Raw genomic sequence first — 72089 nt, 5'->3', positions numbered from 1 at the left:
GTACATCTATAACTTAGTCTATCTTCAAGTGTTATTATACCACTTTACAAAAAGTATAAGAACCTCATATTAATATCGATTCATTTTTCTCTTCCTGGAGTACTCTTATTATACATTCTACTTGTATCTCATAATACATGTTATTTTTTTTTTAACAGTTACTTTTTCAAAAAATATTTATTTATTTGGCTGTGTTGGGTCTTTGTGGTGGAATGTGGGATCTTTAGTTGTAGCACGTGGGATCTTAGTTCCCTGAACAGGGATCAAACTCTAACCCCTGTCCTCAGCATTGGAAGTGAAGTTGCTCAGTCGTGTCCGACTCTTTGCGACCCCATGGACTGTAGCCTACCAGGTTCCACCATCCATGGGGGTTTCCAGGCAAGGATACTGGAGTGGGTTGCCATTTCCTTCTCCAGGAGATCTTCCCGACCCAGGGATTGAACCTGGGTCTCCCATATGGTAGGCATTGTAGGCATTGTAGGCAGACGCTTTACCGTCTGAGCCACCTGGGAAGATCAGCATTGGAAGGTGGATTCTTAATCACTGGACTACCAGGGAAGTCCAAAACATTTACTTTTTAGTACTTCTTGTTTTAGAGCAGTTTCAGGGTCACAGCAAAGTTGAGTGGAAGGTACAGAGTTCCTATGATACGTTTGTTACAATCAACATACCTACATTGACACATCAGTATTATCCAAAGTCCATAGATTACATTAGGATTTATTCTTGGAGCTGTACATTTGATGAATTTTAACATAAGTATTCACCATAATAGTATTATACAGAATAGTTTCACTGCCCTAAAAATCCCCTGTGGCCTGTCTATGCATCCCTCTCTCCCTCCTAACCCTGGCACCCACTGATCTTTTTACCGTCTCTTAGTTTTACCTTTTCTAGAATGCTATATAATTGGAATTATACAGTATGTAGCATTTTCAGATTGGCTTTTTCCACTTAGTAATATACATTTGAGGTTTTTCCATGTCTTTTCATGGCTTGATAGCTCATTCCATTTTGGTGCTGAATAATATTTCATTGTCTGGATGTATTACAGTTTATCCATTCTCCCACTGAAGGACATCTTTGTTGCTTCCAAGATATAGCAATTATGAACAGAACAATATAAACATCTAAGTGCAGGTTTTTGTGCAGACATGAGTTTTCAACTCATTTTGATAGATATCAAGGAGCGTGGTTCCTGGTCAATTACCTTTTAAAACAGCTATATTGAAATATAATTTACATACCATAAATTCACTCATTCTAAGTGTACAATTAAATGAATTTTAGTACATTTAAAACTTTGTACTATTATCATCACAATTTGATTTTAATATATTTCCATCACCCCAAAATATCTCTCATGCCCAGTAACAGTCACTCCCTGCTCCCAACCCCCAGGCAACAACCACTGATCTACTTGTTTCTAAAGTTGTATTTCCTGACCATTTCACATGAATGGGATCACACAATATATTATCTTTTTGTCTTTGGCTTCTTCCACTTAGCATAATGTTCTTGAGTTTCATCCACAATGTAGCATGTATTAATATTTCATCCCTTTTTATTGCTAAATTATATTTTTTATTTTTAAATCAGATTTATACAGGTATAATTTATATGCCATTAAATAAGCTCATTTTAAGTTTATAGTTTGATGACTTTTGACAAATGTATGCATCATGTAATTACTACCACAATCAAGACATACATTTCCATTACCCCCAAATAGTTCCTCTGTATCTCTTTGCAGTCAATCCCAACCACCCCCAGTGGACCACTGTTCTGCTTGCTATCACTAAAGATTAATTATACTTTTCTAGACCCTCATATAAATGGAATCACAGAGCATTTACTCTTTTGTGTCCACTTCTTTTGCTCAGCATATTTTTTAGATTTATTAATGTTGTGGGGCATAACAGTAGTTTCTTCCTTTTTATTGCTTAGTAGCAAGGATATGCAATTTGTTTCCAGTTTGGGGCCATTATGGATAAAGCTGCTATGAATATTTGTGTATAAGTCTTACTGACAAAAATAATAAACAATAATAGGAATAGAAAAGAGTTTTATTTGAGCCAAACTGAGAACTGTAGCCCAGAAGACAGCTTCTCAGATAACCCTAAGGAACTGCTCCAGATAAGCATGGTTTTCAACACAATTTTACATCTTGCCAGAACAAAGAACATCAAAGAAGTCATGGATACATTCTTTTAAGGCTTTCAAAAACAAACCAAAAAAACAGATCAGCATGTACACCCTGAGTCAGTACTGGCCTTGCTATTGCTAAGTCACTTCAATTGTGTCCGACTCTGTGCGACCCCATACACAGCAGCCCACCAGGCTCCCCCATCCCTGGGATTCTCCAGGCAAGAACACTGGAGTGGGTTGCCATTTCCTTCTCCAATGCATGAAAGTGAAAAGTGAAAGTGAAGTCCCTCAGTCGTATCCGACTCTTAGCGACCCCATGGACTGTAGCCTACCAGGCTCCTCCACCCATGGGATTTTCCAGGCAAGAGTACTGGAGTGGGGTGCCATTGCCTTCTCCAAGTACTGGCCTTAGCACCTGGAAAAGACATCTTATCTTGAAAGGATTATCAGTATCGACATCTCTAGAAGGGAGGAATTTAATCTTTATTTTTAACATGGACATTTTTTACTTCTGGTCAATGTGTCCTTTTCTTTACTAATTAAAGCAGAGTTAGAACGTATGCTTGATAGGCCACAAACAGGCTGTGTGTATAAAATTCAAGTTAACTCAGGTATAAGCCAGAATCACTTCCCCCCACACCTCAGTGCTTGAACATTTCGTTCATCAGTCTGTTTTTAAACACATATTTTCATTTCTTTAGAGGGATACCTAAGAGTGGAATTGCTGGGTCATTGGGTAGGTGTATGTTTAACTTTGAATATTTAACATCTTGAGAAACTATCAAATAGCACACCAAAGTGGTTGTACCATTTAAAATGCTAATGTATGACAGTCTCAGTGACTCCACACCTTCACCATCACTTAGTCTTAAGTCTTTATTTATTTATTTGATTGTGCTGGGTCATACTTTCGACTTGGGATCTTCGTTCTTCATTGCAGCATGTGGGAGCTCCAGTTGCAGTATGTGAACTCTTAGTCGTGGCATTTGGGTTCCAGCTACTGAAACCAGGCCCCCTGCATTGGGAATGTGACATCTTAGCAACTGGACTACCAGGGAAGCTCCTATTGTCTTTTTTTTTTTTTTTAATATTCTTTTTGGGGGGGAGCTATGGTGGGTCTTCCTTGCTGCATGTGGGTTTTCTCTAATTGCAGTGAGCAGGGGCTACTCATCCTTTTGGTGTCCAGGCTGCTCATTGCAGTGGCTTTTCTTGTTGCAGAGCACAGGCTTTAGGCACACGAGCTCAGTAGTTGTGTCTTGCAGGCTCTAGAGCACTGGCTCAGTAGCTGTGGTGCATGGGCCTATTGGCTTCACAGCATATGGGATCTTTCCAGACCAGGGATCAAACCAGCATCCCTTGCATTGGCAGGTGGATTCTTAGCTACTGGATGACCAGGGAAATCCCATATTGTCTTTTTAATTTAGCAATTCAGGTGGGTATATATAGTGGTATTTCATGGGGGTTTCCACTTGCATTTCCCTGATGCCCAATGATTTGAACAGCATTTCATTTACTTAATTGCTATTGATATAGCTTTCCTGTATAGTACGTGTTCAAATCTTTTAGATTCAAGGGATTAAATGTGATAGAGTGCCTGAAGAACTATGGACAGAGGTTCATAACATTGTACAAGAAGCAGTGATTAAAACCATCTCCAAGAAAAAGAAATGCAATAAAGCAAAATGGTTGTCTGAGGAGGCCTTACAAATAGGTGAGAAAAGAAAAGCAAGAGGCAAAGGAGAAAAGGAAAGATATACCCATCTGAATGCAGAACTCCAAACAATACCAAGGAGAGATAAGAAATGTTCTAAAGTAAATAATACAGAGAAGTAGAGGAAAACAATAGGATGGGAAAGACTAGACATCTTTTCAAGAAAGTCAGATATACCAAGGGAACATTTCATGCAAATGTGGGAACAATAAAGGACAGAAATGGCATGGACTAAACAGAAGCAGAAGCTATAAAGAAGAGGTAGCAAGAATACACAGAAGAACTATGCAAAATACAGCTTAATGACCCAGATAACCATGATGGTGTGATCACTCAAGTAGAGCCAGACATCCTGGAGTATGAAGTCAAGCATCACTATGCTTGATGCTTCCAAAGCGTTAGGAACCATCATTATGAACAAAGCTAGTGGAGGTGATGGAATTCCAGCTGAAATAATTCAAATTCTGAAAGATGATGATGCTAAACTGCTGCACTCAATATGCCAGCAAATTTGAGGGAGCAGTGGCCACAGGACTGGAAAAGATCAGTTTCCATTCCAATCCCAAAGAAAAGCAATGCCAAAGAATATTCAAACTACCACACAATTGCATTCATTTCACATGCTACCAAGGTCATGCCCAAAATCATCCAAACTAGGCTTCAACAGTACATGAACTGAGAATTTCCAGATATACATGGTAGATTTAGAAAAGATAGAGGAACCAGAGATCAAATTGCTAACATCCATTGGATCATAGAAAAAGCCAGGGGATTCCAGAAAATCATCTACTTCTGCTTCACTGAATATGCTAAAGCCTTTGACTGTGTGGATCACAACCAACTGTGGAAAATTCTTAAAGAGATGGGAATACCAGACCACTTGACCTGCCTCCTGAGAAGCCTGTATGCAGGTCAAGAAGCAGCACTTAGAACCAGACATGGAACAACTGACTGGTTCCAAATTGGGAAAGGAGTACGTCAAGGCTGTATAGTGTCACCCTCCTTATTTAACTTATATGCAGAGTACATCATGAGAAATGCTGGGCAGGATGAAGCACAAGCTGGAATCAAGATTGCCAGGAGAAATATCAACAACCTCAGATATGCAGATGACACTACCCTTTTGGCAGAAAGCAAAGAGAAACTAAGGAACCTCTTGATGAAGGTGAAAGAGGACAGTGACAAAGCTGGCTTAAAATTCAACTTTCAAAAAACAAAGATCATGGCATCTGGCCTCATCACTTCATGACAAATAGATGAGGAAACAATGGAAACAGTGACAGACTTTATCTTCTTGGGCTCCAAAATCACTATGGATGGTAACTGCAACCATGAAATGAAAAGCTGCTTGCTCCATGAAAGAAAAGCTACGACCAACCTAGACAGCATATTAAAGCAGAGCCATCACTTTGCTGACAAAGGTCCATCTAGTTAAAGCTATGGTTTTTCCAGTAGTTATGAATGGATGTGAGTGTTGGACCATAAGGAGTGCTGAGTGCCGAAGAATTGATGCTTTGAACTGTGGTGTTGGAGAAGACTCTTGAGAGTCCGTTGGACTGCAAGGAGATCAAACCAGTCAGTCCTAAAGGAAATCAGTCCTGAATATTCATTGGAAGGAGTGATGTTGAAGCTGAAACTCCAATACTTTGGCCACCTGATGCGAAGAACTGACTCATTTAAAAAGACCCTGATGCTGGGAAAGATTGAAGGCAGAAAGGAGAAGGGGATGACAGAGGATGAGATGGTTGGATGGTATCACCGACTCAATGGACATGAGTTTGAGTAAACTCTGGGAGTTGATGATGGACAGGGATGCCTGGTGTGCTGCAGTCCATGGGGTTGCAAAGAGCTGGACACAACTGAGTGACTGAACTGACTGGCTGACTGATAAGTTTCAAGCAAAGGTGATCGTTGAAACAATAATATAGATTAGTTACCTGAAAGAAGGAAAGGTAGAGAAAAAGAGAAGCGAGTTCAATATTGGGCCTCAAGGGTGCAGGTAAAAGGAAGTACAGGAGCCAATAAAAAGGATTTAGAACAGAACATGGAGAACTAAAGACTCCACCAGAAAATTACTAGAACTAATCAATGACTATAGTAAAGTTGCAAGATATAAAATCAACACACAGAAATCCGTTGCATTCCTATACACTAATAATGAGAAAACAGAAAGAGAAATTAAGGAAACAATTCCATTCACCATTGCAACGGAAAGAATAAAATACTTAGGAATATATCTACCTAAAGAAACTAAAGACCTATATATAGAAAACTATAAAACACTGGTGAAAGAAATCAAAGAGGACACTAATAGATGGAGAAATATACCATGTTCATGGATTGGAAGAATCAATATAGTGAAAATGAGTATACTACCCAAAGCAATTTATAGATTCAATGCAATCCCTATCAAGCTACCAACAGTATTCTTCACAGAGCTAGAACAAATAATTTCACAATTTGTATGGAAATACAAAAAACCTCGAATAGCCAAAGCAATCTTGAGAAAGAAGAATGGAACTGGAGGAATCAACCTACCTGACTTCAGGCTCTACTACAAAGCCACAGTTATCAAGACAGTATGGTACTGGCACAAAGACAGAAATATAGATCAATGGAACAAAATAGAAAGCCCAGAGATAAATCCACACACATATGGACACCTTATCTTTGACAAAGGAGGCAAGAATATGCAATGGATTAAAGACAATCTCTTTAACAAGTGGTGCTGGGAAAACTGGTCAACCACTTGTAAAAGAATGAAACTAGAACACTTTCTAACACCATACACAAAAATAAACTCAAAATGGATTAAAGATCTAAACATAAGACCAGAAACTATAAAACTCCTAGAGGAGAACATAGGCAAAACACTCTCCGACATACATCACAGCAGGATCCTCTATGACCCACCTCCCAGAATATTGGAAATAAAAGCAAAAATAAACAAATGGGACCTAATTAACCTTAAAAGCTTCTGCACGTCAAAGGAAACTATCAGCAAGGTGAAAAGACAGCCTTCAGAGTGGGAGAAAATAATAGCAAATGAAGCAACTAACAAACAACTAATCTCAAAAATATACAAGCAACTCCTACAGCTCAACTCCAGAAAAATAAATGACCCAATCAAAAAATGGGCCAAAGAACTAAATAGACATTTCTCCAAAGAAGACATACAGATGGCTAACAAACACATGAAAAGATGCTCAACATCACTCATTATCAGAGAAATGCAAATCAAGACCACTATGAGGTACCATTTCACACCAGTCAGAATGGCTGCGATCCAAAAGTCTACAAATAATAAATGTTGGAGAGGGTGTGGAGAAAAGGGAACCCTCTTACACTGTTGGTGGGAATGCAAACTAGTACAGCCACTATGGAGAACAGTGTGGAGATTCCTTAAAAAACTGGAAATAGAACTGCCTTATGATCCAGCAATCCCACTGCTGGGCATACACACTGAGGAAACCAGAAGGGAAAGAGACACGTGTACCCCAATGTTCATTGCAGCACTGTTTATAATAGCCAGGACATGGAAGCAACCTAGATGTCCATCAGCAGATGAATGGATAAGAAAGTGGTGGTACATATACACAATGGAGTATTACTCAGCCATTAAAAAGAATTCACTTGAATCAGTTCTAATGAGGTGGATGAAACTGGAGCCTATTATACAGAGTGAAGTAAGCTAGAAGGAAAAACACCAATACAGTATACTAACGCATATATATGGAATTTAGAAAGATGATAACAATAACCCTGTGTACGAGACAGCAAAAGAGACACTGATGTATGGAACAGTCTTATGGACTCTGTGGGAGAGGGAGAGGGTGGGAAGATTTGGGAGAATGGCATTGAAACATGTAAAATATCATGTATGAAATGAGATGCCAGTCCAGGTTCAATGCACGATACTGGATGCTTGGGGCTAGTGCACTGGGATGACCCAGAGGGATGGTATGGGGAGGGAGGAGGGAGGAGGGTTCAGGATGGGGAGCACATGTATACCTGTGATGGATTCATTTTGATATTTGGCAAAACTAATACAATTATGTAAAGTTTAAAAATAAAATAAAAAATAAAATATAGAAATTGAAAAAAAAATAAAAGTTATAAGAAATATATACAATAGTGTCAAATAGGAAAAAAAGCTTAAGGAAAACGGGGAGCAGCAGTGGCAGAGCTTCCGTTGTTGTTGTTCAGTCTTGTCCTACTCTGTGATCCCATGGACTGCAGCACGCCAGGCTTCTCTGTCCACCATCTCCTGGAGCTTGCTCAAACTCATGTTCGTTGAGTCAGTGATGCCATCCAATCAGCTCATCTTGTCGCCCCCTTCTCCTGCCTTCAAACTTTCCCAGCATCAAGGACTTTTCCAATGAGTTGGCTCTTCCCATCAGGTGGCCAAAGTACTGGAGCTTCAGCTTTAACATCAGTCCTTCCAATGAATATTCAGGACTGATTTCCTTTAGGAAAACCAGTCGGTTTGATCTCCTTGCAGTCCAAAGGACTCTCAAGAGTCTTCTCAAAAAAACAAAAACAAAAACAAAACAAACAAACAAAAAAAAAGTCTTCTCCAACACCACAGTTCAAAAGCATCAATTCTTTGGTGCTCAGCCCTCTTTATGGTCCAAATCTCACATCCATACATGACTACTGGAAAAACCATAGCTTTGACTAGACGGACCTTTATTGGCAAAGTAATGTCTCTGCTTTTTAATACACTGTCTAGGTTTGTCATAGCTTTTCTTCCAAGGAGCAAGCAGCTTTTCATTTCATGACTGTAGTCACCATCTGCACTGATTTTGGAGCCCAAGAAAATAAAGTCACTTTTTCTGTTTTTTCCCCACATATTTGCCATGAAGTAATGGGACCAGATGCCATGTTCTTCGTTTTTTGAATGTCAAATTTTAAGCCAGCTTTGTCACTCTCCTCTTTCACGTTTATCAAGAGGCTGTTTAGTTCCTCTTTGCTTTCTGCCATAAGGGTGGTGCCATCTGCATATCTGAGGTTGTTGATATTTCTCCTGGCAATCTTGATTTCAGCTTGTGCTTCATCCTGCCCAGCATTTCTCATGATGTACTCTATATATGCTTCCCCGGTGGCTCAGATAGTAAAGCGTCTGCCTGCAATGCGGGAGACCCGGGTTCAATTCCTGGGTTGGGAAGATCCCCTGGAGAAGGAAATTGCAATCCACTCCAGCACTCTTGCCTGGAAAATCCCATGGACGGAGGAGCCTGATAGGCTACAGTCCATGGGGTCACAAAGAGTCGGACATGACTGAGTGACTTCACTTTCACTTTTCACTCTGCATATAAGTTAAATAAGGAGGGTGACACTATACAGCCTTGACGTACTCCTTTCCCAATTTGGAACCAGTCAGTTGTTCCATGTCTGGTTCTAAGTGCTGCTTCTTGACCTGCATTCAGGTTTTGCAGGAGGTAGGTCAGGTGGTCTGGTATTCCCATCTCTTTAAGAATTTTCCAAGTTGTTTGTGATCCACACAGTCAAAGGCTTTAGCATAGTCAATGAAGCAGAAGTAGATGATTTTCTGGAATCCCCTGGCTTTTTCTATGATCCAATGGATGTTAGCAATTTGATCTCTGGTTCCTCTATCTTTTCTAAGTCTACCATGTATATCTGGAAATTCTCAGTTCATGTACTGTTAAAGCCTAGTTTGGATGATTTTGGGTGTGAAATGAGTACAATTGTATGGTAGTATGAACATTCTTTGGCATTGCTTTTCTTTGGGATGGGAATGAAAACTGACCTTTTCCAGTCCTGTGGCCAACTGCTGAGTTTTCCAAATTTGCTGGTATATTGAGTGCAGCACTAACACAGCTTCATCTTTTAGGATCTGAAATAGTTCAACTGGCATTCCATCACCTCCACTAGCTTTGTTCGTAGTGATGCTTCTTAAGGCCCACTTGACTTCGCACTCCAGGATATCTGGCTCTAGTTGAATGATCACACCATTGTGGTTATCTGGGTCATTAAGCTTTTTTTGTATAGTTCTTCTGTGTATTCTTGCCACCTTTATATCTTCTGCTTCTGTTAGGTCCATACCATTTCTGGTATTTTTAATTTTCTTGAAGAGATTTTTAGTCTTTCCCATTCTATTGTTTTCCTTTATTTCTTTGCATTGTTCTTTGCAGAGCTTCTGAAATTGTCAATAAAAATACCTGAAGGTTGGCAACTGCAAAATAAAACATTTAGAGCTACTAAGGGAAAACTAAATGCAGACTAGGCATTAGATGAAATTGGGAAATTATACATTCTATTGAGTGTAATAATGTTATTGTAGTTATATTTTTTAAATCTTTGTCTTCTAAAGATATATATAAGCCAAAATATTTAAAAGTGAAGTGTGTAGGAAGATGTCTAGAATATGCTTTAAATACTACAGCAAAATTTTCCTAATAATAATATTAATAGTAATAAATGAGAGGGCTAAATAAGGCAATAATAACAGAGTATTCATTATTATTGAATTGGGTGATAGGTACATGGGGACTTATTATACTATTCTCTCTCCTTTGTATATGTTTGAAAATTTCCACAGTAAAAGCTTTAAAAATGGGAGTTTGGAATGACCTCCAAGATATAGTGTTAAGACAAAAACAAGATCCAGAACATGTGGATGGTACGCTATCAATTTGATAAGAAAAAAATTAAAAGAAAGACTATGAATTTTTGTTTATATATCACAGAATATCTCTGAAAAGATACTCAAGACATTGATAACTTTAGGGACTTTCGTGTTGGTGAGTGGTTAAGACTCTGTCCTTCCAGTTTAGGGCATGTGGGTTTGATCCCTTGTTAGGGAACTAAGTTCTCACATGCTATGCAGTGTAGCAAAAGTAAAAAGCAAACTGGTAACTTAATAGTTGTTTCCTAGAAGGAGAAACTGTCTGGCTTGGGGACAAGAGTTACAAGGCGATTTTTAAACTGTATATCCTCTTGAAACTTTTGAAATTTTGAAACTATGTAAATATTCAAAAAGTAAATAACAATTAAAATAAATATTTTCTGATAATATGGCTCTGACTTTCATATAATCATTAAGGATTCCTACAATAAAAGAGGTATAATTTAGCCAAGAATTTTAATAATCCTAAAACCAAAATTTGAAATAATTTTACAGAAACATTAGAGGTGGGGAAAAATATGAAAGAACAATAGGTACAAAATAATTATTGCTACAGACAGAAAAAGAATAAGTTTAAGTGTTTTGAATACAGGAGTTATTACTCATTGACTAGAAGTAAGAACTAAAACTGGAGGGGAAAAAGGAACAGGACAATTTGATCAGCCAAGCAACCAAACAAATCAATGCAGAAATAGACGACTTGAACAAGACTATAAACCAGATGACTGTTGGCTGACTGGGGACTTCTGGATACCCTCAGATGGGAGGTGACAGCCAGGGAAATGACCATGTGATTAGAGGATTAGAACTTCCAGTCCCATCCCCTGACTTTCAAGGGAGAGGGGCTGGAAATCAGTGCAATCACCAATGGCCAATGATTCAATCAAACATGCATATCAAACATGTACCTCCATAAATATCCTAACCAAAGGAGTTTGGAGAGCTTCTAGGTTGGTGAACATGTGGAGGTACTAAGTGGGTATCACACCCAGAGAAGTCATGGAAGCTCTACACTCCTTCCCCCATAACTTTATGTATCTCTTACATCTGGCTGTTTCTGAGTTTTATCCTTTTATAACAAACCAATAATCTAGTAAGTAAACTGTTTTACTAAGTTCTGTGGGGCCATTCTAACAAGTTACCAAACACAAAAAGGGGGTGTTGGGAACCTCCGATATGTAGCTGCTCAGTCAGAAACACAAACGACAATCCGGACTTGCAATTGGCATCTGAAGTGGGGGCACACTTGTGGGACTGAACACTTAACTTGTAGGATCTGATGCTATCTCTTGGTAGATAGTGTCAGAATTGAGTTAAATCATAGAACACCTAGTTGGTATCCCCTGAGATCTGCAGAATTTCTTGGTGTGGAAAAAACACTCACACATTTGAAATACAGTAGTCTATAGGTAGAAGAAATGAGTATGTCCCCTTCATAAATTACCAAAAATGGCCCATAAAAAAATAAAAATAAAACAAATAGAAAAAAAAAGAAATAGAAAATCCGAGATCTATATCTAGTAAGGATATTTAACCAGTAATTGAAGACTTCCCAACAAAGAAATTCGCAGGAGTACGATGGTTTCATTGGTGAATTCAACCAAACATTTAAAAGAGAAGCAACACCGATTCTTCTCAGACTTTTCCCAAAAATTGAAGAGGAAATACCTCATAATGCACTCTGTGGCCTATTACCCTGAAACCAAAGCCAGACAAAGATACCACAAGGAAAGAAAACTACAGGCCAACATCCCTGATGTACATGGATGTAAAAATCCCCAAAAAAATACTAGCATACTAATTTCGACAGCACATTAAAGAGTTCATATACAACAACCAAGTAAGATTTAGCGCTGGGGTGCAGGGGTGCTTCAGTATATGCAAATCAATCAATATGATCCACGATATTAACATAATAAAGGATCAAAATCACATGATCATCTCAAATTTTATACACACATACACACACCAAGGGCTTCCCTGGTGGCTCAGCTGGTAAAGAATCTGCCTGCAATGCGGGAGACCTGGGTTCAATCCCTGGGTTTGAAAGATCCCCTGGAAAAGGGAAAGGCTACCCACTCCAGTATTCTGGCCTAGAGAATTCCATACACTGTATAGTCCATGGGGTCACAAAGAGTCGGACACGACTGAGTGACTTTCACTTCACACACACATTGTAGGGGAAAAAGTGATCTAAAGATTCAGTGCAAAAAAAAAAAAAAAAGATTCAGTGCAATCCTGATCAAAATTCCAATGTAATTTTTTGCAGAAATAGAAAAATCCATCCTAAAATTCATTTGGAATCTGAAGCGACCCTGAATAGTCAAAATGGTCTTGAAAAATAATAAAACAACCAAATTCAAAGATGGGCAAAGGGATATTTTTTTCAAAGAAGGTATAATAAATGGCCAATAAATATACAAAAAGATGTACAACACATAATTAGTCATTAGGGAAATGCAAATCAAAATCACAATGTGATACAACTTCATACTATTAGGGTGGCTATGACTAAAAATGAAAAATAACAAGTGTTGGTGAGGATGTGAAGAAATTAACTAGACTAAGAAACTAGACTAGAACTTAACTTGACTAAGAAATTGACTAGCACTCTAGTCAATGACAAAGGAACAAAGAATGTACTATGGAGAAAGGACCAGTCTCTTCAATAAATGGTGTTGGGAATTTGGACATTCACACTGAAAAGAATGAAACTGGACCACTATATTATATCATATATAAAAATTAACTCAAAATGGTTAAAGACTTAAATGTAAGACCTAAAACTATAAAACATCTAGAAGAAAATATAGGTAGGAAATATAGGAGGTAGATCTCCTTAACATTGGTTTTGATGATGATGATTTTTTTTAGTCTGATAGCAAAGACTAAAGCCACAAAGGCAAAAGCAACAAGTGAGACTACATCAAGCTAAAAATCTTGTGCACAACAAAGGAAATCGTCAACAAAATAAAAAGGCATCCTATTGAATGAGGAAAATAATTACAGGAGGGAGGCTCAAGAGGGAGGGGATATATGTATACATATAGCTGATTCACATTATTGTATAGCTGAAACTAACACCACATTTGTAAACCAATTAACTTCAATTAAAAAGAAATAAAATAATTACAAGTCATATATCTGAAAAATATTTAATACAAAGAACCCATACAAGTCAACAGCAAAAAAAGTCTGATTAAAAATGGGCAAAAGATCTGAACAAGACATTTTTCCAAAGAAGACAAAAGGTGGCCAACAGGTACATGAAAAAATGTTCAACATCATTAATCATCATGGAAATGCAATTCAAAACCACAGTGGGATAGATATTACCTCACACTTGTTAAAATGACTATGATGGATATACTTCTTTTCTGGCCAGGTCTCTTTTCTCTGATAACGCTCTTGCAAACATGGTGAACATTCCCAAAGCCCATTGGACTTTCTGTTACAAGTATGGCAAGTACCAACCTCACAAAGTGACATAGTACAAGAAGGGCAAGCATTCTCTGTATGGCTAGGCAAAGCAGCATTTTGACAGGAAGCAGAGTGACTATGGTGGGCAGACTAAGCCGATTTTCCAGAAAAAGGCTAAAACTACAAAGTAGATTGTACTCGGGCTTGAATGCATTGAGCCCAACTGCAGATCTAAGAGAATGTTGGCTATTAAGAGATACAAGCGTTTTTAGCTAGGAGGAGATAAGAAAAAGGCCAAGTGATCCAGTTTTGAGCTTCATATTTTATTATGAAGACAATAAAAATTTGAGATTCTTTACTTAAAAAAAAAGACTATTACAATCAAACAAAAAACAAGTAATAACAAGTGTTGGCAAAGATGTGGAGAAAAGAGAACCCTTATGCACTGTCGGTAGGAATGTAAATTGATACAACCACTATGGAAAAACAGTATAGAGGTTACTCAAAAAATTAAAAATAGGACTACTATGTGATCCAGCAGTTCCACTTCTGGGTATTTTAATTTTTATTTATTTAATTTTATTTTCCTGCTGCAATGCTCAGCGTGTGGGATCTTAGTTCCCCAACCAGTGATCAAATCAGAGCCCCCTGCATTGGAAGCACAGTCTCAACCACTGGACAGTCAGGGAAGTCTTATCTACTTCTGGGTATTTATCCAAAGAAAACAAAAACACTAATTTGAAAAGATACATGCACCCCTATGTTCACTGCAGCATTATTTACAATAGCCAAGATATGGAAACAATGTAACTATGCACTGATAGATGAAGTGATAAATAAATAAATAAATTTTATATATATATATATATATATATCTAAGCCATAAAACAATGAAATCTTGAAATCTGCAACAACATGGATGGACCTAGAGGGAAATGAAACAAGTAGGACAGAGAAAGATATATAGAGTATGATCTTACTTATGTGTGTAATCTGAAAATAATAACAACAAAAATCTCCAAGCTTAGAGATACAGAGATCAGACTGATGGTGGCAAGAGGCAAACAGGGGTTTTAAGAAGTTGGGGGTAGGGGTTGGGAGAAATGCATGAACTTTTTTACGTTTAAATAAATTGTATACAGTTTTTTAAAAAAGGAAATTGGAACTTTTGCACATTGCTGATGGAAATGTAAAATGTTTGTAGCTGCTGTGGAAAATAGTTTGGTAGGGTCTCAGAAATTTAAACATAGAATTACCACATGATACAAAAACTTCACTCCTAAGTATTCAGTTCAGTTCAGTCACTCAGTCATGTCCAACGCTTTGCAACCTCATGGACTGCAGCACACCAGGCATCCCTGTCCATCAGCAACTCCCGGAGTTTACCCAAACTCATGTCCATCCAACCATCCCATCTTCTGTCATCCCCTTCTCCTCCCACCTTCAATCTTTCCCAGCATCAAGATCTTTTCAAATGAGTCAGTTCTTCACATCAGGTGGCCAAAGTATTGGAGCTTCAGCTTCAACATCAGTCCTTCCAATGAATATTCAGGACTGATTTCCTTTAGGATTGACTGGTTAGATCTCCTTGCAGTCAAGGGACTCTCAAGAGTCTTTTCCAACACCACAGTTCAAAAGCATTAATTCTTCAGCATTCAGCTTTCTTTATAGTCCAATTCTCACATCCATACATGACTACTGGAAAAACGATAGCCTTTACTAGACGGACCTTTGTTGGCAAAGTAATGCCCCTGCTTTCTAAAATGCTGTCTAGGTTGGTCATAACTTTTCTTCCAAGGAGTAAGCATCTTTTAATTTCATGATTGCAGTCACCATCTGCAGTGATTGTGGGGCCAAAAAAAATAAATAAATAAAGTCTGCCACTGTTTCCACTGTTTCCCCATCTATTTGCCATGAAGTGATGGGGCCAGATGCCATGATCTTAGTTTTCTGAATGTTGAGTTTTAAGCCAACTTTTTCACTCTCCTTTTTCACTTTCATCAAGAGGCTTTTTAGTTCTTCACTTTCTGCCATAAGGGTGGTGTCATCTGCATATCTGAGGTTATTGATATTTCTCCTGGCAATCTTGATTCCAGCTTGTGCTTCTTCCAGCTCAGCGTTTCTCATGATGTACTCTGCATATAAGTTAAATAAGCAGGGTGACAACATACAGCCTTGATGTACTCCTTTCCCTATTTGGAACCAGTCTGTTGTTCCATGTCCAGTTCTAACTGTTGCTTCCTGACCTGCATACAGATTTCTCAAGAGGCAGGTCAGGTGGTCTGGTATTCCCATCTCTTTAGGAATTTTCCAGTTTATTGTGATCCACAGTCAAAGGCTTTGGCATAGTCAATAAAGCAAAAGTAGATGTTTTTCTGGAACTCTCTTGCTTTTTGATAATCCAACCGATGTTGGCAATTTGATCTCTGGTTCCTCTGCCTTTTCTAAAACCAGCTTGAACATCTGGAAGTTCATGGTTCACGTTCTGTTGAAGCCTGGCTTGGAGAATTTTGAGCATTACTTTACTAGCGTGTGAGATGAGTGCAATTGTGCAGTAGTTTGAGCATTCTTTGGCATTGCCTTCTTTGGGATTGGAATGAAAACTGACCTTTTCCAGTCCTGCGGCCACTGCTGAGTTTTCCAAATTTGCTAGCATATTGAATGCAGCATATTCAGGTCAAGAAGCAACAGTTAGAGCTGGACATGGAACAATAGACTGGTTCCAAATATGGAAAGGAGCACATCAAGGCTGTATATTGCCACCCAGCTTATTTACTTTATATATAGAGTCCATCATGCGAAATGCCAGGCTGGATGAAGCAGAAGCTGGAATCGAGATTGATGGGAGAAACATCAATAACCTCAGATAGGCAGATGACACCACCCCTTATGGCAGAAAGTAAGAAGAACTAAAGAGCCTCTGGATGAAAGTGAAAGAGGAGAGTAAAAATGTTGGCTTAAAACTCAACATTTGAAAAACTAAGATCATGGCACCTGGTCACATCATTTCATGGCAAATAGATGGGGAAACAATGGAAACAGTGACAGACTTTATTTTTGGGGGCTCCAAAATCACTGCAGATGGTGACTGCACTCATGAAATTAAGAGACTCTTGCTCTTTGGAAGAAAAGCTATGACCAACCTAGACAGTGTATTAAAAAGCAGAGACATTACTTTGCCAACAAAGGTCTGTTTTGTCAAAGCTATGCTTTTTCCAGTAGTCATGAATGGATGTGAGAGTTGGACTATAAAGAAAACTGAACCTGAAGAATTAATGCTTTTGAACTGTGGTGTTGGAGAAGACTCTTGAGAGTCCTTTGGACTGCAAGGAGATCCAACCAGTCAATCCTAAAGGAAATCAGTCCTGAATATTCATTGGAAGGACTGATGTTGAAGCTGAAGCTCTAATACTTTGGCCACCTGATGTGAAGAACTGACTCATTTGAAAAGACCCTGATGATGGGAAAGATTGAGGGCAGAAGGAGAAGTGGACGAGAGAGGATGAGATGGTTGGATGGCATCACCGACTCAATGGACATGAGTTTGAGTAAGCTCTGGGAGTTGGTGATCACAGGGAAGCCTGGTGTGCTGCAGTCCATGGGGTGGCAAAGCATCGGACATGACTGAGTGACTGAACTGAACTGAGAAATGACTCAAGTGTCCATCAATAGATGAATGAATAAATAAAATTTGGTATATACATGGAATGGAATATTATTCAGCCATAAAAAGGAATAACATTCTGATATATGTTACAATAAATATGAATCTTGAAAACATGCTAAATGAAATAAGACAGAAAAATTCAAATATTGTACAATTACATTCATATAAGTTACCTACAATAGGCAAATTCATAGAGACAGAAATTAGAATAGAGTTTACCAGGTCTGTTGGAAGGGACAATGGAGAAATATCGTTTAATAGGAACAGAGTTTCTCTTTAGGGTGAGAAAGTTCTGGAAATAAGTAGTGGTAAAGGTTATACAATATTGTGAATATACTTAATTCCAATGAATTGTGCACTTTAAAATGCTAAATTTTATGTTATATATATTTGCCATAAAAATGCAAAAAGCAGGGCTTCCCTGGTGGCTCAGTAGTAAAGAATCCACCTGTCAACATAGGATACATGGGGCTGATCCCTGGTCCAGGAAGATCCCACATGCCATGGAGCAAATAACTGAGTTCATGCACCACAACTACTGACCCTGTGTTCTCAAGTCCAGGAGCCACAACGACTGAAGTCTGCATACCCGAGAGTCTGTGATCCACAACAAGAGAATACCATAACTAGAGAGTAGCCCCTGCTCACAGCAACTACAGAAAGGCCTGCACAGCAATGAAGACCCAGCACGGCCAAAAATAAATAAATAAACAAAATTTTTTAAAAACGCAAAAAGATCCTTGGTGGTCCAGTGGTTGGAAATCATCCTGTCAGTGCAGGGGATGGGGTTCAATCCCTGGTCCAGGAGAATTCCACATGCTCTGGGGCAACTAAGCCCATGTGTCACAACTACTGAGCCCTCACTCTAGAGCCCATGAGCTGCAGCTACTGATGCCTGCGTGCCCTAGAGCCTGTGCTCCATAACAAAAGAAGCTACTGCAATGAGAAGCCTGTGCATTGCAACAGAGAAAGCCCACAAGCAGCAATGAAGACCCAGTGCAGCCAAAAGAAAAGAAAAAAAAAAAAAAACATTTTAATGGGAAAAGAAAATCAAAAGCCAAAGAAGAGATTCAGAAAGTACATTTCAACCCACATAACAAGAACCTGATTTACTTAGGATACAAAAAGCTTTTACAAAGCAATAAGAAAAGAGAAATAGAAAACTAGGCAAAGGACATGAGTAGTATACACACACATGCAGAAAAAAAGGAAATATATGTGAATTTTAAGTACATTAGAAAGCTTAGGGAATTCTGGTGGCCCAGTGGTTAGGACTCCATGCTTCCATGCAGGGGACACAGGTTCAGTCCCTGGTCAGGGAACTAAGATCCCACATGCTGAGCAGCGTGGCCAAAACATAAACAAACAAACAAAAAGTTTAACCTTACTCATGATAAAAAGACTGTTAAGATACCACTCTTTTCCTATAAAAATGGCAGTATCAGATAGTTTGATAATATATTATTTTAGCAAGGCTGTGGAGAAACACTCATATTTTGTTGTTGGATTGTAAATCGGTATATCTTTTGTAAGGCAACTCATCAAAAAATTTTTAAAGTGTGCTCACTTTGGAACACTCTACTACATTACTACAGCACATTACTACAATTGGAATGATATAGAGGTTAGCACAGCCCCTGCGCAAGGATGATACACAAATTCATGAAGCGTTCCACATTTTTGAATACATGTATATGTATAACTGAATCATTTTGCTGTACACCTGAAACTAACACAGCACTGTAAATCAACTATACACCAATAAAAACTTTTTTAAAAAAGGAAAAAAAAAATAAAGTTTATATGCTTTTTTATTTGTAACAGAAAACTCAACTCCAATTGTCTTAAACAATAAAGATGATCTATTGGTTCCAGTAACACAAATTCCAGGGGACGAGTGGGCTTGGAAATTGGTTTGCTTCTGTGGCTCAACAATATCACCAAGGACCTAATTTCCTACCATCTGTCAGTTCAGTCATCCCAAGTGCGAGCTCCACTGTTTGACTCCGTTCTTGGTAGCAAAAGGGCTGCAGCACTTGAACTCTTCACATCAGCTACAACATACTGTGCAAAAGAAGAGACAAAGCTGGCTTTTATTCTCTCTCACAAGAGCAAAGGAAAAAAAAAAGAAAATCAACCTTCTTCCTCCCAATACATCAACAAATATCTTCTAACATTTCATTGACTTGGTATCACTGGACCATTCCTGAACTTTCCCTTTGACAGGACAGTGGTATGCATTGATTGGTGAAGGCCTGGCTTGCCTGAACCAATAACCAAGGCATAGGGGATAGACTTACTTTGATCATGTTACACGGTGGTGCACCAACTCTTGAAGCTGGGAGTGAGATCAGTTCCACTGTCTTCAAATTTTATGACTGCTGAACAATGGTGAAGACATGGCATGGATAGTGGGCTGGGAATGATATCAATCACTATAATACATTGATACAACAATCATACCTCTAGGAATGTTTCCTAAAATATACTAACCCACATGAACAAATAAGTATGTTCAGATGTTTTCATCAGTAAATCAGACATACATATTCAAATGCATGTGCACACACACATATACACCCATTTATTATACTTGTATATACATGGTTTGCATACAAGATATCTGGAGGAATAAACAAGAAACTGACAGTGGGCATCTCTGGAAAGGGAACTGAGGGAACAGGGGTTATAATTTCAATTGTATATCCTTTTATATTGCTTGTGTTGTTTTTTGCCATGTACATGTATTTTTAGAAAAAAAATATTATTAGTTATAGGTTTCTAACCTGTAAGATTGTCAAAGATAAAAATATTTCTTACTAGTTTCTTTATTGGTCAAAATGGCCGAGCAGGAAGACTGAGCTCACCTCCTCTCACTGGCACCACCAAAATCGCAACTATTTGATGAGAGCAACTATTGATGAGAAAGACCAGAATCTAGCAGAAAAGATCTCCTACAACTAAAGTCGTAAAGAAGGAACCACAATGAGATGAGTAGGAGGGCCAGAGTCACAGTATAGTCGAGACCCATACCCCAGAGTAGGCAACCTATAGATGGGAGAATAATTACAATTGCAGAGGCTCTCCCCAAGAAGCGAGGGGTCTGAGCCCCACATCGGGCTCCCCAGTCCAAATGTCCAATATCAGGAAGATGATCCCCAGAATGTTTGGCTTTGAAGGCCAGTGGGGCTTACTTTCAGGGGAGCCAGAAGGTTATGGGAAATAGAGGCTCCAGTCTTAAAGGGCATACAAAATCTCATATGCTCCAGGGCCCAGGGCTGAAGCAGTAATTTGAAAGAAGCTTAGATCAGAGCCACCTGTTGATCTTGGCCAGCCTTCCAGAGAGGCAAGAGACAACTGGACATAGACATATGTCTCATCCTGGAGACAGAGACACTGGGGCTGGCAAGCACCATTTTGGAATCCTGCTTCTAGTTTATTAGCCTTGGGATGCTGCCCCACTCCTGCCCACCAGCCTGTAGGCACCCATATTGAGATGCTTCAGGCCAAGCAACTAGCCAGGCAGGAACAGCCACACACACCAGCAGGCAGGTGGTCTTAAAACCCTCTGAACCCACAGCTGCCTCTGGACATGGCCCTGTCCGCAGAGGGCCCAGGACCCAGTCCTATACACCAGAGCGTAGGTACTAGACCCAGGACCCCCAAAGCCCTGCAGCCAGAGACCCCCAGGACTCAGCTCTGTCCACCAGTGGGCAGGCACCAGCCTCAGGACACTCTGTGACCTGGACTCACCCACCCGTGAGCAAGCTCTAGCCTTGGAACCAGCCTCACCCATCAGTGGGCAGACATCTGCCCAAGGACCACTGTAGCACCACAACCTGCCATGGCAGGACCCAGCCCACCCACCAGCAGGCTGGCACTAGCCCTGGAACCTACTGGGCTATGCCCTCACCCACCAGCAGGCCAACATCGGCTCTGAGACCTCTTGAGCCCCTCAGCCACCAGGATCCATCCTCAATCACCAGTGGGCTGACACAAGCTTGAGGACACCCCAGACCCTGCAGCCATGTCAAGAACTGGTCTCAACCACCAGTGGCCAGACATCAGCTCTGGGACCCCTCAGCCCTGCAGCCAGAGACCCCAGGACCTGGTTCTACCCACAAGTGGATTGGCACTAGTGCCAGGACCAGCTTCACCCACTGGTGAGTGGGCACCACTGTTGAGATCTCTTGGACTTCAACCCCACCAACCAATGGGTAGACACTGGCCCCAGGATCACCACAGCCCCACAGCTTGCCTTCTCAGGACCCAGCCAAAACATCAGCAGGCAGAGAGCAGCCCTGGGACACTCTGAGCTCTTTAGCCAGCAGCCCGGGGATCCAGCCCCATACGCCAGTGGGCTGAAACCAGCTTTGGGATGCACAGGGCCCTGAAGCCAGAGATACCAAGACCTGGCTCTGCACACCAATGAGCTGGCATTAATTAGCTTTGGGACCACCTGGGCCCTAGCCACACCTATCAGCAGGCCAATACCAGCACTGAGATGCCTTGAACTCCTCAGCCAGCCACTTAGCCCTATTTACCAGTGGGCCAGTACCAGCAGTGGAATACCCGGGAACCTGCAGCCAGGCACATCAGGAACCAGCGCCATTCACCAGCCCCATTCAGAAGGCTGACACTAGATCCAGGAAATCCATCCTAGAAACTGATTCTGCCCACCAGTGAGCAAGCACTAGCCCAGGACCACCCCCACCCCCAAACCTGGGTCCTTCAGCCAGGATCTTGTGACCTGACCCTGCTGACCAGCAGCTAGTAGCCTCTATACAATGCAGGGTCTGAAAACCAACCAAACCAGGGGTGAGCCACACCTATGAGACCACCCACAGTAGTCAACGCACCATAACAGAAGGAACCACTTCTAGAGCATATAGCTCTGGTGACAACAGGGAAGTGTGCTGCTGGGACACATAAGATGTCTCCTACAAAAGGCTACTTCTCTAAGGTTGAGAAACATAACCAATCTACCAGATACATAGAAATAAAAACAGCAAATTAGGCAGAATGAGGTGACAGAGGAACATGTTCCAAATGAAGGAACAAGATAAAACTCCAGAAGAAGAACTAGGTGAAGTGAAGATAGACAATCTACCCAATAAAGAGGTCAAAGTAATGATTGTAAACATGATCAAAGAACTCAGGATAAGAAGAGATGAATAGACTGAGAAGTTAGAAGTTTTTTAACAAAGACTTAGAATATATAAAGAACAGCAAAACAGATGAAGAATACAATAAGTGAAACGAAAACTACACTAAAAGGAATTAAAAGTACACTAAATGATACAGAGGCATGGATCAGCAAACTGGCATACAGAGAGAGTAGTGGAAATCACCAAAGTAAAACAGAAAAAAGAATAAAAAGAAAAGAGGACAGTTTAAGAGACCTCTGAAACAACATCAAGTATACTAACATGAAACAACATCAAGTATACTAACATTCACATTACAGGGGTCCCAGGGGGAGAAGAGAGAGAAACGGACAGAGAACTTTTTGAAAACATAATAACTCAAAACTTCCCTATCCTGGATATCCATATATCCAGGTCCAGGAAGCACAAAGTCCTAAACAGGATCAATTCAAGGAGGACCATACCAAGACACACTGTAATTAAAAGGGCAAAAATTAAAGATAAAGAGAATATAAAAAGCGCATGGGAAAAGCAACACATACCATACAAAGGAATTCCCATAAAGCTATCAGCTAACTTCAGCAGAGACTTTTCAGGTGAGAAGGAAGTGGCACAATACATATAAAGTGAAGTAAAGGAAAAAAATAAATAAAGTGAAGTAAAGGAAAAACCTACAATCAAGAATGCTCTACCCAGCAAGGCTTTCATTCAGATTTGATGGAGAAATCAAATCAAATCTGTAAAAGTATGACAGACAGGCAAAAAAATAAGTTCAGCACCACCAAGCCAGCTTTATAAGAAATGTTAAAGGGAAGTGAAAAAGAAAAGGCCACAGCTATAAACATGAAAATTATTAAAGGAAAAAGCTTACTGATAAAGGCAAATATACAGTAAAGGTAGTAAATCATCCACGTACAAAGCTAGTAGGAAAGTTTTAAAATAAAAGCACTAAAAATCAATAAGTTGTTAAAGGCTACACAAGATGAAAAGATGTAAAATATGATGTCAAAAACAGTAACCATGGGGTGAGGGAAGTAAAAATGCAGAGCTGTTAAAATGCCTTTGAAATTAAGAGATTAGCAGCTTAATCACATATATGTGTATATACATTGATTTTACACACACACACACACCTGATGATAACCACAAACTAAAAATCTATAGTAGAAACACATACACAAAAAGAAAGGAATCCAAACTAACACTAAAGACAGTCATCAAATTACAAGAGAATAGAACAAAAGAATAAGAGACGATCAAAAAAATTACAAAAATTACCCCCAAGTAATTAACTAAATGGCAATAGGTATGTATCCATCAATAATGGGTAATGCACTAAATGGAAATGCACTAAATGCTCCAATTAAAAGACATGGAGTGAATGAACGGATACAAAGACAAGACCCAAATATACGCTGCCTACAAGAGATACACTTCAGATCCAAAGACACACACAGATTGAAAGTGAGGGTATGGAAAAAGGTATTCATGCAAATGGAAATCAAAAGAAAGCTGGGGTAGCAATACTTATATCAGACAAAATAGACTTTATTTTATAGGTTATTAAAAAATTTATTGGAATTTAGTTGCTTTACAATGTTGTTAGTTTCTGCTATAGAGCACAGTGAATCAGCAATATGTATAATACATCCCCTTTGTCACCACAGAGTACTGAGTAGAGTCCACTGTGCTATATAGTAGGTTCTTACTACTTATTTATTTTATACATAGTAGTGTATATATCGGAGAAGGCAATGGCACCCCACTCCAGTACTCTTGCCTGGAAAATCCCATGAATGGAGGAGCCTGGTGGGCTGCAGTCCATGGGGTCGCTAAGAGTCGGACACGACTGAAGCGACTTAGCAGCAGCAGCAGCAGTGTATATATATCAAAACAAAGACTGTAACAAGAGACAAAGAAGGGTATTACATAATAATTAAGGGATCAATCCAAAGAAGATATAACAGGGATTTCCCTGACTGTCCAATGGTTAAGACTCTGTGCTTCCACTGTATGGGGCACAGGTTTGATCCTTGGTCAGGGAACTAAGATCTTGCATGCTGTGGCAAAGCTTCCTCACAGAAAGAAGCTATAACAATAGTAAATATATATGCACCCAACATAAGCACACCTAAATACATACAGAAAATATTAACAGACATAAAGGGAGAAACTGACAGCAACACAATCATACTAGGTGATTTTAACACCCCATTTCCATCAATGGACAGATAATCTAGATGAAAAATTAGCAAGGAAACCCTGGTCTTATATAAAACATTAGTCCAAATGGACTTAATAGATAAATATAGTACATTCCATCCAATAACAGTGGAATATACACTCTTTTCTAGCGCACATGGAATACTCGCCAGAAGAGATCAAATGCTAGGCCATAAAACTAAGTTTCAGTACATTTAAGAAAACTAGTATCATATCAAGTATCATATCTTTTCTAGCCACAATACTATGAGACTAGAAATCAACTACAAGAAAATAAAACTGTAAAAAAAAAAAAAAAAAAAAAACCCACAAATACATGGAAACTAAACAAACCAAAGGACCAGTGAAGAAATCAAGGACAAAATTTTAAAAATACTTGGAGACAAAAGAAAACGAAAACACAATGATCCAAAATCTATGGGAGACAGCAAAAGCGGTTCTAAGAGGGAAGTTTATAGTGACACAAGGGACTTCTCTGGTGGTCCAGTGGATAAGAATCCTTGATCCCAATGCAGGGAGCCCCAGTTTGATCCCTGGTCAGGGAACTAGGGCCCATATGCTACAACTAAAGATTCTGTATGTTGAAACTGAAGATCCCACATGCTGCAACTAAGGCCTAGTGTAGCCAAATAAATAAATAAATACAGTGATATGAGATTACCTGAAGAAACAAGAAAAATATCAAATAAACAAATCTGACACCTAAAGGAACTAGAAAAAGAAGAACAAAAGATAAAGTTAGTAGAAGGAAAGAAAACAGAGAGAAATAAATGAAATAGTGACTAATAAACAATGGAAAATATCAATGACACTAAAAGTTAATTCTTCGAAAAGATAAATAAAATTGATAAAAAAAAATTGATAAAAAAAAAATGTAGCCAGATTCATCAAGGAAAAAAAAAAAAAAAAGAAACGAGGGGCTTACCTGGTGGCTCAGTGGTAAAGAATCCATGTGCCAATGCAGGAGACTCAGGTTCAATCACTGATCTGGGAAGATCCCACATGTCACAGAGCAATTAAGCCCATGTGACATAACTATTGAGCCTGTGCTCTGGAGCTTGTGAGCCACAACCACTGAAGCCCATGAGCCCTAGAGCCTGTACTCCACAACAAGAGAAGCTACCACAATAAGAAGCCTGGGCACCTCAACTAGAGAGTAGCCCCCTCTTGCTACTGCTACTAAGTCGCTTCAGTCGTGTCCGACTCTGTGCGACCCCATAGATGGCAGCCCACCAGGCTCTGCCATCCCTGGGATTCTCCAGGCAAGAACACTGGGGTGGGTTGCCATTTTCTTCTCCAATGCATGAAAGTGAAAAATGAAAGTGAAGTTGCTCAGTCGTGTCCGACTCTTCTCGACCCCATGGACTGCAGCTTACCAGGCTCCTCCGCCCATGGGATTCTCCAGGCAAGAGTACTGGAGTGGGGTGCCATTGCCCCCTCCGCCTGTGCAACAATGAAGACCCAGCACAGCCAAAAATAAATAAACATTTTTTTTTAAAAAACCGAAAGGGTCCTAATCAATAAAATCAGAAATGAAAAAGAAAGTACAATTGGTACCATAGAAATTAAAGGGATCATAAGAGACTCCTACAAACTATACACCAATAAAATGGACAACCTAAAAGAAATGGACACATTCCTAGAAATGCACAATCTTCCAAGACTGAACCAAGAAGAAATAGAAAATATGAACAGACTAATTGCCAGTAATGAAACTGAATCAGTGATAATAATAAAAAAATCTCCCAACAAACAAAAGACCAGGATCAGATGGCTTCACAGGAGAATTCTACCAAACAAACAGTTAAAGATGAGTTAACACCTATCTTTCTCAAGCTATTAAAAAAATTTGCAGTAGAAGGAACACTTTGGAACTCATTCTATGAGGCCAACATCACCTTGATACCAAAACCAGACAAGGATATCACACAAAAAGAAAATTATAGGCCAATTATCAGTGATGAACTTAGATGCAAATATCCTCAACAAAATATTAGCTAACCAAATTCAACAATACATTAGAGGATCATACACCATGATCAAGTGGGATTTATCCCAGGTATGTGAGAATGGTTCAATATCTACAAATCAATCAATGTCATATACCACATTAACAAATTTAAGAATGAAAATCTTATGATCATCTCAATAGATGCAGAAAAAGCTTTTGACAAAATTCAGCATTCACCTATGATTAAAAAACTCTCTACAAAAGTGGTATAGAAAAAAAGGGAATTCCCTGGCAGTCCAGAGGTTAGGACTCTGTGCTTTCACTGCCAAGGGCCCAGGTTCAATACTTGGTGAGGGAATTAAGATCCTACAGGCCAAAGAGTAAAAAACAAAGTGGGTATAAAGGGAACATGTGTGCATGTGTGCTCAGTCACTCAGTCATGTCCAGCTCTTTACAACCCCATGGACTGTAGCTCACCAGGCTCTTCTGTCCATGGAATTTTTCAGACAGGAATACTGGAGTGGTTTGCCATTTCCTATTCCAGTGGATCTTCCTGACACAGGGATCAAACCTGCATCTCTTGCATTGGCAGGCAGATTCTTTACCACTGTGCCACCTGTGAAGCCCACAGAGGGAACATACCTCAACATAATAAAAGCCATATACGACAAGCCCACACTTAACATCATACTCAATGGTTAAATGCAGAAAGCATTTCCTCTAAAATCAGGAACAAGACAAGGATGCCCACTCTTGCCACTTTTATTCAGCATAATAGTGGAAGTCTTATCCATGGCAATTAGACAAGAAGAAGAAATAAAAGGCATTCAAATTGAAAGGGAAAGAAAATTGTCATTTTTTGCAGACCACCTAATACTATACATCGAAAATTCTAAAGACACCACCAAAAAAAGAGTAGAGCTCATCATTTGGTAAAGTGCAGGATACAAAACTAATATACAGAAATCCATTGCATTTCTATACACTAACAATAAACTACCAGAAAGAGAAATTAAGGAACCAATTTCATTTACAATCACACCAAAAGGAATAAAATACTTAGGAATAAATCTAACTAAGGAAATAAAAGACTGGTACTCAGAAAACTATAATATACTGATGAAAGAAATTAAAGATGACACAAACAGGTAGAAAGATACACTGTGTTAATGGACTGGAAGACCTAGTAGTTAAAATACTACCCACGGTGATGTACAGATTCAATGCAATCCCTAACAAAATACCCATAGTATTTTTCACAGAACTAGAACATATAATTTTAAAATTTGCATGGAAACACAGAAGATCCCTAATAACCAAAACAATTTTGAGAAAGAACAGAACTCAAGAATGATGCTCTCTGACTTCAGACTATACTACAAAGCTATAATAATCAAAGTAGTATGGTACTGGCACAAAAACAGACACATAAATCAGTGGAACAGAATAAATAAATAAAACCACACACCTGGGTCAATTAATCACAATGGAAAAAAGACAGTCTCTTCAATAAATGGTACCAGGAAAGTTGGACAGCTACATGTAAAAACTGAAATTAGAACATTATATAATACCATATACAAAAATAAACTTTAAAACTCCTAAAACAGAACACAGGCAGAACTCTCTGTGACATAAATCATAGCAATATTTCTTTGGATCTGTCAATTAAGGCAAAGGAAACAAAAGCAAAAATAAGCAAATGGGACCTCATTAAATGTAAAAGCTTTTGCTCAACAAAGAAATGATCAAGAAAATGGAAAGGCAGCCTACTGAATGGGAAAAAAATATTTGCATATTATATGACAGACTAGGGGTTAATATCCAAAATATATAAATACTACATACAGCTCAATATAAAAAAAAAAAAAACCTGATTTAAAAATGGGCAGAAGATCTAAATAAATATTATTCCAAAGAAGACACACAGATGGTCAACAGGTGCTCAACACTGCTAGTCATCAGAGAAATGCAAATCAAAACCACATTGAGATATCACCTCACACCTGTCAGAATGGCTATCATCAAAGAGACAACAAATAACAAGTGTTGGTGAGGATATGGAGAAAAGGGAACCCCAGTACACTATTGGTGGGAAGGTAAATTGGTGCAGCCACAGTGGAAACGAGTATGGAGATTCTACAAAAAAACTGAAAACAGAATTACCATATGATCCAGCAATTCCACACTTGGGCATATATCCAAAGAAAATGAAAACACTAATTTGAAAACAGAAGGTTCAATGCAGGATACAGGATGCTTGGGGCTGGTGTACTGGGATGACCCACAGGGATGGTACAGGGAGGGAGGTGGGAGTGGGGCTCAGGATGGGGAACACGTGTACACCCGTGGCGGATTCATGTTGATGTATGGCAAAACCAATACAATATTGTAAAGTAATTAACCTCTGATTAAAATAAATTTATATTAAAAAAAAGAAAATAGAAATAAACACACACACACACACAAAGAAAACAGATGTACCCCAAAGTTCATCAGTTCAGTTCAGTTGCTCAGTGTGTCTGACTCCATGGACTGCAGCACACCAGGGTTCCCTGTCCATCACCAACTCCTGGAGTTTATTCAAACTCATGTCCATTGAGTCGGTGATGCCATACAACCATCTCACCCTCTCTCGTCCCCTTCTCCTCCTGCCTTCAATCTTTTCCAGCATCAGGGTCTTTTCAAATGAGTCAGCTCTTTGCATCAGGTGGCCAAAGCACTGGAGCTTCAACTTCAATAATTCTAATGAATATTCAGGACTGATTTCCTTTAGGATGGACTGGTTGGATCTCTTTGAAGTCCAAGGGACTCTCAAGAGTCTTCTCCAACACCACAGCTCAAAAGCATCAATTCTTCAGCATTCGGCTTTCTTTATAGTCCAATTCTCACATCCATACATGACTACTGGAAAAACCATAGCCTTGACTAGACGGAACTTTGTTGGCAAAGTAATCTCTCTGCTTTTTAATATGCTGCCTAGGTTGGTCATAACTTTTCTTCCAAGGAGCAAGGGTCTTTTAATTTCATGGCTGCAGTCACCATCTGCAGTGATTTTGAAGCCCCCCCCCCCCCCAAATAAAGTCTGTCACTGTTTCTACTGTTTCCCCATCTATTTGCCATGAAGTGATGGGACCAGATGCCATGATCTTAGTTTTCTGAATGTTGAGTTTTAAGCCAACTTTTTCACTCTCCTCTTTCACTTTCATCAAGAGGCTCTTTAGTTCTTCTTCGCTTTCTGCCATAAGGGTGGTATCATCTGCATATCAGACATTATTGATATTTCTCCCAGCAAACCTGATTACAGCTTGTGCTTCATCCAGCCCAGCATTTCTCATGATGTACTCTGCATATAAGTTAAATAAGCAGGGTGACAATATACAGCCTTGACATACTCCTTTCCCTATTTGGAACCAGTCTGTTGTTCCATGTCCAGTTCTAGCTGTTGCTTCCTGACCTGCATACAGATTTCTCAGGAGGCAGGTTAGGTGGTCTAGTATTCCCATCTCTTTCAGAATTTTCCACAGTTTATTGTGATCCACACAGTCAAAGGCTTTGGCATAGTCAATAAAGCAGAAGTAGATGTTTTTCTGGAACTCTCTTGCTTTTTCAATGATCCAGCAGATGTTGGCAATTTGATCTCTGGTTCCTCTGGCTTTTCTAAATCCAGCTTGAACATCTGGAAGTTCATCGTTCACATACTGTTGAAGTCTGGCTTGGAGGATTTTGAGCATTACTTTACTAGCGTGTGAGATGAGTGCAATTGTGTGGTAGTTTGAGCATTCTTTGGCATTGCCCTTCTTTGGGGTTAGAATGAAAACTGACCTTTTCCAGTCCTGTGGCCAATGCCAAGTTTTCTCAATTTGCTGGCATATTGAGTGCAGCACTTTCACAGCATCATCTTTTAGGATTTGAAATAGCTCAACTGGAATTCCATCACCTCCACTAGCTTTGTTTGTAGTGATGCTTCCTAGGCCCATTTGACTTCACATTCCAGGATGTCTGGCTCTAGGTAAGTGATCATACCATAGTGGTTATCTGGGTCATGAAAATCTTTTTTGTATAGTTCTTCTGTGTATTCTTGCCAACTGTTATTATCTTCTGCTTCTGTTAGGTCCAGTTTCTGTCCTTTATTGTGCCCATCTTTGCATGAAATGTTCCCTTGGTATCTCTAATTTTCTTGAAGAGATCTCTAGTCTTTCCCATTCTATTGTTTTCCTCTATTTCTTTGCATTGATCACTGAGGGAGGCTTTCTTACTGGAACTCTGCATTCAAATGGGTATATCTTTCCTTCTCTCCTTTACCTTTTGCTTCTCTTCTTTTCATAGCTATTTGTAAGGCCTCCTCAGACAACCATTTTGCCTTTTTGCATTTCTTTTTCTTAGGGATGGCCTTGATCCCTACCTCCTGTACCATGTCACAAACCTCCATCCATAGTTCTTCAGGCACTCTCTCTATCAGATCTAATCCCTTGAATCTATTTCTCACTCCCACTGTATAATCATAAGGGATTTGATTTAAGTCATACCTGAATGGTCCAGTGATTTTCCCTACTTTCTTCAATTTAAGTCTGAATTTGACAATAAGGAGTTTGTGATGTTCATAGCAGCATTATTTACAATAGCCATGATATAGAAGCAAAGTAAGTGTACATTAACAAATGAATGGATAAAGAAGATGTGTTAAAGAATAAAATTTTGCCATTTACAACAACATGGATGGACCTGGTAGGTATTATGCCTAGTGAAATAAGACAGAGAAAATAATTTGTTGCCACTTATATGTGAAGTCTAAAATATAAAATTATGTATAAAATAAATAAGCTACGTGGATTTCCATGGTGGTCCAGTGGTTAAGAATCCACCTGCCAGTGTAGGGGACACGAGTCAGATCCCTGGTCTAGGAAGATACCACACGCAGAGGGGCAACTAAGCCTGTGTGCCACTACTGAAGCCTGCATGCCCTAGAGCCTGTGCTCCACAACAAGTTACTGCAATAAGAAGCCTACACACCAGAACTAGAGAGTAGCCATAGCTCGCTGCAACCAGAGAAAGCCCATGTGCAGCAATGAAGACCCAGTGCAGCCAAAGAAAAATAAATAAGCTACAAGGATATACTATACAACACAGGGAATATAGCCAATATTTTATAATAATTTAATTTTTTCAAGTTCTGCTTATTTATTTATTTGGCTCTGCTAGGTCTTAGTTGTAGCACACAGAATCTCCAATCTTCGTTGTGGCAAGCAGGATCTTTAGTTGCAGTATGCAAACCCTCAGTTGTGGCGTGTGGGATCTAGTTCCTTGACCAGGGATCAAACCCAGAAGCATGAGTTCTTAGCCACTGGACCAGCAGGGAAGTCCCTATAATTTTAAATGCTATATAATCTATAAAAATTTTGAATCATTATGTTATATACCTGAAACTAGTGTAATATTATAAATCAACTATACCTCAATTTATAAATTGTTAATAGTTAGCAAGGGTGATGAGAATCAGACTCATATATACTGCTGATGGATTTACAAATTAATATATCCTCTTTGGAAGACAATCTGGCAAAATCTATTAAAATTAATAATGCACAGAATATTTCACCTAGCACCTACACATCTAGGATTTTATCCTATTGATATACATATTGGCAAAGGTGCATGAATAAACATATGTACTGCAGGAGTGTTTGTACCAAGGTGAAAACCATTTATATATCTATTAACAGAGGATTTGTTATCTACATTATGATATATCCACAAAATGAAAGTTAATTTTTTTAATTGGAGGAAAGTTGCTTTATAATGTTGTCTTGCTTTCTGCCATACAACAACATGAGTCAGCCATAATTATAGATATAATCCCCTCCCTCTTGAGCCTCCTTCCCGTCCCCCCATCGCATCTTTCTAGGTCATCACTGCTGCTGCTGCTGCTAAGTCACTTCAGTCGTGTCTGACTCTGTGCGACCCCATAGACAGCAGCCCACCAGGCTCCCCCGTCCCTGGGATTCTCCAGGCAAGAACACTGGAATGTGTTGCCATTTCCTTCTCCAATGCATGAAAGTGAAAAGTGAAAGTGAAGTTGCTCAGTCGTGTCTGACTCTTAGCGACCCCATGGACTGCAGCCTACCAGGCTCCTCTGTCCATGGGATTTTCTAGGCAAGAGTACTGGAGTGGGGTGCCATTCACTGCTCTGTAGGCCATCACAGAGGAAGTTAATTTTAAGAAAGAATTCTACACAGCAATGAAAAAGGACAAATTATTATTATTGTTATTGGCAGCGCTGCATGGCTTACAGGGATCTTAGTTCCCTGACCAGGAATCGAACCCAGGCCTCTGGTAGTAAAAGCCTGGAATCTTAACCACTGAACAATTAGGGAATTCCCAAGAACAAATTATCGATACATTGAAAATAGATGAAGCTCTAAGACAATGCTGAAAGAAGTCATATTCAAAAGAGTTCATACTCTGTATGATTCCATGTATATGAAATTCAAATATAGGCAAATCTAATCTATGACTATAGAAGTCAGAAAGCGGTTAATCTTGGAACTGGATAATGACTGAAAGAGGTCACGAGGAGCTAGCCTCTGTAGTGCTGGAAATGTTCTGTTTTGAGCTGGGGGTTGTTTCATAGATGTATTCATACACAAAAATGTATACTTCAGATTTGAACATTTTACTGTATGTAAGTTATACCTCAGTGGAAAAAATGAGGTGAATTATATACTGATAGGAATGAATTTTAAGATATATTTTAACTGTGTGTGGAGATACATGTATATCTCTGTCCATATATATATATATATATATATATATATATGGAACATTGGCAGTAAAGCAGAGGAAACAATGAATAACTACAACTCTAATGGGTAATTGCTGCAGCAGACTCTTGCTCTGAAGTCATCTGATCCCTGGTGGCCAACAATGTAAGTTTTAAAAGCCCTATGTTTACAGGTGTTGTCTAATTGGAGTTCAGGCCAAGAATAGAGAAAACAGTAGGACAGCAATATTTGAAGGGAAATAGCTGAGAATTGATTTTTTTTTAATGCCAACATTAAAACTCAGGAATCCCAAACAGGAAAAAGAAAACAAAGAAAGGAATCTCCACTCGGACATTTTTAATGAAACTTCAGAACATCAAAAAAGATTGTAAAAGAAACAAGAGAATTTGTGTCTACTTATAGTACACAATACTACCTATGACATATTCTTGTCCCTCAATAGAGAAAAAAATAGAACGGAAATATAAATCTAATCAAGTCTCTAGCTCTCATCAGTATTTAGGAAATACAAGGAACAAGAAAATATCACCACAGGGATACAATTACTAAAATGTATCTTATGGAAAGTGCTATGAGACAAATCACTCAGTTTCTTGAACTAATAAATCTCATGGGAGTTAAAAAAAAATGGTGGGAGAAGGAACGGGCACCTATAGATTAAGAGACTTAAGAAACAGGGACTTCCCTGGTAGTCCAGTGGTTAAGAATCTGCCTTCCACTACAGAGGACATGGGTTTGATCCCTGGTCAGGGAACTAAGATTCCCACATGGTGTGGGGCAAGTAAGCCCCCATGCCACAACTACTGAGCCAGTGTGCCACAACTAGAGAGCCCATACCCCACAACTTGCGAGAAGCCTGCAAGTCACAATAAAGAGCCCGAGCAGTGCAACAAAAGATCCCTCATGCCACAACTAAGATTCAATGTAGCCCTAAATAAATAACTAAGTATTTTCTTTAAAAAAAGAAACATATCAACCAATTGCAGCATATAACCTGTGCTTGGATCATGATTCAAACAAACTAAAAATAAACACACAAACATTTATAAGACAATCAGGAAAATTTGAACAATGACTGTACACTTGATGAATATAAGAATTTTTTAGAGGTGATCGTTTTGTTGTCATGTTTAAGAAAAGTTCTTATGTCTTACAGATACATACCAAAATATTTATGGATGAGATGAAATAATATGATATCTGATATTTGCTTCAGAATAATCTTACATGGGCAGAGAAGCAGGAGCTAGCAAAATATAGATGAAACAAAATTGGCCATGAGAGCCAAAGCAATCTTGAGGAAGAAAAATGGAGCTGGAGGAATCAGGCACCACCCCAACTTCAGACTATACTACAAAGTTAAAGTAATCAAGATAGTATGATACTGGCACAGAACACAGAAATATAGATCAATGGAAGGATAAAAAGCCCAGAGACAAACCCACACACCTATGGTCACCTAATGTATGACAAAGGAGGCAAGAATATACAATGGAGAAAATACAGTCTCTTCAATAAGTGGTGCTGGGAAAACTGGACAGCTGTATGTTTGTTTGTTTATTTGGCTGTGTCGGGTCTTAGTCGTGGCATGCCCTATATTCAGTTTCCATTGCAGCACATAGGATCTTTTAGTTGAGGCATGCAGAATCTTTAGGACTTTCCTGTAGTTCAAATGGTAAAGAATATGCCTGCAATGCAGGAGACCAGGGTTCCATCCCTGGGTCAGGAAGATCCTCTGGGAAAGGGAACAGCAATCCACTTCAGTATTCTTGACTGGAGAATCCCATGGACAGAGAAGCCTGCTGGGCTACAGTCCATGGGATTGCAAAGAGTCAGACACGATTGAGTGACTAAACCACTTGCAGGATCTATAGCTATGGCATGTGCGGGATCTCTTTTTTACCTGCAGCATGAAAACTCTTAGTTGCAGCATGTGAACTCTTACTTGGGGAATGTGGGATCTAATTCCCTGATGAGGGATTGAACCTGGGACCCCTGCACTGGGAGCTTGGAGTCTTAGCTACAGGACCACCAGGAAAATCCGCTGGACAGCTACATGTAAAAGAATGAAATCAGAATACTCTCTAACATTATATATAAAAATAAGCTCAAAATGGATTAAAGGCCTAAATATAAGGCTGGGCAATATAAAACTCTTACAGGAAAATACAGACAGCACACCCTTTGACATAAATTGAAGCAAGATTCTCTCTGACGCACCTCTTAGATTAATGGGAATAGAAACAAAAATAAACAAATGGGACCTAATTAAACTTAAAAGGTTTTGTACAGCAGAGGAAACTATAAACAAGATGAAAAGACAACCCTCACAATGGTAAAAAAAATATTTGCAAACAAAGCAACTGACAAAGGATTAATCTCCAAATATAAAACAGCTCACGCAGCTCAATACTGAAAAAACAAATGAGACTGTCATATAGAATGAAGTAAGTCAGAAAGAGAAAAACAAATATTGCATAATATCACTTATATGCAGAATCTGGAAAAATGGTACAGGTGAATTTATTTGCAAAGCAGAAATAGAGACACAGGGACTTCCCTGGTGGTCCAATGGCTAAGACTTCGAGCTCCCAATGCAGGGGGCCTGGCTTCAATCCCTAGTCAGGAAACTAGATCTCACAGGCTGCAACTAAGAGTTTGCATGCCACAACTAAAGACCCTGCATGCTACAATGAAGACTGAAGATCCCCCATGGTGCAACTAAGACCCAGTGCAGCCAAAGAGAGAATATAGAAAACAACGGCAGGGCTTCCCTCGTGGCTCAGTGATAAAGAATCCGCCTCCTAAGGCAGGAGACCTGGGTTTAATCCCTGGTCTGGGAAGATCCCACATGCTGCAGATTAACTAAGCCCGTGCGCCACAACTACTGAGCCTGTGCTACAATTTCTGAAACCCATGTGCCCTAGAGCCTGTGCTCTGCAACAAGAGAAGCCACCACAATGAGAAGCCTGTGCACAACTAGAGTAGTCCCTGCTCGCTACAACTAGAGAAAAGCCTGCACAGCAATGAAGACCCAGCACAGCCGTAAATAAAATTTTTTTACTTAAAAAAAATAAGAAAACAACTGCAATCATCATAATAGTGAAATACTAGTGGCATTCACCTTAAAGTCAGAACAAAATCAAGAATATTCACCTGTTTTCTCAACTAATACTGAATGTTGCTCTGCAGGTTCTAGCCAAAGCATGAAGACAAAAGTTAAAATGCTGTAAAGGAAGAATCATAAAATGTCCTTGTTTATATATGATATATAGACAATACAAGAGAATGAACTGAGATACTATTAAAATTAAATAGAAATAGAGTTTAAGTTTTAAATCAATAACTTTTCTCTATAAAAACAATATCCAATTAGAAAATGCAATGGGGGGAAGATCTAATTCACAGCAGTGAAAAAAATGATAGGGATAAACCTAACAAGAAACATACAAAATACTGACATGAATAAAATTACAGAATACTACTGAAGGCTATAAGTATGAATATTTGACAAACAGATAGATGTACAATATTCCTGAATGAGAAGTTTCATTATTTAAAAACTTTTCAAGTAAGTATAAATTTCTACAACAATCTCATTGGGATTTGTGAGGTCAGGGATAAGAGTACTAAACAAGTTGGTTCTGAAGTTCATCTGGAAGAACATATAAAAAGAGCCAAGAAACTTTTAAAAGATAGAAGAAGTAAGGGAAGCTTTGCCTACCAAATATCAAATTATTATATAAAGTTGTGAAATAGTTCAAGAATAGACAAATATATCAACGGAACTGAATAGAGAAGCAGTTATGTGTGAGAATTTAGTTTATGACAAGTATTGCATTTCAAATCTCTTCTGAGGCACCAAAGTAAACCAAAACAACATACAAAACATGTACAAACCCGAAAGGATAAAAAGTTCTTGGGATTTTCTCGATGCAGGAATGTCATTTGAGAAACTGTAGCTGAAATATTAATAGTAGCTAGGAAGAGATTTTGATCTACTACAGAGGATACAGATAAGAAGGGGCCATTTCACCAGAAAAACTATGCAAAGATCCAAGACACCAGGTACAGCAGAGGATGCACATGACATATGGGGCTGGAAACAGAGTTTAACAGAAATTTGGTACAGGGGATACTTTCTAAGACCCCCAGGGGATGCCTGAAACCACAGATAGTACCAAAACTTATAATATACTGTTTTTTCCCTATATATATTAGTATCTATGATAAAGTTTATTTTACAAATTAGGTACAGTAAGAGAATATCCAAATTGCCAGCATCTACTCTTATACTTTGGGGCCATTACTAAATAAAATAAGGGTTATTTGAACACAAGCACTGTGACACTGAGACAGTTGATCTGATAACTTCTAGGAGGTTACTAAGTGATTAATAGAGAGGGTAGTGTATACAGCATGGATGTGCTGGACAAAGGCATGATTTACATCCTAGAGTGGGATGTCACAAGATTTCATCTTGCTATTCAGAATTGTGTTCAATTTAAAACTAATAACCCAATTGAAAAATGGACAGAAGATTGAAACAGACATTTCTCCAAACAAAACATACAGATGGCCAATAGGCACATGAAAAGATGCTCATCATCGCTTAATTATTCAAGAAATGCAAATCAAAACTATAATGAGGTACTACCTCACACCAGTCAGAATGGCCATCACTAAAAAGTCTAAGTCCCTGGCAGAATCCAGTGGTTAGGACTCAGCGCTTTCACTGTCAGGTCCCAGGTCTGACCCTTGGTTGGGGAATTAAGATTCCGCAAGCCACGCAGTGTGGTCAAAAAAAATGTGTACTAGTAATAAATTCTGGAGAGTGTGTGGAGAAAAGGGAACCCTCCTACATGGTTGGTGGGAATGTAAATTGTATAGCCACTAGAGAAAACAATATGGATGTTTCTCAAAAAACTAAAAATAGACCTATGTATAATATGATCCTACAATCCCACTGTTGGCATATACCCAGACAAAACTATAATTTGAAAAGATACATGCACCCTTATGTTCATAGCAGCACTATTCACAATAGTCAAGACTTGGAAACAACCTAAATGCCCATCGACAGATGAATGGATAAAGAAGATGTGGTATGTATGTTTACACAATGGAATATTAGCCATTAAAAAGAATGAAATAATGCCACTTGCAGTAACATGGATGGACCTAGGGATTATCATACTAAGCAAAGTCAGTCAGAAAGAGAAAGACAAATACTAAATGAACATAATCTATGAAACAAAAACTGACTTACAGATACTGAGAATAGACTTGTGGTTGCCAAGAGAGAGGGTAGAGGTGGGAAGGACTAGGAGTTTGAGATTAGCAGATGCAAACTATTATATATAGGATGGATAAACAATAAGGTCATACTGTATAGTACAGAGAACAATATTGAACAATATTCAATATCTTGTGATAAACCACAGTGGAAAAGAATATGAAGAGAATATATATATATATATATATACACATGTATAACTGAGTTACTTTGCTATACAGCAGAAATTAAATACAACATTGTAAATCAACTATACTCCAATAAAATATTTTTTAAAAACTTACAAGTTGCTTATTTCTGGAATTGTCCGTTTAATGTTTTCAGACTACATTTGACTGAGGGTAACTAAAATCATGGGATGTGAAACCATGGATAAGGAGGACTACTATATTCAGTAAAAAATGCTTACCATTTCCTGAGACCAGAAGAAATGCAAAATAAAAATGAGCTACCATTATTTGCATATCTTGTTGATAAAAATTTTAATTCATAACAAAATATTGAAGAGGGTTTTGGGGAAACTGGTACCTCGTACACTGCTGGGTGGCCATGTAAACTGAAACAGCCTTTGTGGAGGGAAACTGAGCAGTATATAGTAACACTTCAAATGTGTAAGGATATTTATAACTCCTTTCCAGCAATCCCACTTCTAGGAATCTATCCTCAAAAAATATTAGTATAAATATTCAAAGATACATGTATAATGATTTTAATTGCTGCATAATTTGTAATATTCAGAGAAGGCAATGGCAACCCACTCCAATACTCTTGCCTGGAAAACCCCATGGACGGAGGAGCCTGGGAGGCTGCAGTCCATGGGGTTGTGAAGAGTTGGACACAACTGAGTGACTTCACTTTGACTTTTCACTTTCATGCATTGGAGAAGGAAATGGCAACGCTCTCCAGTGTTCTTGCCTGGAGAATCCCAGGGATGGGGGAGCCTGGTGGGCTGCATCTATGGGGTTGCACAGAGTCGGACACGACTGAAGTGACTTAGCAGCAGCAGCAGCAATTTGTAATATTAAAAAACTGTCAACAACTTAAGTGTTCGCCAATAGCAGAAGAGTTAAATAAATTATGGCATATCCATACTATGCAGCACAAAAAAGAATGTCAGAGATCTATATATATTGATGTGGAAATATTTTAAAGGACAATAAAGTGATACGCTTAACAATTAAGCTACAGAAAAATATTTATAGAATAATTCCAAATTGGGCAAAAAGAAAAACCAAACCTCTCTATAAAAACATAGGTATCGCTCATACTTTTACTATGTCTCTACATGTTGTATGCCAATATGCTTATAAATGTATAGAAAATGTAAGAATACACACCAAATTTCTTATGGTGACTTCTTCTGAGAACAATTTAAGAGTTCAAATACTGTGTTTTCCATTTTATTCACATCTGTATGTTTTTGTTTTTTAAAGATGAAGGAAGCTCATACTAGTAAGTTAAATGTTTGTATCATATTGATGCAGATGATACTGAAATCTATCTTCAGCACTGATTTTTCTCATGAACTCTAATTTTGCATTTCTAATTAACTGCCTGCGAGCATTTCCACTGGAGAAGGCAATGGCAACCCACTCCAATACTCTTGCCTGGAAAATCCCATGGACAGAGGAGCCTGGTAGGCTGCAGTCCATGGGGTCGCTAAGAGTCGGACACGACTGAGCGACTTCACTTTCACTTTTCACTTTCATGCATTGGAGGAGGAAATGGCAACCCACTCCAGTGTTCTTGCCTGGAGAATCCCAGGGACAGCGGGGCCTGGTGGGCTGCTGTCTATGGGGTCGCACAGAGTCGGACATGACTGAAGCAACTTAGCAGCAGTATCAACAGCAGCAGCATTTCCACTCACATCTTTTGCAATCATTTCAAACTCGTATCTAAAATAAAATTCACTATTGGAATATTCATATAATATTAGTTCTAGTTCCCAGTTTTCCTGTTTCTGTTAAAAGCACTAACCTACCTGTTACTTAAGTTTGAAGCCTTGTGATAATTATCTTATACCATTCCCTCTTTATCAGAAAAAAATCAAGCCCAAGGTTTTTTTTCCTTCTTTTTAAATAATATCTTACATATCTCCTTTCTACTTTCCTTATCACCCTAACTCAGGCCTTTCATTCAACAAACATATATTAAGCACATAATATATATATGCGCTAGGCAGTTTTAGATGCTGCATATAGTGCAGAAAGACTTATATGCTAGTGAATGAGAGAAATAATGTACAAGAAAAAATAATTATGCAATATTGTTAGCATTTATAATGCTTATCTTGTACTAGGTACTATGATAAGCTATGAGGTAGATATTAAATGAGATAGACTTATCTCATTTAATATTCCTAATGACCCTATGATATAGGCACTGTTATTAATCCCATTTTATAGTTGGGGAAACTGAGGTCTATAGCTCTTAAGTACTTTAAGGTCACATAACTAGTAAGTAGTCAAGATTTGAACCCAGGCAGCCTGATGTTATATTAATAGTTTGTCCTCTTAACTGTTATGTTATATTGCTTCTCATGTAAGGAAACCTCAGCAGATGATAATGGATATGGGGAAAATCAAACAGGGTAATGTGATAGTACCTTGGCGAGTAGGTGCTAATTTAGAGAAGATGGTCAAGAAAGGCCTCACTGAGAAGTGTGATTTTTTTTTGTTTAATGGAAGAACTCAAATTTGACCTATGAAGCTTCTCACTCTGCATTTTGCTAATTACATAGGCATTATGTGGTTTCTATGTATTTACTACAAATTGGCACCTGGATCCAAAGACTAGATCAAACTCGGATTCCATCCCTTTCATATGACTATAGGATAGACATAATGTCTAATATCTTTGCTCACTATTTATCAAGGATTGCAGAACAGTGATATCCTAATTTTATTTCTTTTTATTAATTGGAATGGTTTTGGAAAAAGACATGTCCCTTCATCTACCCAGTTCATCCAGGAAAGGCAGAATAAATACTTGATTATCTCCCTTTATTGATTAATTTTTGAGATAATGAATTGTTTCCCTATCATGAGTGGTGATAGTTGAATTGTTTCCGTATCATGAGTAGTGATAGTTGAGCTGTGAATGTTAAGAAAGAATCACCTATTCAAAGACCTGGAGAAAGACTATTCCAGGTAGGGGGAACAGGTAGTACAGAGGCACTGAGGAAGGAGTGAGTTACAGTAAGTTTAAGGAACATAGAGACTAGCAGTGGCCATATTACTTTCACTCCTTCTGATGTTGTGGACTCAGTGCTTGTGTCCTCTAAAATTCATACATTAAAATCCGACCCTTCAATGTGATGGTATTAGGAGATGGGGCTTTGGGGAGGTAACTGGGCTGTAGCCTACCAGGCTCCTCTGTCCATGGGATTTTCTAGGCAATAGTCCTGGAGTGGATTGCCATTTCCTTCTCCAGGGGATATTCCCAACCCAGGGATTGAACCCGGGTCTCCCGCATTGTAGACAGATGTTTTTACCGTCTGAGCAACCAGGGAAGTCTAACTAGGATTACAAGAGATCGTGAATGGGATTAGTGCCCTTATACAAGTCATGAGAGAGCTTGCTTTCTCTCTTTCCTCTCCACCTGGTAGAGGTCCCTCATCAGAACGTGACTATGTTGGTACCCTGATCTCAGACTTCCAGCCTCCAGAACTGTAAGAAATAAATTTATTTGTTTATAAACCACCTAGTCCATGGTACTTTGTTATAGCAGCATGAATCAACTAAGACATATCTTTTAAATACATTATTCTCTCCTCCCTTCTTACTACCACACCCACTTAAGTTTGAGGTCTCATCTTTCTCTCTTAGACTACTGCAACCATCTTCAATTGGTTTCACTGTCTCTTTCTTCCACCCTAGTCAATTAACTTCTTACTCACCAAAAGCTTTCAATTCAGTGTATAAATCTTTTTGGTGAGAATGAATCTAAAGTTTTAATAATGGATGTCATTGGCAAAATAACACTGATTTAATGGATGGAGGTATTTGCTGGAAAGTAGTGCTAGAAACGAAAGACTACAGGCTTTGTACTCAAACCTGGATTTGAGTCCCAGTTCTGACACTTGATAGATGTGTGACCTAGAGAAAATTATGCAACCTCCCTGAAGCCCAGTTTCATCATCTATTAAAAAAATAATAATAATGCTTTTAATACACTATTGTGAGAAGTAAAGGAGAATATATATTCTCATTTGAGATATATGTATATATAATATATACAAAGAGAAATAACAGATAAAGTGTGCATGTACACATGCACATTTTTTATTACAATACTTAGATCATAGTAAAGGCTCAATAAAGAGCTTTTTTAAAATTACCCTTCCCATCATGTATCTTGCAGAAGTTCCAGTTTCAGTGATGACTGCCACATGTTTAAACTTCAGTCATTGCTAAGAGTTGTCCAAGAGTCATCAAAGAATATCTAAAACCTAAGGACCCAACTGGGATTTTAGAAGACGATTTTAGAAGATAACCACACTACTCTAGCCTAGCAGCATCCCTTTGACAAGCCTATGTGGGAATCAATGAGGCCCTTAGTTCATCAGTGATATCTCATATTGATATAACACTTTTCCAAATCACTTTTCGTCTCTGATCACCTCATCTCTAACTTAAGTGGGACCCCCACCCTGGTACTTTACCTGTCACTTTATCCAGATCAGTAATTATCTCCCAATTACATCAGATTCAGTGTTTCTGACTCTAGGACCCCTGCCTCTACTGTCCTCTCTGTCTCTTTCTGCTCCCAAAGTCCCAGAACACTGCTAGAGGGAGAACCAAGCAGACCAACATAAATTCATGCTGTCCAATTTCAACTTGGTCCTCACAGCTGCTCAGCAACCCTTTTATTTGTCTCATATGTTCCCTGGCAGTCTCCCCAAAGAGGCTGTTTCAGACCTTCCTCTTTCTCCTCAAATTATAAACTCCAATCTCCCTCCTTCTACTTCCACAGATTTCATATTAGACACTTTCATCAGATCAACTGTCCATCCTGCAGCAAATCAGTAATATCTTTCTCCCTTCCAGCCTTGTCCTCTAGCCATCCAGTTTCCTTCCCGGGACAGCAATCAATGTTCTTGATCTCTTGTTTATCCTTTCAGAAATATTTTATGACTCTACAAGCTAAAGTACAGAGAAGAGGGAACTTGCACTGGTCGTTAAAGGTAAGTAGAATTTGGGTGGGTAGAGAGAAAGGAGATGCTATTCCAAGCAGAGGAAACATCCAGGGCAAAGGCACAGAGGTGGAAATGAATAAGATATATTTAGAAAACAGGGTATAGCAAGAAGAGTAATCCCCTGAGAAATAATCCCAGCTGCTGCCTCAAGAGCTACCTCTCCTTTTCTAGTTCTGACTTCAGCCTGATCATTGCTTCCCTGACTGTCCTGCTCTACATACCAGCAGAGAAGAAATCTGACACTGCATGGCCCCTCACCCATCTTATCTTGCCTGGACCTCCGTTACTATTTATTGAACCATCTGTTTCATTCCTGCTAAAGAGGTCCTAGCTTCTTCCTGAGTCAGTCTCTAGGCCAGACACCCTCCATTTCTTTGGTCACGTAGACAATTTCCTCACACCGCTGAAAATAGGACAATTAATATAGAATATGCATTGTACAGACATTATTGATCTTACCAATATATACAACAGAGAACCTATACAACAGAGATGGAATTGGCAAAACCCAGACTATGAAACTCTACTGAAAAACAATCCAACTTCCTCAACAAAAAGTTGAAAGGAAAAAAGTGACATATAATACATATTCAATCACAATGTGTGGATCTTAGATACTGATTCAAACCAAAAAAGCTGTAAAATTATTTTGACATTTATGAAACTATTAGAAATTTAAATGCTGACTTGATATTTAATGATATCAAGGAAATACTGCTTGTTTATTTTATGTGCGCTAATGATACTACAATTATGATTTTTAAAAAAGAATCCTTACCTTTTAAAGATACATAATGAACTATTTAGGTATGGGATGACATCATATCTGGAATTTGCTGCAAAATATTATGGTACAGAGGAAACAGATGGAACGAGAGTGCCCAAGAGTTGATACTAGTTGAAGCTGAGTGTTTAGTAAGGGATTCATTACAGTATTCAGTCTACTTTTGTACATGTTTTACATTCTCCATTAAAATGCTTTTTAAAATGTTATTGAATTATCAAGCATCTGATGAAAGTGTGTGTATTAATCTGAAGGAGTGGAACAGGAGGAGCTGGAATATGAGAAGAGGAAGGTCTGGAACAGCCTCTGTGGGGAGAGTGCCAGGGAATGTATGAGACAAATAAAAGGGTTGCTGAGCAGCTGCAAGGGCCAAGTTGAAACTGGACAGCATGAATTTATACTGGCCTGCTTGGTTCTCCCTCTAGCAGTGTTCTGGGACCTTGGGAGCAGAGAGAGGGGGGACAGTGGAGGCATGGGTCCCAGAATCAGTAACACTGAATCTGGTGTAACTGAGAGAGAATTACTGATCCAGATGAAGTGACAGGTAAAGTACCTAAGGGTCCCACTTAGGTTAGAGATGAGGTGATCAGAGGTGAAAAGTTGTTTGGGACACTGGTCCCCAACCTTTCTGGCATGAGGGACTGGTTTCGTGGAAGACAATTTTTCCATGGACCAGGGGGTTTGGGGATGGTTTCAGGATTATTCAAACACATTACATTTATTGTGCACTTTATTTCTATTATTATTATATCAGCTCTACCTCAGATCATTAGACATTAGATCCCAGAGGTTGGGGATCCCTAGTTTAGGAAAGCATTATATCAATGTGAGATATTACTAAGAGCCTTGCTGGTTCCCAGAGAGGCTTATCAAAGGGACTCTGTTAGGCTAGAGGGGTATGATATCAAGCTCCTCTTCTAAGATTTTAATTGGATTTTAGGTATTTGGATATTCTCAGATGGCTCTTGAACAATGACTGAGGTTTTAATCAGTAGCCATGTGACCTCAAGCAAGCTATGTCCTTCTCTGAGCTTTGGTTTCCTCATCTATAAAAACTGGGGATAATAATCCTCAGAGATCAGGTGTGAGGATTAAGTAAAATAATGTGGGTAGAAGTGTCCTACACAGTGGCATTCTATATATGATGTTTACTCCCTCAGGAGGTGAATACAATCATACATAATGCTGAAGCTAATGCAATTGTATGGTAAATATGTTATCACTTCACAGACTAGCAAAACCTGAGTGTCAAGAAAAATTTTATTTTCTGGGAATTCCCTGGTAGTCCATGCTTAGGTGTCCAGGTTCAATCCCTGGTTGGAGAACTAAGATCCAACAAGTCATTAGGTGCAGCTAAAAGAATCCTATTTTCTTACTGAAACATCATAAAATTGGATATTGGAAATGTGTCCCTCTTCTCCAAGGGAAAAAAAAAAAAGAAACACCTCGACCTTCCCAAAAGGCCAAGGTGAAAGCTTTTGGTGAAAAGAAAGAAGAATAGTAGCGGTACTAATAATAGGTACTTACTATATGTCAGATACTGATCTAAATCTGCATTAGCTATTATTATTATAATACACAGATCTAGACCTCAAAGCAAAGATATGGCCTAGAGAGAAAAACGCATGAGTCATTTGCCTGTGGGTGGTATTTGAAGTCATGGGCATAATTAAGAGTGTCTAGAAGAGAGTTATATATATCAATATATGAAGAGACCTAGATAGCATATTAAAAAGAAGAGACATCACTTTATGGGCAAAGATTCATATAGTCAAAGTCATGGCTTTTCCAGTAGTCTTCTACAGATGTGGAGTTGGAACATAAAGAAGGCTGAGCGCCAAAGAATTGATTGCTTTCAAATTGTGGTGCTGGAGAAGACTCTTGAGAGTCCCTTGGGCTGCAAGGAGATCAAATCAGTCAATTCTAAAGGAAATCAACTCTGAATATTCATTGGAAGGACTGATGCTAAAGCTCCAAAACTTCGGCCACCTGATGCAAAGAGCCAACTCATTGGAAAAGATCCTGATGCTGGAAAAGATTCAAGGCAAAAGGAGAAAGGGGAAGCAGAAGTTGAGATGGTTAGATAGCATCACCGACTCAATGGAGATGAATTTGAACAAACTCTGGGAGATAGAGAATAGAGGAGCCTGGCGTGCTATAGTCCATGGGGTCACAAAGAGTTGGACACAACTTAGCAACTGAACAACAACAATGAAGAGACTGAGCCTAGGACTGAGTCCTGAGGAACTTCATCATTGAATGGCCAGTAAGAAGAGGAGGAGCCTGTAAAAGAGACTGAAAGAAATGGCCAGAGAAGTAGGAAGACAACCAAGAGGAGTGATGGGTCATAGAAGCCATGAAATGTACTTCAAGAGAGAAACCATCATTAATGTCAAATTTTGCTTGAGAGTTCAAGTAAGATAGGGACTAAAGTATCCATTGGATTTAGTGACTTGGTGGCCCAGTCAATGGTAATCTTATCACCCCAGATTGAGGCAGTTAGAAGACATATTGAAGTGTGTTGTGAATGGACTAGGAAGAAGGAAATGGAAAAAGAGTAGTTATTTTAAGAAGTTTGGTTACAAAGGAGAGAAAGGAATTAATAGTAGCTGGAGAGGAATATGAAGTCAAGGGAAATTGTTTTTGTAAGACTGAGGAGACTTGCACATGTTTAAATGTCAACGAAAATATCCAGAGAGAGAAAGGCTGAACAAACAGGGGAGAGAGAGGATAATTAATGGTGTGAGGTTTCCAGAGAGGTGTGAGGGAATACGATACAATGCACAGTGGAAAGAAATGAGAACTATAAAAGGAGGCAGGGAGAGTATTTGTGCTATTATGAATAACTATGTAGATGTGATGGTGGGAAGTAGATGATTAAATAAGATAATACATGTAAAGCACTTAGTATAATGGTTGGCAGGTTAGTTTGTATCAGAAATGGTAGCTATGGTTATTGTTGTAGTGGTGGTTAATAATGTTATACACCTGCTTGAAACTCATATTTTGGGTTTGGGGCTATGTAAAAGGATCTAGTATACTACTTTATTAATGCTGCAAATTTTAAGCTTTATATATCAAGTTTATATACAAGGGTTACTTGAAATTTTTGATTCCTCACCTCCATCCTCTCCAGGAATTCTGAGTAGTTGCTGGTCCCCTGATTTTGATAAGATAGAAAAAAGTTGTACATTTAAGATTAGTGTACTTTATACACTCTTCTATATATATTTTACATCTCTAAATTTAAAAAAGTACATCCTTTAAAGCCCCTTTTGATGTTTCACCCACAGAAAAATGACATTAAAAGTAAACTTTTGGACTTGCCTGGTGGCTCAGTGGATAAGAATCCATATGCTGATACAGGGGACATGGGTTTGATCCCTGCTCCAGGAAGATTCCACATGCTGCAGAGCAACTAAGCCTGTGCACCACAACTTCTGAGCCCACGCGCCACAACTACTGAAGCCTACACCTGCTAGAGCCTGCGCTTCACAACAAGAGAAGCCACCACAATGAAAAGCCCAAGCACTGCAATAAAGAGTAGTTCCTGCTTGCTGCAACCTAGAGAAAGTCCATTCACCGAAACAAAGACCCAGTGCAACCAAAATAATAAAGTGTTCCTACTTTAAAAAAATAGTAAACTTTTGAGCTCATTTTGCATGCTAGGAAGGTGATGCTCAAAATCCTTCAAGCTAGGCTTTAGCAGTACATGAACCAAGAACTTCCAGATATTCAAGCTGGATTTAGAAAAGGCAGAGGAACCAGAGATCAAATTGCCAGCATTTGCTGGATCACAGAGAAAGCAAGAGAATTCCAGAAAAACATCTACTTCTGCTTCATTGACTATGCCAAAGCCTTTGACTGTGTGGATCACAACAAATCATGGAAAATCCTTAGATGGGAATACTAGACCACTTAACCTGTCTCCTGAGAAACTTATACAAGAAGCAACAGTTAGAACTGGACATGGAACAACTGACGGGTTCAAAACTGAGAAAGGAATATGACAAGGCTGTATACTGTCACTCTATTTAACTTACATGCAGAGTATTCAAAATGCCGGGCTGGATGAATCACAAGGTGGAATCAAGATTGCCGGGAGATAAGATAAGATAAGATAGCATCACAGACTCAATGGACATGAGTTTGAGCAAACTCTGGGAAATAGTGAAGAACAGGGAAGCCTGGCGTGCTACAGTCCATAGGGTCACAAAGAGTCGGACACGACAGCAACTGAACAACAAACTTGTGGGATTTCCCTGGTGGCGCAAGTGGATAAGAATTTGCCTGCCAATGCAGGGTTCGATCTCTGCTCCAGAAGATTCCACATGCCTTAGAGCAACTAAGCCTGTGCACCACAAACACTGAGCCTGAGTTCTATGAGCCACAGCTACTGAGACCACGTGCTGCAACTACTGAAGTCCATGTGCCTAGAGCCTGTACAACAACAAAAGAAGCCACCTCAATGAGAAGCCCGCATACCGCAATGAAGAGTAGCCTCCACTTGCCACAACTAGAGAAAGCCCATGAACAGCAACGAAGACCCAGTGCAGACAAAAATAAATAAAATTATTTTAAAAGAACTTTTTTTTTTTTAGTCTAGTAAACTTCTAGACTTCCCTGGTGGTTGAGTGGTTAAGACTCCAAGCTTCCACAGCGAGGGGCACAGGTTTGACCCCTGGTTGGATAACTAACATCCTGCATGCCACCTAGTTAGAAAGGATCTGGAGGGTTCAGTTCAAGGGGAAAACTTTATTTGCACTTGAATGAGAGCAGAGAGCTAAGCCAGAATTATTGAATATCCTGGAGGTCTAGGAATCCCCTTTATTTCTGTTTAAACTTTCCTGCAAGGTAGAGGAAAGGTAGAGGAAACTTTCCTGATGCATTCTCTAACATCCCCTAATCTTGCCTCAGTTTCCAAATTCTCAGCCACGCTATGCTGCAATCCCTCACCTTTGCTGACCATGTCCATTCTCCCATCCCCATTTACGCCTAGCTACTAATGAAACCTTATGTTCCTTGAATCTGAACTGAGATAAAAGGGTGCTATGAAAAATACTTGAGATCACCTGAGGTTTGGTAAGCTTCCTAGTTTGATGTTTCTAAGAATCTGAAATCCCAGATTCTTGGCCATGCTGTTGAGGGAGTAAATCTGATTCAAGAGAGACTCCAAAAAAGAGATATCACTCCTCTAATTAAGATCTACATTTAAGGGAATTCCCTGATGGTCCAGTGGTTAGTGCTTTCACTGCCATGGTTCTGGGTTCAATCCCTGGTCAGGGAACTAAGATCCCACAAGCTGTGAGGTGTACCCCCTGCAAAAAAACAAACAAACAAACAAACAAACCAAAACTACATTTAAAAAGAAAAGGCTCCCTGGTGGTACAGTGGATAAAAATATACCTGCCAATGCAGGGAACACAGGTTTGATCCCTGGTCCCATGCTACAGGGCAACTAAGACTGTGCACCACAGCTGAGCCCATGTGCACCTAGGGCCTGTGCTCCGCAACAAGAGAAGCCACCACACCAAGAAGCTGGTGCACTGCAACAAAGAGTAGCCCCCGCTTGCTGCAACTAGAGAAATCCTGCATGCAGCAACAAGGACCCAGTGTAACCAAATAAATAGAACAAAATTTTTTATTTATTTATTTTTTTTGAACAAAATTTTTTAAAAAGAAAATGCTTATAATGCCTTTTTAACTCTCTTTTAAAATCATATTCAAAATCCTTGATCTAGAATTTTAGGTTCTTCCCAATCTAGCCACACTTCACTTGACTCTTTCGTTCCCTCATTTAAACCTTCTGAGGGAATTACCTGGTGGTCCAGTGGTTAGGGCACCATGGTTTCACTCAAGGGGGCACAGGTTGGATCCCTGGTCAAGGAACTAAGATCCTGCATGCCAAGTGGCCAAAAAAAAAAAAAAAAAAAAAAATCCTCTGATATGTTAGCAGTGGTTACAAACAGCAAAAGGACTAAGTTTGGAGAGAATCCAAAGAGGAGTTCTTACTTCTTACTCTACACATTTTTGCATTGTCTTACAATGACAATGTATTGCTTTACCCTCTGAACCACCAGGGAAGCCCTTTGGAATTTATAATAAAATATAAAAAGTAAAATAGAACACCTTCTTACCCAAGCCTGGCTCTCCCTACTCTTCCATAGCTATCCAAATTTCTTATTCTCCAAATCTCCACTCAAAATATATTTCTTAACCCTCACATTTATGGTTGATTGATTTTCAACTAGGGTGCCAGGACAATGCAGTGGGGACAGAATAGTCTTTCCCACAAACAATGTTGGGACAACTGGATAGCTATAGGCAAAAATATAAAGTTGGACCCCTACCTCATACCACATACGAAAAATTTTAAGAATTCACCTGGCAATGCGGGGGACGCAGGTTTGATCCCTAGTGGGGGAACTAAGACCCTACGTGGCGTGGAACAACTAAGTACATGTGCCACAACTACTGAAGTCTCTGTGCTCTGGAGCCCACGCGCCATAACCAGAGTCTGTGCACTACAATGGAAGATCCCACATAACACAATGAAGATCCCAAGTGCAGCCAAATAAATAAGTATTTTTAAAAAGATGGATCAAAGATCAAAAAGAAAGAGCTGAAACTATAAAACTCTTAGAAAACATAGGAATGAATTTTCATATATTAGGCAATGGTTTCTAGGATATGACATCAAAAACATAAGCAACCAAAGGAAAGATAGATAAATTAGAATTCCTAAGAATTTACAACTTTTGTGTATCAAAAGACACCAAGGAAGTAGAAAGACAACACAAGGAATGGAGAAAATATTTATAAATGTTTCTGACAAGAGATTTATCTCTAGAACATATTTTTTAAAAACCTCACTAAAAAGACAAACAACCCTATTAACAAACGGGCAAAGGTTGGTTTAGACATTTCTCCAAATAAGATACAAAAATGGTCAACAAGCACATGTAAAGATGCTCAGCATCATTAGCCATCAGGAAAAAGCAAATTAAAACCACAATGAGATTCCACTTCACACCCACTAGGATGGCTGTAATTTAAATAAAAGACAAGTAACAAATGATATCTAGGATGTAGAGAACTGGAACCCTCATACACAGCTGATGGGAATGTAAAATGGTACAGCCTCTTTGGAAAACAGTCTGGCAATTCCTCAAAAGGTTAAAAGTTATCATTTTACCCAGAAATTACACTCCAATTATACTTGGTATATATCTAAGAGAAATGAAAACATAGGTCCACATAAAAACTTGAATGCTCACGGGAGCATTATTACAGGAGCATTACTCATAATAGCCAAAAAGTAGAAATAACCCAAATATACCTCAAGTGATGAAAAGATAAACAAGTGTTATATCCACACAGTGAAATATCATTTGGTCATTAAAAGGAACAAAGTACTGATGTCGGATGAGCATCATGTTGGATGAACATGGATGAACCTTGAAAACATCCTAAGTGAAAGAAGTCTGCCACAAAAACCCACATATTGTATGAAATATCCAGAATAGGTAAATCCATAGAGGCAGAAAGTAGATCAGTGGTTGTATCAGTTTGGGGGGAAATTGGGAGTGACTGCTAATGGGTATAGGGTTTCTTTTGGGAATGGCAAAAACTTTTAAAATTGATTGTAGTTGGGACTTCCCTGGTGGTCCAATGGTTAACAACACTCTGCACTCTACTGCAGGGGCATGCGTTCGATCTCTGGCTGGGGAACTAAGTAAGATCCCACATGCTGTAGTGTGGCCAAAAATAAAAATAAAATTGATTGTGGCTGCACAACTCTGAGTATACTAAAAAAAAAAAAAAAAACCCTGAATTTTACACTTACACTTGGGTAAATTGTATAGGATGTGTACTATATTTAATTAAAGCTGTAAAAAATGTACTTGTTCCATGGTGTTTTCCCTTTCTACTACAGTCCACATTAATCACTCCATTCTCTCAACTCCTATAGCTTTTAAAATTGTACTGCACAATTTAGCACTCAGTTAAACTACTTGATAATGTTTTTTATTATCTCGTGTATATTAGCCTTGACTTGTCAACCACACTACAATTTTCCTAAGAGGAATGAATAAGTCTACTGCTTCTCAGATACCTCTAAACCACCTAACATGTAACTGGGCACGTAGTAAGTACTCAGTAAATACTTGGTGGTTGTGAAGAATTGATTGCATGTGCTTGTATTCACACATGTGTGCTACACACACACACAGAAGCTGGAGGGAACGAATGCAATCTTAGATAGTGAGGTGAGAGAACGACACTATGTGAAACTGCAGAATACAAGATTTATTTAAGGGAAAAAACAGCATGGTTTGGACACTTTTGTTCTCCCCTCCTGCCTCCTGTTGCTCAGTGACACTCCATGGCCAACCATATCCTGGTCTCTGAAATTCTAAGGGAGTCACTGAGATCCTATCTAGACTTGACTGTCTGGTATCACTATTCCCCCATTGCTTCCTCCTCTTCCTCCTCCTCTGTCCAGCTCAAGTCATCATCTGAATCCTCAGACTCTTCCTCATCCATCTCTAACCCAACCTTAGCCTTAGCCTTCTCAGCCAGTGCATCGGGGTGCTCCAGCTGGGCCCAGGATCCTGGGTCAGCCTTGACCAGGGAAATTTCAACCCGAGATGGCATCAAGGAGACAGAGCTCTGCTCCACGTCTATGACCTGAGGAGGAGGGAAAGATAGACGAACACAGAAGAGAAAATGAGGAAACCAAAGGGATTGGGGTCAGGGCAGGGTGGTGATGAATGACAGGGAGAAAAATAAAAAATGCAAGATGGGGAAAAATATAGGGAAGGAATAAGTAAGGGAGAGAGAGAAAGAGGAAAGAAAGGGGAGTTGGGGGGAAGGGGAGAAAATAGGGAGAAGAGGGGGAGAGAGAGAGAATATCAAAGCAAATGAAGAGAAAACCTCCACTTTCCCACTACAACTTCGTCCCTCAAGACACCCTCTATTCATTCCAGTCCGGCCCTTCTTTTTACCCCATCTGCCTCCCCTTCTTGTGCCCCTTTCTCTTCACTTACCCCCCAGAGCTTCATCTGTGCTTGGAACACACGGTTACCATCAAAGACAATGTGGACATGAAGCTGAGAGAAAAGAATTACAGGGGTAGGAACAATCTCAGAAGGTCAGAACACATTATTATGACACAGAAGCAGGCCAGTGGTGTATTCCCTACATCCACAGGCCAGTCAAATAACCCTGACCTTACAGCTCTACCAGAGGACTATGGCGCCTACGTATTAACTGTGTATGACGACTCAGCAGGTAAGATGATAATATCACCCAATTTCACTGGCCTCCCATCCAGCATCAGACATTCCTCACCTCAGTTTGACTGGCCTTCACCCAGTTGAATGCAGGAAGTGGAATCTGGCCATATATAGTCACCACTACTAAGGAATCTGTCTGATGCCAATCATGACGGCAAGATGCTGGCACCTAAAAAGAAGATGTGAAATGTGGATGGTAAGAAAGGACTCTTATCCCAAGGGGCATTCTCATGGTGTATGTGGAGAAGAAACAGAGAGTGTCAGAAGGTTAACACGACCTCATATTGCAAAACCACTGGGAGCAGAAATCTTATTTGGTCCATGCAAAAGGGAGAAGATACAGAGCTTGGCCATGAGGTACAAGGAGGAGAAATTATTTGGGAACTGGGTTCTAATCAAGAGTTCAGTAAAGTCAGGACTTACCTGCTTCCCCCAATCATGTCTACCAACTCTGCATCCTGGCTGTGCCAGGAATGCCCCAAAATCCAGGGTCTGGATGCCACAACAGCTCCAAGATTTCACCCTGAGGTAGGAATAGAATTCACTTAATCTCCTTTCCCCTCCCCACAAGCACTCCATCTTAAGGTCAACATTGGGAAAAACCTGTCTCACAGCCCACCCAGTCCCCTCCATCACCCCTCATGGAATTGAGGTGCTCCAGGGTGGTAGGTACATGGAGTAGCATCACTCTCTAGGCCTTGGTATACCTAAGACAGATAAAGGAGAATCAGGATAAGAATCAGATCAGAATGAATAAAAATGTATGCAGCCTCACATCTATACCCAGCCATCCCTCAGGCATCACGTCTCTCAAACACACGCTTGAGTCCTCCACAAACTCTCACTCACAGCATCACATCCTGGGTTCTGGCAGCTGGCCCCAATCCGGATCAAGCTACTGTCAACTCCTGGGCAAAGAAAACAAGAGTCAGGAACCCTATTCATTTCTTCCACCCAACTGCCACTTTCACTAAATTCCAGCCTGTAAAACCTGTCCTACTAAGGACCCACTTACCTGCTCCAGGTTCTTGGTCTAATTCCTTCTGTTCCAGTGCCATTTCCAGGGCTTGGGATATATTTAGCGGAAGCAACTTTGGAAGCAACTCTGACCTAGGGGGTATGCGTGGGGTGATTTAGTCCTGACCCACTAACTGTGACCAGCAGTGCCAACCTTCCCACCAATGGTATTGGAATTGAAGAAGTCTGGTGAAAGTAGGGCAGAGTTAGAGAAGATGGATAGTAATCCCATTGCCAATTTTCTTCTCTGTGGATATGCCAAATCCTTGAACCCTGGGGAATTCCCCAGGGCTTCTCTTGCCAAACTACTCAGTTGCTCTAAATCCATATTTTTCTATACAACTGCAATCATTCCCTTTTATTTATCTAATTAACTGTAGACTTTCTTCTGTTGCTCATATTATTGCCACAAAATTGATTTATTCTTCTCGGCAGCCTCCTGGCTGCCAATACTACTACATTCTTAATATATAAAACATATTTTAAAACTCTTTTCCAAAAAGAAAACCCAATTCATTCAACAATCACCCTTGTATTATAACTATGTATGTATTTGTGAGAGGTTATCTACTCTGGTGATTCAAAATACCTACCCCATTACCCCATACCATCTTAAGAGCCAAGGACATTATTTCTGGACAAATTTCCCCTAAGGCACAAAAACATACACCAAGCCCTGACACTTGGGTCTCCTCATATCTCTGATCTCTAGCTCCCAAACCTCAATGACCCATTAATCACTCCTAGGAATTTTCATGAATGTACGAAAAACCCAGGGACCTCCTCTTTACTTGGGCCTCTCCCGACGCAAAGTCTCTGCTGACTTTGGAATCACATTCGGAGGTCTTTGCTCCTGAAGTGAACTGCTTGTACCAGGGCCCTCAGGTTGAGGGACCTCAGGGAGCTTCTCGGCACAGTGTGGTCCCACAGTACAGCCCTAGTATAGATAGGGAAAGAAGATTAGGGATGGAATCCTTCTACTGGGGGCAGAATACCCGAAAGTAAAGAATTTACCTTGATGTTTAGAAACTCAGAGAAATCTACAGTTCGCTTCCGGCAGCAGGACCAACCCTGATAACAAAAGACCCAGCTCAGCTTAGATTCCTGGCTGTATTTCTTTTGCAAAATGCTCTTGCTATTCCCCCCTTGCCTATTCCTCACCTTAAGTGCATCATGGAAGATTGGGACCCCAGGGTGATGGTAACAGGAATCTGTGGATACCAGTAACAAGATCAGGAAGGAAAAGAATTCTTACTTTTCCAGGTTTATATGCTTACCATCTTTCCATATGGTATTAAAAAAAAAAAAAGAATATCAGTAAAGACTGAAGAACACCCAGACCAATTGAACTAAGGCAGGTACACACTAAATTTCTGTTCCTTTAACAGACTGCCTACAGCTGACAACTCCCTTAGCACCCACAGAGCTCCTGGCAAGGTCAGGATTACTCACCAGGAAGGTTGGTTTGGGGGTCAAAATGCTGCCCACAGCCTTTGTTATGGCAGAGTAGAGACATGGAGGCGTTGGTAGAATTACTGAAAGGGTATTTCAAGGAGTCTGGCTGCCGAGTGGGGAACACCTCTTAGTCTGGAGGCTTTTAGCTGCCTGGAAGGGCCAGCTGTTTCTATCTTTAGTTCAGGAGGCGTATACCTCCTAACATGGGCAAGGGAACTTCAATTGGTCTTCCCAGCCAATAGAAAAGAACTCAGAACATTTTAGCTCTGAGGCTTAAGAAAAAAGTATCAGGCAGAGCAGGGCTTGGAACCTGGGTGAGGTCAGCTAACCATTGCTGAGACTTGTTTTAGATTTACCATGCCAATTTCAAGCCTGGTCAGAAAGAAATAACCAATTTTAAGCCCCCTCCCAGTTTGGTGAAGGTACCCCAATTCCTCCAGCTCATTTTCTTCCTCTTTCAAAGCAGTAGCTTTCCTCCCATCCTCATTACTTCTGTGTACCACCAATAGCACCAGATCTTCAACCACTTTGACCATAGTATACATCTAACTTTCCCATGTTTGCCTAGATTAATATTTTAAGCAAAAGGTCATAAAGGATTATTCTTATAGCCTTGCACTCATCTGAGACAGAACTTCCCTTCCTCCCCCTTCAAAAACAGCACAGAAAATTAAAAGGCTTAAAATGTATTTTAATAAGTTCATGTTGCATTATTCATTTCTCAGAAAAACTTCAAAGGTATTAGGGACAAATCAAACATGGTACACCAATAAAAAATGCACAGCGTAACTACCTAAGATAGGCAAAGCTAAGAGCTACCGTCTGACATTCAGCATACAGCAACCCTGTTCTCAAGATTGTACTAGGCCTATCAAGAAAGCTGTGAATGGCAACATCACAGACACAAAAGGGCCATTTCTGGGTTGTCCTTACCCAAGAAAAAGATGGAGGCAAGTTTAACACAAGATTTTTTTAAAGATACACTAAATGAAAATCTCTAAGAGAAAATGTCTTCCTTGGGACATGAAAGGGTAATATATGGGACATAACAGAACCGTATGTATGTTGTCTGTGACCTCTGTGGACATGTGCCTGAATTCCCACCTGGGAGTGATTGGAACAGTGGGGCCAAGGTCATTGGGGGATGTTTGGTTTTTGTGGTATATGTGGCAGGATCTCTGGGGTGAGACAGTGCACTAAGTCGTGTCCGACTCTTGCGACCCCATGGACTGTAGCCTGCCAGGCTCCTCTGTCTATGGGATTCTCCAGGCAAGAATACTGGAGTGGGTTGCCATTTCCTTCTCCAGGGCATCTTCCCAACCCAGGAATCGAACCCAGGTCTCCAGCACTGCAGGCAGATTCTTTACCGACTGGGGTGGCGGGGGGGTGTAAGAACAAGAAAGCAAATAGAACAGGGTGGACAAAGAGTGGAATGATTAAGATTAATGGGGGCTCTACCTGGATCCATTTTGCCATGGCTCCCTGGCCCTCACAGGCTCTCAACAATCACATGAGATTTTAGGAATGCACCACACAGAATTGATTAGTGAAAGGATATACCACATAGAACTGATTTGTTAAATATCACCCCTCCCTTACCCTCTGCCTCCAACATACTCCCTAGAGTACTACAGGCAGGGAAGACCTAAACTATTGGGAGGAATCCCTAACACTTTTCCAGAGTAGAATTCGGCTAAGTCCAAAAAGGGTCCTTCTTTTAAGGGTTTTGGGAAACTAGACACTGCAATTTTATTAGTATCGGCGACGTTTGTTTGGAGCAAATTCAGCTCCAGGAGCTGCACGGTTGAATGCAGGAGGGGTTCCACCAATTGCCCCAATTCCTTCCATTGTAGCAGCTTGGCCAAAGCGTTCAGTTGTTGGTGGGGTCTTAAAGAGAAAAGAGAATAACGTTATAATAGAACCTGTGCCCTAGCTTCCCACCCATCCATAGTCCCTCCCCTGGAGGCCATTTCCACACCACATTCAAGGTTCCTGATGGTAGGGGAGACTAAGCCTGTTTAGAACTATAGTGGATAACCCTAAAAAGGAAGTTGCTGACAGTTCCACCCAACCATCTTTAACTTTTTATCCTGATTCCTACAGGCTAAGTAACATTATATACTAAATTCCTGGGCTAGATAAATGTTAGCCAAGTCCTTTTTCCTGAACTAGGTATATGGACAAGGGCAGGCCATCACTCTTCAGCAAATTTAACCCTATTCAAAGTAAACATTTTGACACTACAACTAAACCACCTCAGGATTGCATGAGCCATAAATCTTTTGGACTCACATGTATTTCATATGATAATGCCTAACCTTTGTTGCCTTCCCTCCAAAAAGGAACCTATTTACCCAGGGTAGCAAAAAAATGTCAATCAAGACTAGCCAGTCAGAGGATAAAATATAATTTAAGATTGGGTTTGCACAAGACTCAAAGAGCTTGAGGTTAACATTTTATAGATAACAGTGATCCTAAAAACTATTTAATCTGTAGCAAAATTGCAGCAGGCCCAAGGACCATGAAGGCAAAGTCCTTCCTCCTATCACCATTTAGCTACTATAAAGCTCTGCAGTTTACCAATCCCAAGGTTCCATCTGGCATCATAGTGGCTGGTCCTGGAGGAGCTGGGGTACCAGCTGGCACAGGAGCAGGGGGCATGGCACCTCTGTTGTTTATGCCCATAGCACCTAAAGCAGAGTAGTGATCAATAGAGGAGACAGACATTGACATTCTTTATCTATGCCAAAGGAAACAAGTCAAGACTTCTGGGCTAAGACATGTTACCCTCCCACCAAAATTTGCTTCCAGAAATGTCAAGCCCCTTAAATTTGGACTAGGTAGGAGAAGCTACATAGTCCACCAGAGATGAGACAAAAAAAGAAATCTGTACCATTAATCTCCTAAGTCCTTACCTCCCATAGCCATCTGACCCATCCGTATCTCTTGCTCTCTCTGAAAAACAAAAAAACACTCAAGACAGTCCAAGACAGCACTGCATTCATTCTACCACAATCCACTAAGGACCACACACTAAAGAACATCTGCAACAGCTCCTTGAACTAACTCACTGTAGTTGTACAATGAATTCAGTTTAGAGCTACTAGGACACAAGTCAGAGTTTCCTATTAGGAACAAATTGAGAGATGAAAGGAGAGACACATGATTTCTTTCAGGGCTCCAACCTGTACAACAACTGCTGAGGACATCAGAAGACCAGGCAAGGCTGCCACAGGACTGAATCTATCTGATCCTGCAGTCACTGAGATTAAACAGCATATACTAGCCCTAGCTTTTCATCCTAAATTGCCTGTGAGGTAAAAAGAGCTCCTCTTCAAACCTTACCTTTCCTTCCTATGACTGCTTCTTTCTAAAAGAAGTGTCACAGAATGGAAAAATTGGTCATAGCCTATTGTGTTTTCTAATCCTAGTGGTGAGTTTGTCGTATCATGGGCACACGAGAGATATACCGCATCAGGGAAGGTTCCCTTGAATCCTTCCTGCTGTCGTCGCATCATTTCTTCTTGTTGCCGCCGCATCTCTTCCTCACGGCGCCTGCGCTCCTCCTCCTGCCTACAGAGTCACCAAGATATTTAAGCACAGGCATTCCAGAACTTGAACAGATTATCTATCTTAATAGGGGACTCAGCCAAGGAGATCCAAGAGCCCACTGAAACTACCTTAGTTCTCCAGGCAACTGTTAAGTGGGCCCAGCCCTAAAACAACCCAGATGTGTCCTTTAGGGGAAAAAGTTCTTTCCCAAAGGAGCCAGCCTCATGAGACCAGTCACTCAGCTGCTTTCCTCTTTAGTGCAGTCCCAAGAATTCACAGAACCATGGGCAGTCAAAACATCTACCTAAAGGGAGAACTTGAGAAGCAGCCAGGAAATATTTGCCAACATATTTACAAATGCATGAGGTAGCATGGTGGTAAGAAGCAGGAGTGAGACATTACCTTGTAGAGCTGGTGGAGAAAAAGGGTTGGAGGAAAAAAAAGTTACCTGAGCTCCAGCTGCTTTCGTTTTTGCACTTCTTGATTGTGCAGCTCTTCCATCCTCCGAAGTTCTTCTTGACGCCTCATCAAATCTAGAAAAACAACAGACCAATTCAGAATATTCTTCACCCTCCTCATATAGGCCCATTAATTTTCCACAAATAAAGATCCAGAAAGCAAAGGGGATATTTAATCCCTGAGTGGCCATCCGAGGTATCCAGATTCCAAAAATGAAGTCAAACCTATTATTTCCTTCTCCACAGAATCCAGTATCCTCTGCCACATCTCCAAGCTCATTTGCCTACCAAGATCAACAAAATATTTCAGAGAATAAAAGCTGAAGTTTACGCCTTTCTCTACTGATTGATACAAAGAAACTCCTGAAAAAAAGTTATTTTGTCCTTCTTCTAGTTTTAAGCCTTAGGTAGATACTCACCCTGCCTCATTAGCATGACCTGGTGCTCATGGCGAGCAGCCTCCATCTCCATCTCCAGCTTCTCACGAGCTTCCTTGATGTTTCGGTCCACTTGGTCCTGCTGCTGCTTTTCCATCTCAATAAGTGCCTTCCAGCGCATGGCATACTCATACTCAAAGGAGCCAGGCTGTGCAAATCTGGGTGGCTGCTCTCGCTCTCTATTGACAAGGTTTCTGGGTTACTAAAACTCTGTCCAAGATTCTCCCAACTAAACACTACATTCCTCCCAAGGGCCAAGACAATGGCTGCCACTGAACACATACAGCAAAGACTTGCCTCTTTTACACAACCCATTACAAGCCTCCTTAAGAATAAATAGGCAAACAACTAACAGGGAATCTGACAGGATCACATACTTGTGAAATTGCTGATTCTTTATAACCAGCTTCTCTGGGAGTCCCTCCTCATCATCTAACTGGTCCATGGGCTCCACAGTCACAGGTCGAGGAAATCTGGGAGAAAGAAAAACACTCAGTGTTAGTCAAATTATAACCTTCATTAGGCTTCCCTCTCCACATGAGTCAGTGGCACAATGAACTAATTAAGTGTCAGCACTAAACAATTTTTTTTTTTAGCACTAAACAATGAAACATACTTCTGAAGGTGCTTTTACACCTAGTCCCAAGTAACCAAGTCCTTTAAACAGAACTCTGTGGAATCTGGGGTTGACAGGATGGGGTCAGGGTTCAGATCTCTGAACACAGCCTTTAAGTAGGTAAAGTACTTAAGTGCGGGGCTGCCCCATTGCAGCCATCATTTGCCTGCCATGCAGGAGATGCTGCAGGTGCCACAGCCTTGAGCCCTGGGTTGGGAAGATCCCCTGGAAAGGAAACAGCAACCCACTCCAGTATTCTTGCCTGCGAAATTACACGGATAGAGAAGCCTGGTGAGCTACAGTCTATGAGTTCACAAAAATGTCAGATACAACTGAGCAAGCAAACTCAGAACTCAAGATAATGACTTAGAATAAATACTAAGAGAAATGTTGCATGAGCAAAACAATTTACGAGTTCTAAAACTTCAAAGTAAGGGGAGATTTAACACTGACTAAATGACAACTTACTGAAAATGTCTATCTTTTAATCCTCATACCATTTCCATTAATTTAAGATTATACTGAAAACCCTACCAGAGAGCTGGATTGTATCTAGTCTTCTAAATGAACACAAGAACATGCTTCTTAGAGGCCAACTCCCGAGACCACAGAAGGAAGTAGCATTTAAGGTATGTTTCTGAAAATGACCCCTCACTCACGTGGTTAGCAGGAAGGAGCCTTCACTGCATCTGTCCAGAGCTTTCCGAGCAGCTGGCTTCCCTGAGAATTCAACAATGCCTTTTCCTGAGGGCCTGCCTCGATCATCCACAATGACTACAGCCCTCTCCACCTGGCCGAACACAGAAAAGGCCTCCTCCAGCAGTTCATTGGACACATACTGAGGAAGGTTTCTGACTGTAAGGGATGCACTATGGCAGGCAAAGCGCACACGCAGCTGCTTTCCACGGAGTGGCATGTTGTCCAGTTCTACTTTGGCAATCTCCGCTAGGGTTCGTGTTTCCTAGGAAGCAGAGCAAAGTCAGAATAACTCAATAGCTGAACAATGACCACCTACACAGCCATCAAGAGTCTAAAGTACCATAGCTCAATACCTCAATGTCTCAAAAAAAAAAAAAAAAAAAAAAAAACCAAAACCCAAAACCCTTGGCAACAAGCATACAAAAAAAAAAAAGGATGGAACTGGAAGAACGGATTCATGTGTTTCAGATAATTCTTTGGTTAACCTAATTGCTCTGATGGCCTTGTAATAAATTAATTGGAAATTCTAGAGTTAACATGACTTACATGGTCATCAGTATCACAAGCTATTCTCTTAAGTGTTAAATCTGGACAACAATGACCAGCATAAAACCTACCCTTACAATACAGAAGTCAGAATTATTTTAGTTTCAGCTAGCTATGTACCAGAGTAATCAGAATCATTATACCCTCCAAGAGGCCTCTTTAGAACCACAGACCTTGATGGGACCCTCCCCTCCACATTCTTAAAGAGGAATCTGAGCCCCAGAAAAAATGACCTGCCCATATAGTTTTGAGTTAGTGGTAGATCTGGAATGAAGACTGGTTCTAACCGTAACATCCAGTGATCTTACTAGCACATTATGTTCCTCATTTATGGAGATAGATAACACCCAAAAAGGTTTCCCCCACATACTTAAACACATTTCCTAAATCAAATCAGACATCTACACTTAAAAATGATTATGATAAATGTTATATTATGTGGATTTTAGCAATTAAAATTTTTCTTTCAAAGTAGATACAAAAAAAAAAATAGATAAAAAACTGTCCCCTCAAAGTTTTGAAGACTCTTAAGTGAGATAATACATGCATAAGGGCTTTGGAAATAAATTATATAAATCTTGATCATTACTAAAAGTCTTTTCCCATTTTTTCAGGAAAAAATCTTAACTTACTAAAAGTATTTGTAGAGGACAGTAAACAGGGGAAAGGTACAGAAAAAACAAGATTAACTATGACTTGAAAGTTATTGAAGCTGGGTAACAAGTTATGTGCAGGTTCACTGTACTATTCTCTCCACTTCTATATGCTTGAAATTTCCCAATTAAAAAAAGTTCCAAAGGGCATATAAGCCCCAGAGTCCTAGGCAAATAAACCTATGTTGCCTTGAAACAAAAACCTATCAGGAAAAATTAAAATAAAATATGCATTTTGTCCTGTTCTACCAACTATAAGCTTTTACAAACATCATCTAAGAATTATTTCTACTCCTAATTTTCCATATCCATCATTTCCCAGCTTCACCACCTTTTAGAGCACATGCTCTAAAAGCCTACAGCTGCTTACCAAGCGGATAAAGCCAAAGCCCTTGTCCTTATGAATGAAGACTTCGCCTGCCTTCCCATATTTCTCAAACAGTTTCCTCATTTCCTCCTCAGTGATGTCAGGAGGAAGATTGCCCACAAAGAGCCGGCTACGCTGGGTGAAGGTCTTCTCTCCTGGTTTCCTAAAATTCTTCAGGTCAATAGTCAAGCCTTCATCTGAGAGAAGAAACATAGTCACTTAAAAGATTGGGGAGAGATTTACAACAACTGCTGCTAGATAAGAAATGTAATTGCTGTAGAGAAGTCAACACCATTTCCCAATGGAATCTATCCACTAACCACTTATCAGTAAATTGCACTTAGAATGTGAAAGCAGTATGCAAAGATCTGGGGGGTGGAGGGAGGGAGGACAGACTTCTCAACAACTCTACTGTGGTCCAGGAGCCAACCTAGACTAACTCAGAGACAGAAAGACAATACAAGAGTTACTGTCAAAGAGAAAACCAAGCAAGTCAAGGAGCTCTATGTCAGAAGTGACTGGATTTTTACATTTAAAACATAATTACAAAGAAAAAAACCAAAAAACAAAAACAAAACTGTCCCATTTCCCAATCCCAAATCAATCTTCATAACCTTAACAGTTCCCATTCTTTCAGGCTTGGGGTAATATAATGAAAAGAAATGAGTTAGGAAAGAGTATTCTTTGTAGGAATTTTTGGAAATAAGGAAGATGCGGTTGTTTGTAGTTTTAGACACATACAAGAGGTGTTCAAAGTTAGCTGAATGGATGGGAATGTATCTTTAAAGATCTTTTACTCTGATTAAAACTAGGGAGGCAGAGGCCCCAGGCTAAAAGTATAATACTCAGTATCAGATTTCTTCTCCATTAAGTCTTAAAAACCTTCTTTATATTTTCTCTACCTACTAGTCATATGATGATTACCACAGTAAGAACCAAGCTCTCAGGTAAAACATGCAGCCATCTGTTTAGCAAAAGGATGTGCCAATGCAGCAAAGCAACCTGTATTCAACTGCTATCCTACAGATCTGCTCCTTATTTCAGAGAATCAGCCTTTTTCTATCCTAAATATTGAGATAAATAGGGAAAAGAACAACAAAGGTGTGCCACAAAAGCCCATTCCTTTATAATCCCAAGAGTTGAATCTAAAAATCAAGAAACTATTCCCAAGAGAGAACCGACTTGGGAATGGTTTCTACTTCATTACCTAGCATGTACTTACTCTGGCTGCTGGCTTGCTGCCCATTTGCAGGCATTGGTGGAGGTGGTGGCTGCTGCTGTTGCTGCTGGTGGTGCTGCTGATGGTGATGTTGATGATGCTTCCTTGGAGTGTGGTTTTGTTTCTCCAAGTTAAAAGTTTTATTGCTCTGCATCTTTGTACCCTAAAAATAAACTGGAATGTCAGACATATTCAGTGCTTAGAACATATTCAGTCACTAATTTCCTAGTGACTTACATGTCAATTAATCACCTATGGTACTATTTCAAACAGGTATGGTGAAGGAGTACAATTCAAGCATCTAAAACCACCAGCACTAGCAGTTATATTGCACACAGAAACTAGACAAGTACTAAATAAGAACAGCTTGCAATAGAATGACTTGAGGAACCTTCCAGTTCAATAACTACATGCATTGAAGTGACTTTCCCAAAATAATCTACTCCCTAAAAAATGGCCCTATCATAATATTAAATCACTTTAAAAATACAATTATTGAAATAGATTCTTGTTATCTCCAGGACTAGTAAGTCTTTGTTTTTCTCTGGCACCTTGCAGCCCTAGCCTACAGTTGATACTGTGGAAAAGTATGGGCTGTATAGACTTAGACATACTTATATTTGAAACATGATCCTAACACTTACTAGTAAATTACTTTTGAACCAGTTCCTTAAGTTGTTATAAAAGGGATAATAAAAACACCTACCTCTCAAGGTAACTATGAAGATGAATAAATATGTGAAAATACTAGTTCTGTACTAGCATATATTATTATTAAATATCATTATTAATCACAATAGAAAGATAAATGACTATCAAAGTAATAGAAGCATCTAATACAAACATATACAATCATAAAATATTAAATTTTGTCATTTAAAATCAATATAAGGGAGTTCCCTGGTTGCCTAGTGGTTAGGATTCCAAGCCACTGTTGTGGCTGGGCTTCAATCCCTGACTGGGTAATAAGAGATCCTGTAAGCCACTCAGCATGGCCAAAAAACTCATAAGATTAAAATGAAAATTCCTGGTATAATCCAGGCTGAATACAAAAGTTGATGGTTTTAAGATGGAAATTTCCTAACAGATCAGCTGAGGACCATCTCCCTTATCCAAAGGCAGTTTTCCAGTAAATTAAAGGACAAAAATCAATTCTGAATCTTTTACCCTAAACATAAGACCCTCCAGTCAGATTTAACTGAAAGATGCAGAAAATTATCTTTTCCCTGAAAACTGTATTATTAACATCATATGATTCCCTTAAAATAAATTATATTCCTCAGATTAAAAAAATGTGACAAAGGCTTGGTAACTGTTGATTCTGGATGAGGAATATACAAGACACTTATGTGTATAAAACTTCTAAACATTGATACATTTTTTATATCATATCCTACCAAAACTGAAAATATCAATGCAGTTTATATAAAGTTGTTTTATAAGACAACAGGTAACAAGAGGTATCAAGATGTTCATATTTCTTAACTCAGGAATTCTAATAATTTATTCTAAGAATATAATTTTAAGACTTAAAAACTACATCCATGAAATAGTCACTGTAACTGACTTTCCAGTAACAAAATGATAAAAATGACTTTTTCTTTTTTACTGATTTTTTACATTAATTCAACAAATATTCACCAAATGCTTATTTGCTAGACACTATTCTAGTTGCTTGGGATGAATCAATGAACAGTCTTGCCTTCAGCAGTGATAACCTTCCAGTGAGAGAAAATATACATAATAATTAATTTACATAGTACTTAAGAGGTTTAATGCTAGAAGAAAATAAAAGTTGAGTGGAGGGGAAAGTGGACAGGGAGTAGAAGGGGAAGATTTGCAATTTTAAATAGAGTTGTGAGTTTAGCCTCACTAGAAATCTGACATTTAAGCCAAAACTTGAATTCTCATTTATATCATTTCATCAGTCTTTTGTTCTTCATTAATAAAGTACAAACTACATCTTTAACATAGGAAACAATAAAACAAAAACCCAAAAACTGACCACTGAAAGTCACTGTTGACATTTTGATATACCATTTCAGTCACTTATTTACATATTTGTATGTACTCTAAATGGTATACTCCATGTCCCTAAATCTTCTACATTTATTGTTAATGGACTCTGTATTTTGCTGTCAACCAAGCCCTTATAGTCCTGGGACACTTAGGTTATTTATAATTTGTCACTATTATACACCAATGCGCTCAGCTAAGTCTTAGGGCACCTCCATGAACAGATATTCCTCCCACAATTTCCATTTTTGCTTCTTAACCTTTAAAAAGATACACTGTCATTCCAAAACTGCAACTATAAATGCACTATTTTATATTCACCCTTTTCTCATTCCTCCTGTCAACTTAATTATAATTGTTAATGGTTACATAAAGTCCAATTGGATGTACACTAATTTACTAAACTACTCCCTATGAGACATTTAGGCTGTTTTCAGCTTTTTCCTATTATAATGTTGCAATAAGTATTTCCGTAGGATAAATTCTTATTAAACACCTTTGTGACTCTTGCCACATAGCTTATAGTTTAACAACTTTAAATACTGTGAATAAGTGCAGCAGTTTCAGAGCAAATTTGACACCTTAAAAAAAGAGAAAATGTTTTTAAAAATAAGATACAAGAAATTAAAACATAAAAATAGAGCTGGGGATAGGTAAGGTGGGCATTAGCATCAGATGTTTTCCCCTATGAGTCCTACATATTAAACATCCCTGTTCCCCTGATCCCAAAAGCCTATAGCAGAAACTTGAATTATTTTCACAGCCATTTCTCCAACTATTTCTTCTTACCTCTGGCTAGAATCCAAAGAGTCTTTCTCTTTTTTTAATCTCCAGCCTTTAAGAGTCAGTGGCCCCAGCCTCAATACCTTGCATCCCATTCAGGAACCCACACTGTTATATGTTAATAGAAATCCTTACAGAGATCCACTCAAAACTGAAATATTAAAAATTCTATATTTACATCCTAACCACACCTCACCACTCCATTCAAAAAGGCCATTTTACAATTTCTTAGTAGAAATTATTTCTTTGATCATAGGGATGTTTTAAACTATTTAGAATTACTTCAATGGAAGTTATTTTTTATTTTAGAAAGTGCAATGTGGTAGTTAAGATGTTAATACCAGATATTTACTGATCACTGAATGTCAGGCACTGTGCTAAGACTATATTATCTCATTTAATACTCACAACTATCTTCTGAATAAGAAAACTGATGCACATCCAAGGTCACACAAATGTGATGAAGCATGGAGTAGAACTCAGGTCTGTTGAACTCTAAAGCTCATGCTCATTGTGAGTAATCGAACTCACCTTGATTTTAGACTTTAGGATTCAAAACACTTACTAAAATGTCACCTAACCTCTTAGTTTCCTCACTAGTAAGATGGGGGTAACATCTATCTCACAGTGCTGGTTATTTTGACCAAACCAGATAATGGACATAACAGCTATTTGTTCCTGCTGGCAATCACCACCCCTATTTCTACATATGCGGTGCTCCAGTTAGACAAATTTCATCAATTACATTCTTCCCTTGCTCTTCTGGATTCTAGCAAAAATTATTTTTACAACCAAACTGCCTACCTTTGTGTCGAGTAAATGTCTCCATAATACCAATCTTTATACTCTTTCCCTTCAGTTTATTTCCCAAGAAGGCATTCAACAGTGAACACAAAATAATACTGTATAAATCACCTAAAACAGTGCCCACAAAGTAGCAAGTATTCAGTAAGCATTTGTCCCTGTAATCTACTTCTGATGATGACCACCAATATAATTTGGAAATATGTGCAGATATCTGGGTAATAAATTCACTGCCCCTAGGCACTGGGGCCTCTGAAAAGGGAATAAATCATAAAGATCAACAGTAAGGATTTATGTCTACTTACTTGCCCCAAAGACTAACCCTGATGGACTTCTTGAGAGCAAATACATATTGCTTTTCGAAAAACTGGGGCTATTTGCAACACAACTGCACAAATGTTGTTTAAGACCAAACACTACACCACGTATCTGAAACCTAAAAAAAATGTCCCCTTAATTTTCAGGAAAAGGATCAACTTTTAAGTGAAAACTGTGTGGGGGGGAAATCTGGTAAAAATCTACCAGATGGAGATGGCTGCCTGGATGTGGACCAGCCTGAAAGCTGCAGGAGGCATTGGCAACGTAAGGCCCTTTTCTAAGAATCTCTTAGGACCTTTCATTTAGTAACAAGGAACATGGACAAAGACACAATATAAATCTAGCCAGGATCCCCCCATTAGAGTGGCCAGATGTATCAAATAAAAACACATTACAGTTAAATCTGAATTTCAGATTTTGAAAAATAAATGATCTTTAGTGTCCCATTCTACGTATACTAAAAAATTTGTTGTTTACGTGAAATTCAAATCTAACGGGGTGTCCTGTATTTTCTCTGACAACCCTACCCCTACCTCAACTTTGAAGATAACAAAGTGCCTCCCAGTCCTCCTTAACCTCGACTTCTGTTAAGAACACAAAGCGGCAGCTTACAATAGTTTTTCCAAAGGTAAAATACCCGATAGGAAATCCATAAAATTAATTTTAATTTTTTAAAAAGTGATGTCATAAATAGGTCGAGTAGATAGGCAACAGGACAAAAAAAAGTCTTCAGGAATCTGCCTAGGAAAACAACAAGGGCTGGACTAGCAGATGAACTTCCCAGCTCAGAGTTTTGACAAAGAAGCATCGCTGGGGTAGGGGAGGGGGCCCCCTTTCTCCTCCGGAACTAACGGCCTCACGAGGTCGAGAGGAGGAGCGCCCGACAAAGCGCCTCCTCCTGCAGCCGCGACTTCAGGGCTCTCGGATAATAGACCCCACACCCTCAGGCCCAGGGCGGCTCAACGATTGGGGAACTTAGTGACAAGGTTCAGCTTCCAAGATGTGTTGCACAAAAAACGACAAGGGAAGGGAAACGGGAACCAAGTTAAAGCAGAAGGCGAGATCAAGGGAGAGCGATGGGCCCCCGCGGGTGGGATGAGGAGAACGTGTGGCCGCGGAGACAAGGCCTCAAGGGGCCGCAGAACGAACGGCCCACCTTCCTTCAAACCCAGCCTCGCCCTCATCTCTTCCTTCACCGATTGTCGCTAGAAATCCTACTCTTCTCTCCAACAAGAACTAAGTCGACCCCATACTCACCCTCCACCGACTGTTTTCTGCTCAGAGTAACGGCGACGCTACACGGCCTTTACCGTCCCGAGAAAAGAGCGCGCGACCGCCGGAAACGAGACGGCGGAGATCGGTGCCTCCCAAGGGGTACAAAGTAGCGTTCCCTATTGGTTATCTGATATGCCAATCAACATTTATCTCCAGAGGTGGAATCGGTTTTCCACCATTTCTTCGATCTTATTGGCTACTAAATGTGAAAGACTGGAGTTCGTGTGAACGACAGATGGGGACAAAGAGCGAGGCTTTGTAGCGAGTGCGCTTGCGCAAGTTGCGTCCGCTAGAGGCGGAAAAGGAAGGGGGGAGGGGGATAAACGGGTAGGGAGTGGAGGGTCGGAAGGAGAGACGTCAACTAAGTAATGGAAAGACCGAAAGACCAAGTGATGGGAGGGGCAGAGGAGAGGGGGAAAAAGGGAGAGAGAGAGGAAAGTGAAAAGAGAGGGAAAGAGAAGGGGAGATAATGTGCGCGTAGGCGTGCTCTGAGAATTCCTGCACTGCGCCTGTGCAAACAGCTAGAGTAACAATGTCATTGTATTCAGTGTAGTAGATCTCGCTTTTTTCTACTGAAAAAATGCCCCGCCATGTTTCTTTTTTCACATTTCCTCATTAAGACTTACACTCTGACACTTCTTACTTAATCAGATTTTCTAGTTGCGTCTCCTGCTGCCAGGTGGACTCATGAAGCCCAGCTGAAACAGTCATCACAATGGTTATGGTTAAAGAAAGGGATGGAGGAGAGGAGGGGAGATCGATACTTCAGTCTGCGTAATTACACAGAATTGTAACCAGCACTCTTATTTCCATGGTAACCAGGGAACCCAGCAGTCCAAAGATCATTATTGTTCCCGTGCTTTACAGAGAGAATCAACAGGTGTCATCATTGCCATGGATACATTTTAGGCCTCCAGATCCAGACTGATTTCTGTATTCCAAAGGATGCCAATTTTTCAATAATGCCTAGCTAGCCCTGTGGCTAATCGAGGACTACAACTGCTCACCTGATAGGTCTTTGTAGTTAATTCCCACTAACTCACACTCAGGGTTTCAGGGTCTTCCCACTGGCGCCACCTTATGTGGGGACACAGTGATCTAAATCTGCATTGTCTAGAACCTTCTGCAATGACAGAAATGTTCTATTTCTGCTCTGTTCAATATGGCTGTACCTACTGGCCATATGTGACCATTGAGAACTTGGAGGAGTGCGCGTGAGGAACTGAATTATTAATTCAACTTCATTTTAATTAGCTAAAATTCAAGCAGTCACACAAGGCTAGTGGCTACCATATTGGACATATCAATACCAATGATTACCAAACTTTTTGAGAATAAATAATGCCTCTATTGGGCTTCCCGGGTGGCACTAGTGGTAAAGAACCCGCCTGCCAATGCAGGAGACACAAGAGACTGGGCTTCAATCCTTGGGTTGGGAAGAGCCCCTGGAGGAAGGCATGGCAAACCCACTCCAGAATTCTTGCCTAGAGAATCCCATGGACAGAAGAGCCTGGTGGGCTATGGTCCATAGGGTCGAAAAACGTGGGACATGACTAAAGGAACTTGGCACGCAGGCAACACCTGTATAATGAAAAATGAA

General features: G+C 39.6%; 2 protein-coding genes, 1 non-coding gene and 1 pseudogene across 19 annotated transcripts; 2 read left to right on the top strand and 2 right to left on the bottom strand.

Moving 5' to 3' along the window:
* Window positions 1-13924: 13924 nt before the first annotated feature.
* On the top strand, window positions 13925-14230 carry LOC147340593 (large ribosomal subunit protein eL42-like; annotated as a pseudogene).
* Window positions 14231-19174: 4944 nt separating this feature from the next.
* On the top strand, window positions 19175-19277 carry LOC147340592 (U6 spliceosomal RNA). The gene has a single exon (XR_015159963.1). It is a non-coding gene; the product is annotated as a U6 spliceosomal RNA (small nuclear RNA).
* Window positions 19278-19388: 111 nt separating this feature from the next.
* On the bottom strand, window positions 19389-58094 carry ITGB1BP2 (integrin subunit beta 1 binding protein 2). Of its 16 annotated transcripts, none has more exons than XR_015159898.1 (13): window positions 56744-58094; window positions 56453-56502; window positions 56306-56362; window positions 56083-56228; window positions 55290-55384; window positions 55124-55182; window positions 54911-54981; window positions 54698-54797; window positions 54330-54443; window positions 54026-54088; window positions 48097-48135; window positions 19896-20030; window positions 19389-19659 (listed from the first exon to the last, which is right to left on the bottom strand). XR_015159898.1 is itself a non-coding variant. In XM_086390016.1 (11 exons), the coding sequence occupies exons 1-11, from the start codon at window positions 56805-56807 to the stop codon at window positions 20028-20030; spliced, it is 798 nt and encodes a 265-aa protein (XP_086246142.1). In that variant the 5' UTR covers window positions 56808-58094; the 3' UTR covers window positions 19933-20027. The 16 variants fall into 16 exon arrangements, 3 of the variants coding, with proteins under 3 accessions (XP_086246142.1, XP_086246141.1, XP_086246143.1); XR_015159894.1 differs by having other exon boundaries at window positions 19896-20011; XR_015159896.1 differs by having other exon boundaries at window positions 19896-19976.
* NONO (non-POU domain containing octamer binding) lies at window positions 57417-70558 on the bottom strand. 2 transcript variants are annotated; one of them, XM_086390014.1, is made up of 11 exons: window positions 70472-70558; window positions 65297-65467; window positions 64078-64271; window positions 62469-62770; window positions 61571-61666; window positions 61176-61372; window positions 60747-60831; window positions 60217-60319; window positions 59662-59701; window positions 59327-59436; window positions 57417-58633 (listed from the first exon to the last, which is right to left on the bottom strand). In XM_086390014.1, exons 2-11 carry the CDS (start codon window positions 65445-65447, stop codon window positions 58499-58501), a joined length of 1413 nt encoding a protein of 470 aa, XP_086246140.1. In that variant the 5' UTR covers window positions 65448-65467; window positions 70472-70558; the 3' UTR covers window positions 57417-58498. The 2 variants fall into 2 exon arrangements, with proteins under 2 accessions (XP_086246140.1, XP_086246139.1); XM_086390013.1 differs by having other exon boundaries at window positions 65297-65456.
* Between the last annotated feature and the right edge of the window lie 1531 nt (window positions 70559-72089).

This window comes from Bos grunniens, chromosome X, assembly GCF_055505025.1.
Source record: "Bos grunniens cultivar Pamir isolate PY7600 chromosome X, Bosgru_T2T1.0, whole genome shotgun sequence".
In the NCBI taxonomy this organism is placed as follows: Eukaryota; Metazoa; Chordata; class Mammalia; order Artiodactyla; family Bovidae; genus Bos; species Bos grunniens.
Note: the sequence above shows the minus strand (reverse complement) of the source record. Positions and strands in the feature narration are given on the sequence as shown.

Excerpts from the sequence above, each read along its gene's own strand:
- ITGB1BP2 (XM_086390015.1), bottom strand. The coding sequence starts at position 56,807 with ATGTCTCTACTCTGCCATAACAAAGGCTGTGGGCAGCATTTTGACCCC. Across the intron at positions 54,982-55,123 it reads AGAACCCAGGATGTGATGCT|GTATACCAAGGCCTAGAGAG; the intron begins GTGAGTGAGAGT and ends TATCTGTCTTAG. Across the intron at positions 53,667-54,025 it reads CACAGATGAAGCTCTGGGGG|GTCATAGACGTGGAGCAGAG; the intron begins GTAAGTGAAGAG and ends CCTCCTCCTCAG.
- NONO (XM_086390014.1), bottom strand. The coding sequence starts at position 65,447 with ATGCAGAGCAATAAAACTTTTAACTTGGAGAAACAAAACCACACTCCA. Across the intron at positions 61,373-61,570 it reads AAGAATCAGCAATTTCACAA|AGAGCGAGAGCAGCCACCCA; the intron begins GTATGTGATCCT and ends CCTTGTCAATAG. Across the intron at positions 58,634-59,326 it reads CAGATGGAACCTTGGGATTG|ACCCCACCAACAACTGAACG; the intron begins GTAAACTGCAGA and ends TTTCTCTTTAAG.